Raw genomic sequence first — 72,089 nt, forward strand, 5'->3', positions numbered from 1 at the left:
TTCTCTTGCTGTCCTTAAGTGGTCAGTTGTATTAGAGGAAAGTTATAATGCACAGTGATGGGTTCTCTGGATTAACACCAGCCTAATTAATTTGTTTCCAACTGCTGTTGTGAGCTGAATAGCTTATAATTCATTTTGCATGTACTGGGGTTTATCTGAATTTATTATTCTATTTGACCTATTGACACTGATTTACATCAGACTGAAAACGGAAAGCTGACATCCAAAAAATAATTTCTCAAGCAGTAGTCTTGGAAATAAACTAATGCTTCCCTCTAAAGTGATTTCTTGGCTCACACTTCTCTTGGTGAAGGCAAACTCAAAATGTTTTGTTAGAGCACATGTCTGTTCGACAATATCTGTCTGGATAGTAGGCAAACGACGTTTACAGAAGAAAATAGAAAAATAAATCTAATTTCATTATACTATCAGTCACTTTCCTTTTCCCTAAAAGAAAGACCACTTATCCATCTAGGTGATCTGAGTTCAGGTCACGTTGCTCTATTTATGACGAGTAAGACGTGGTGTTTCCCTACACCACTGAGTTCAGAATACGCTCCGGGCTTGAGGAAAGATGAAGAAGTACACTACTGGAAAATCTCATCTCATCGCTCTCACTGACTGTAATCTATGGATAAAAGAAAAGAAATCAATTCAGGAAAGAATTATAAAACCACGCAATTTGTTAGAGGGAAATTTTTTTTGAAAGCTTCCAGATAGTTGGATTATTTATCCAGAACAAGAGAAAACTTAAGGCTGAAAGAACAATTGCTTAAAATTATTTTAGAGAGTATTTCTTATAGATGTTTCACTCATTCAATAGACATTACTTGGCCACGTGTGCCAAGCATACAATGGTGAATAAGGTAGACGAGGACCCTGGCCTGAAAAAGTTTTGCCTGGGAGAGCCTCCCACCCCCAAATCAAATAAGGAATAAATCACAAATTGTGATAAGGGCTGTGAAGGAAGCATGCAAAGGGCTCAGATAGAAAATAAGAGAAAGAGTCCAATAGGAGAGTCCTTTCTTTTTAGTCTCAGCTTAAAATGTCCCCTTTAGAATGGGATATCACCTTTAGAGGAGGTAACATTTAAACTGGGATCTGAAGGGCTCTTGGGTGGCTCGGTTGCTTGAACGTCTGACTTCAGCTCAGGTCATGATCTTGCAGTTCGTGAGTTTGAGCCCTGCGTCAGGCTCTGTACTGACAACTTGGAGCCTGGAGCCTGCTTTGGATTCTGTGTCTCCCTCTCTCTGTGCCCCACTTGCACTCTGTCCTTCTCTCTCTCAAAAATAAATAAACGTTAAAAAAAAAGAGGGAGAAAATAAAATAAAAATAAATAAACTGAGACCTGACAGAGCTAGCCATGCAAAAAGTGGCAGGGAGTGGTGGGGAGGAAGCGTTCTAACTTCTCTGTATGTGCAAAGGCCTCGGGGCAGGAAAGTGGTTGGCTTTGAAGACCCATAGGAAAACTACCGTGCCTAGATGATGGAAAGCAAAAGGGAGAGTGACTCAAGATGTGGAAAGATAGAAAAAATCTACATCATGCAGACATCATAGCTCATATTAAAGATTTTGGATTTTATTTCAAATATAATGAGAGTTTATTGACGAGTTAAACTAATGTAGTGACATGATCCAACATACATTTAAAATATTACAATTTTATAAATATGGAAGTAGAGAGACCAATCAATAGGCAGATACAATATCCAGATGACAACAGTTCTCCTTCCTAGGGAGAGGCATGGAAAGGAGAAGATGCATGGATTTGAGAGACACAGTGGAGTAGAACCCAGAGGTAGAACTTCCTATTGCATTGGGCATGAGAAGTGAGGAGAAGGAAGAAATCAACGTTCTTTTGAGTTATTGGGGGCTGGTAGTACTCTTTGCATAACAGGGCGTACTCAGAGTGGTGGCGTGGAAAGCAGGTGTGGTGAGAAAATGAAGTTTTATTTTAGATATGTCAGGTTTTCTATGTCCATGGGACACCCACGCAGAGATGTCAAATAGGCGGTGGTAAAGAGAAATGTGGAGGGGCGCCTGGATGGCTCAGTCTGTGAGGCATTCCAATCCTTGATTTTGGCTCAGGTCATGATCTCAACAGTTTGAGTTTGAGCCCCGCATTGGGCTCTGTGCTGACACTGTGGAGCCTGCTTAGAATTCTCTCTCTCTCTCTCTCTCTCTCTCTCTGCCCCTCTTCCACTTGCACTCTCTCTGTCTCTTTCAAAATAAATAAATAAACTTAAGAAAAGGTTCAGATGGCAAATAAAAAAAGAGCCAAGTGGAGCATGGCCCGGGGTGGGGGCTGGGTTAATGATATAAATGTGGAAGTCAGCAGCTGCCTCAGTGCTGTGGGATTGGATTTCATCAGGTACGAAGAGAAGGAGGGAGGGAAAAGACCAAGGCTCCATAGAGCACAATAGAGGCCGGGTCAGGAGCCACGGGGCCCTAAAAGAGGCTGGTCAATGAAGCAGAATGAAAACCAGGGCATGGGGCACAGGAGTCATGGGGAGAGAGTTTAAAGGAGGGGAAGCTGGTCAGTCATGCTGAGTGCTCGTTAGCGGTCTCAAGCACAGAGTAAGAACTATTGAGTTTGACAACACTGAGTTTTGGGTGATCTTGACACAGGTGTTTCAGTGGCGTGGTAAGTCTAGAAGACTATTTGCATTAAGTTGAAGAATTAAATGGAAGGAAGGTCATGGAAGATCACCTTCTGTCCTACTCTCTTCAGACCCGATATGTTCTTGATACATGGAATAATTTTATGACAGTCAAAATCAATTTCCTCCTTAAAAGAAATGTAAACTCTCTTTTTTTAAAAGCATTTTAAAGCTACTCAGCTCCTGACGTATCTGGAATGCTTAATGGAAAGTCAAGCTACCAATATTAATTATGTTATGTGACCTAGAATTTAAAATTTGCCATCAGTCACTAATTGTAGAGTTTGCCTGCCCTGCCCAAGTCCTCTCCCACAAAAATTTACATCTGCATTTAAGTGATTACGAGCTGGTAAGGTTAGAAAAGATGCAAAGGCATAATCACCAACTTCCAAGGAATTTACAGTTTAAGTTCAAGCTGCCACCCAATATTTATAGAAAGCAATTCTATAGGTAATTCTTATAATAATCTCAACAAATTCCTTGTTGTCCCTAACACGGTTTATTATATATAAGGAGACTATTCTGCATAACCAGCAAATTAAATAGAATGTATTTGCAGCACTCCAAAATATATTGTGTAAATATATGATTATATGTATCTTAGTAACAACTTTTCAGAGGCAACAGGATGAGAAAAAAGACAGGAATGAAAATTAATCAAGAGTTGTCTCTTTCCTCCTCCTCCTCCCTTCCTCCTCCTCAGTCTGTCTCTTTCCCTTCCTGTCTACACCCCATCTCTCCTATGACTCCAATTCCATCTCTTCACACTTTCTCAGATTTTTCTTCTCTCAAACATCTCCCTTCTTCTGTATCTCCGACCTCTCCCTCACTAGCAATTTGCCTCCATTATTAATGTAAACTCTCTCCAGACTCTCGTGTGTTGATAAAAAAAGTTGAACGCTTTACAAGTCCCTTAAGCGTAAGAAGTGTCAAGTTCAATTCACGTAAATACTTCTGTTTTCACTTCTGGCACACACACATGCACATCCTTTAAAATAATTACAGGCTGCCCTCCAATAATCCTGTTGGTGCTCTACAGTTAAGTTTGGAGGGGAGGTGGGCGGGGGGGAGGGGATGGGCTACATGGTGATGGGCATTAAGGAGGCACTTGTGATGAGCACTGGGTATTAGATGCAAGTAAAGAATCATTAAATTTTACACCTGAAACAAATATTGCACCGTATGTTAACTAACTGGAATTTAAATACAAATCTGGAAAGAAAAATAATAAAATAATTACAGGCTGGGTTTTCCTTGTGAATGGCATCACCCATGCTCAAAACCTAGGATGGGGGTGGCTGGGTGGCTCTGTCGGTTAAGCAACCAACTCTTGACTTCGGCTCAGGTCCTGATCTCATGGTTCATGGGTTTGGCCCCTGCATCAACGCAGAGACTGCTTGGGATTCTTGCTCTCCCTCTCTCTCTGCCCTTCCCCTGCTTGCATGCATTCTCTCTCTTTCTCTCAAAATAAATGAATAAACTGAAAAAAAAAAAGCACTGACTCTCTTTTCCCTTTCATTAATCACTAGGTCCAGTTTATTTACCTTCTTTATATCTCTGTAGTCCAGCTACATCTTTCCAGAATAATCACCTTAGTCTAGGGCACAATATCTCTTACCTTAATCACCTACGACCTTTTAACTGGTTTCTGGGACTTCACTTATGCTTTCCCTCTATTGTCCACAGTGCATCCATGGCGATCTTTCTAAATGCACCTCCTGGATTAAAAGCCATTAGTGTCTCCCAATTGCTACCCAAGTCAAGTCTGAACTCTTCAGTATATAAATCCCTTTCTGAGGTGGCTTTTTTTTTTTTAACTCACCTGTCATTTTCTCCTTGCCTCCGGTGACACACACATACACACACATACACACACACACACACACACACACACACACCCCTTCGGTGGTCATATCCTCTTTAATCTCTGTGCTATGTACATGGTGTCCTCTCTCCTGGAAGAACTTTCCCTGTTCTTGTCCTCTTTTGGCTAGTTTCTACTCACTCTCAGACTTCAGCTTAAATGTCTCTCACCCTTGGAAGCCATCCTTAAGTGCCATTGATTCTGGGCTCCTCTGTGTTTTCCTATCAGAGTTCTCACCAAACTCCATGTCATGGGATTGATTTTTGGTCTACGGACAAAAATAAATGAACAGCTGCGCTTATTTAAGATTTATTACTTTGTTTTCTCCACAGTCTTTTAAATATGTACTGAGACAATGAATTTCCAAATTGACTACAGTATCAATTTAAGCAATTGAATGAAAGCTTTCCTGGTCTGAAAGTGTACCAGGATTATGCTTATCCATGGATTCTTGGTTATACTATGTTTCAACCTCTTGGAAAAATCATTTTTGTAGTACCACTTATAATGTATTGAGATGAAATTCAGTTTCAACTACCCTTCAGTTTTCTTTTCCCCCATGTCCTTTGGTTTGCTAAAGAGTTTAAACTTGCAAGAATAAATTTAGGAAGGCACTTGAATTTGCCTGTTTCTTATATTGAACATATTGTAGTTTTAAAATCTGCTTTGGGATTTATGTGCTTAATAGATTAGTCAACACGACAAAATGCTTCCAAATTGCCTGTTTAGTAAAGTAACCTGTTTATACTTCTGTCAACTCCAAAGAACCCAGATACTCAGCATTAATAAATATCACTGTGATGAAGAAGCATAAAAAATCTAACCGGAATGGCTACAGAGCTTATGATTCAAGATGTGTCCACATGCTTCACTGTACTTCTACTCCATTTTTTAAAATTAATTTTTATATTTATTAAACTAGTATATGTACCTAGTTTCCTGTAATAATGCTTATAATGAATAATAGATGCTTCCTGCCCCTACCTCAAATCCTTTGGTCTCATGAATGCCACACCCCTAAAATAATGACATTTTTTCTCATTTTTTCATAGACTTTTCTTATTTTTCATGTTTTAATAGTTTTCCCTTCATGTTTCTAAAGAATATATGCTTACTGCTGTTTCTTTATTTCTAAATTGGATGCTGTCTATAGACTTCCTGTTTCTCTTTACTTTTTATTTTTATTTTTTAATTTTTTTAATATTTATTTTTGAGAGAGAGAGAGAGTGCGCACACATGCATGCAAGTGGGGGAGGGGCAGAAAGAGAAGGAGACACAGAACCTGAAGCAGGCTCCAGGCTCTGAGCTGTCAGCACAGAGCCTGACGCCAGGCTCGAACTCACAACCCGTGAGATCATGACCTGAGCCAAAGTCAGACACTCAACCTACTAAACCACCCAGGCACCCCTCTCTATACTTTTTAAATTGTGAAATATAACACATATACAGAAAAGGGTGTAAGATATGTATACTTACAGAAATATTAAAAATAATAAAGAACTTTCTGACCCAAAATGTCAATAGTGCTGAGGATGAGAAGCCTGTTGTAGAGCATGCCATTGTGTGGATCAATCCCCAAATTTGGCTCTTTAAATGATTACTGATGGAGTTTGAGTTTTTCTATTTTTTATGGAAACAAACAATACTTCTATGAACATTCTGGTATCTATTTATTGGTCATAAATTTTAGTCCTAGGCTAGCATATCTCCAGCTTTCCCAGATGGTTCCCAATTGTTTTCCAAAGTGGAGATTAAATTTTTACCATAGAAAACTAAGATTTCCTTTTCTTGCATCACTTTCCTTCTCGCTTTTCTTCCAGTTTATTTGTATAACAAATCTGGTTAAAACAAACTTCCATGTTTATTCTGGCAAAGAAAATTTGCTAAATCCAAGTCATGTATCTATGATTATATATATATATATGTATATATATATATTATTTTTTTCCTACAAGAGAAAAACTTTTTATGTGTGTGGTGGGGGGTATTAATAATTGCTTAGTTACTTTTTGTTTGACTTTCCATGGAACCGTCATTCGTTTATCCTTATGCTTTCCTGGAACGACAAAGTCCTATAAATATGGTAAGACAGCAGTCAGTCTCTGTTCTGTTTTTTTCCTTGGAACTAATTCTTTCTTTGCTCTTCTGCTCTGACCCAGACTGATCACCTTGTAGACTGGTTGAACATAAGCCACCTGTCCCTGCCATCATCTTGCAAATCGTTTTTGAGTCTTTCCTGTTCTGGATTCACCTGTTTCCTGGTTTTCTTAATTTCCTCCCTTAGTTTGCTTAAGCATCCTTTGGTGGAGTAGCTTTACATTCTACTTTTCCTCAATGTCACCTTCAAAATTCTGTTATTATATTTTATTTCTGTGAACATATTTTCAGTTAACCAAGGCGCTTTCTCAATCTTTGAATGCTTCTTTTGTTCACATAGCATTCTGTTTTTGCTTCTTGTTTCTTATTGCTCTTGGAAAATTTATTTTAATTTTCTTGAATTTTACTTGTCCCCCCTGTGCTTTTTCTGTTTCCTAAGTTCCCCCTGTTTGTTCGTTTGCTTCAGGTTCTGTCTTTAACGTTAGACGTTTTCTTAAAGGGTCTACTGGCCTTAGTCTGCTAATTCACATTGAAAAGTGTGGCAAATTGGAAATTCTACTTATGTGGGCAGAATGAAGCAGGCATACAACTCATTGTGATGAGAACCCTCCTCACCCCTGTATTGATACCCATGGGTATCTTCTTCTTGAACTGATTTTTTTCCCTGGAACAGAATCTTCAATATTTTGCCTGGGATGTCTAAGGCTGCTAGTTGCTATTTTGGTTGCCGAGCGTGGGATGAGGGGTAAATTCTGACTGCCCATGAGGCAGATGTTTCCTTTTATCTTTTGATTCCAGTAAGAGACCTCATTTCCACCTTCAGCCTGTCCTCATTGTGACCAAGTCCATGGATAATCTGGCACAACACTCTAGAGAATAAGCCACCTGTCTTTTAGCTGGTTAGGGAACAGCCACCCATTGTACAGGCTAGAGATGGATGCTAGAGTCTAATCTTTTAGAGTTTGAGTCAATTCTTTTATTTTTGGCCTCACTTCAGACCCTGGCCTCCAAAGGTACCTGCCACCTCCAATTCCTGAGTCGCTTCTGAGATGTGGAACATGGTACCCTGCCTCCCTGGCAGACATTTAGCAAAGAGGACTGAAATCTGAGTAAGTTGTTCTGTACCATCTGGTGTTTATCTTACACAATGTTAGTAACATTTCTAGTCATCTTGTGTCTGCCTTTCATCTCTGTCCTCGTGGGTTTATACCATTTTTTAATACTTTTTTTTGTCATTTTAATGGAGTGTTTGGAAGGATGACGAGAAAAGCTTATATGTTTAATACACTATTTTTAACCAAAAGCTTTACCCTTCGCTATTGTTAAGGTAACATGATACATGAGATATATATACAGATATATCTATATATACTGTATATATAGTAGACATTACTGAGTGAATAGGAGTTGAGGAAATAGAGATACATCATCATCACACCATCACACATACGTGCAGTAGCTGCTCTGGATGAAGTTTCTGACGCGTCTCGAATTACCAGTTTCAAAGGTAGCTTCTCATTCTCCCATTCCTCTTATTCACATCCCATCCATGTTTTTGCTTGGGCTCCCCTGACTTCCGTGGGATAGGTTGCTCTTGCTCCCTGCAGCCTCCTGAATTTCTCTGCCCACTCCTCTTGCCTTGGTGACCCCTGTTGTTTTATTTCTCCATCTCTTCTTTCCTTTTTTTTCCCCTACTTTTTCTGATTCTCCTTGGGCATTTCATTCATCCCCTTTAATTGGCATCTCTAAACCACTCGAAGCACACTTTTGTCTTTAACCCAGATAGACGTAAGTTTCTCCACGGATGCTCCATGGTACCTGAAGCTCATTATATCCCAAACAGAATTCTTTCTATCCTCAGAACTCTTTCCTTCTCTGCAGTTCAATTGCTGTCTCTCTTTTCCCTTATTATTTATCTAAGTCAAGGATCAGCACATTTTTTCTATAAAGGCCAGAGAGTAAATATTTTAGCCTTTGTGGGCCGTAGGGTTTCTGCTACAACTACCCAACTGTGCTGTTGTCGTGAAAGGCAACTATAGTCCATATGTAAACAAATGGGTGTGACTGTGTTCCAATAAAACTTTACTTACAAATACAGGCCAGCAGGCTGGATTTGACCCTGAGCCATAGTGTGCTGATCTCTGATCTAAGTTCATGATCATTCCAGCCAGAAACCTCTAAATTGAGCTTTATTTCCACATCAACCTGGTCAGTGTGTCTGGATGACTATCTTTTCAACAGACCAGACCTGTTTCTACCATCCCCACACATTTCCTGTCTCAGACCCTCAGCTTTTTGACCTGTCAGTTGCAGGAGCTGTTTATCCAGTCTCACTGCTTTCTGCCTTGTAGTCCTCTGATCCTGCTCCACACTGCTTCCAAAGTAGTCTCACAAACACCAAACTCATTTTGTTATTCCTTGTTTAAAATACTCAGGGCTTTGCAAATATCTACACTCTAGGACTTCCCCAAGTTTAGGTCCATAAGAGCTATTTGAAGTCTTTGTTAAATTAAATACTTCTGGGCCTCACCTCAGAGGTTCTGATTGTAGGAATCCAAGTTGGAGGCCAGGAATCTGTGTTGTAAACAAGACATCCCAGATGAGCCTGTGGTGTGCAGTCCTCAGACATTTGAGAAACACTGGTCACGGGCGAGGGCAAGCCCCACTGCGTAGAACACGGCCGCTCCGCGCCCCGGCTTGCCTATCTCTCCAGCCCTACCTCTCATGGCTCTCCCTCAGCCTGCTAGGACTCAGGCCCTTTCCCTGAACTGGCCATGTTGCTTTACCCCTTTTTGTTCTCCCACTTGACATTTAGCCAGCTGTGCCATGGACTCTTTGTTTGACAAACTTCCTTTAAGGTCAAGTAACTGACTCTTCTGGTGAGTTTCCCTAAACTTCCTGATTCTTACCATGCATGTATCTATAAACCAGTACCTATAACTTGTTAGCTGCCTTGTTTGCTTGTCTCCCTTATTAGACTGTAAATTTCTAAAAGGCAGGGATTATGTCTTCTGCATTTGTGTATGCCTATATGTTAGAGGTTACACTAGTAACCTCTCTCTCTCTATATATAGTAAGTAAGTACACTAGAAATTTGTTGATTTGATAAAAGAATTAGACTGGGGATGTTAATATATATTTTTAATAACATTAACCTGAGATAATTAAACTGAGGCTCTGAGATGTTCACTGACTTGTTTGAGGTCACATTGTCAAAACAACTAAGGACATATTTTTCCTTCCTTCCTTCCTTCCTTCCTTCCTTCCTTCCTCCTTTCCTTCCTTCCTTCCTTCCTTCCTTCCTTCCTTCCTTCCTTCCCTTTGGTGATTTTTCCATTACACATGCTGCCTTCTTAACATGATGCACTTATTCCCTGTGCTCACATGAACCTTGAATCCTGGAAGTGTCCAGTGGGATTTACCAATTTGGGTATATTTATTCAGTCTGTTGATTACTTAATGTTGTCATTTCTGAGGATGACTAATGACCGAAAGCAAGTCATTCAGAATCATTGCTCTTATAAAGAGCTTGGCCTCTGTGCTGTTTGGATTTCTGGCCATTTCCATCTTTTGATTTTCTTCCAAGAATCTAAATTATATTTATTCTGCCTACTCTCTATAATAAGTTGTGCATGCATTATTATTATTGTAACTTGACAACTGACTGTTCAAGAGAAGGTAGGATCTTGTTGGTGACGGCTTAAAGAGAGTAACACGCTTGCTCTTCCTGTACTTCTCACATAGCCGCTGGAACTCTGAACACCTATATCTCAAATGCTCAGCTGAGATTAGGCAGCTGAAATCCAGCAAAGGTCAGGGATCACTCAGAAGGGTCTGGAACACTAGGCTGGGTTTAACATCATTGTATGGGAAAAGAGTAAATGCTAATTCTTGGTTATTTTGGTCAGAGAGAAAAAGGGGTCATGTGCTAAGAGACACAACACATGAGCCTTGAGGGCAGTGAGTTTGTGGTTACTCAGTACTCATTTCATTTTGCCTTGTATTAAAATTTTGTTATTATTTCTGTCTCCTATCAAATAGGAAACTTGCATTTTATTAATTTCATCCTACTTCACACATAGCACTCAGAAGAAGCTTGTGAAATGAAGCGAGTAATGCCAAAAGCTCATTTCAACCTTTCCCCTTTGACCTTTGGTCCAATAATCATCAACCAGTGAAATGCTCCAAAGGCAGGCAACCAGGGATAGGAAGACAGGAGGGGCCATCGCAAACTATCAACCAGATCATCAGCCTTGGAAAATTGAGTGTCTTGTGTGTATATCTGGTTATTCACAACAATAAAACACAACAATAATGCAGCCTGGAGACCAGAAATTTAACAACTCTTATCCTTCCATGATCATTGTATGCTTAACATAAATAATGTCTACCCATAACATTTGTATAACCTTTAAACACTTAATCAATTGGTATTTAATAAATTATTGCCTGCGCAGTGAAAAATAAGCTGGTCTTTTTTTTTTAAACAATTTAACTTTTTATTGATTTTGTTTACATAATAAGGAATCAGCAACTACAGTAGTTGCCACTTTAAGTGACCACAAGAAGACAAAATACATAATTATTTTACATGTTTATATTACAATTTTATAGAGTTAACTACAGCATACCCATGTTTTGCTGCAACCTGAATTCCTTTGGCCATATTGGTTTTAATTATGTCCAGAAATCATATTTGCTTCTTACCAACTTTTATCAGATGTTAACATTTTCAAATCAAACATTTTTAGAAAAGCTACTGACAGCAATTTCGTTATAAATAGTCCATGTACGTACTCTTCGCGTGCGGTTTCAAAATTTGGCAAGATGATTACGGACCACAGTCTGATATGGAAAAGGAAAGGGTATTGGGATGTAAATGAGGAGGAAGAACCAAAACTCAGTACATGGTAATAAAAATGAGCTAAAACTTAAGTGGGAATAAAAAATATATTAGTTATCCAAAGTTAATTTAAAATCCAAAGTTTGAAATGTCTTTTGTGTTGACAAGTGTCTGAGAAAGTGATTGGGAAGAAACTAATAAACAAGACCGTGAGTGATCTGTAAATAGAATCCATGTGGCATGTGAATTAATTATTGTCATTTCTTTTTGGCCACATCTTGGGGTTTTGGTTTGCTGTATTGTCACATTAGATGCTGGCAGAAAACAACATTGCTAGCTCATTTCCAACACGTGGCCCAGGGTTACTAAAGGGAAAAAAAAAAAGTAGAAACTCTGCTATATTTTAAGACAGAGTTAAAGCTCTTGGGCCCAATTTATTCCTGCAGTCACTCTGAGAACATTGCACTGTGTTTTGCTGGAACAGAATCAGGACCTTTTGCATTGATGTGACGGGGCAATGACGAACGTCAGGCTAAGAATGGGAATCCGTCCCTGTGGGTTTCCTCCCACCCCACCTCATTTCCTCTCTCTTCCGTTCTCTCTTGTACATATTTTCACACACATATCATCCCAAGTTAACCTAAGGCGCTTTGCTGGGGAGATGAAAGAATTAGGCAAGAATGCACAAAGAAAGAGGTCCTTACAGTCCTCAAAAGCACTTTTGCCTGTATGTGACAAAAAAGCACCACATCAAAAACTGTTTTTTATTAGTTATTTATAAAAATGATATAAAAATTAGTAATAAGCTTTACAAGTAGTTGTTAAATTGATTAATTTGTGTGATTTCAAAAAACAGTGTTTTAATTATCATATTACACCTACGCCAGAGACCATTTTGACTGCAGCAGGTGGGAGAGGACCCTGCTTTCTCCTGCGCCCTGTGGGCCCTGCTCCAGGCAACTCACGTCCTGTCCCTTAGGGTTACTGGCATCTCTCCATTGTAAAGGTACTAAACGCCGGGGCTGGCCCTTTGTTGAATCATCTGCATGTCCTATAATTGTAGCTAACTACTTGCAGATGACAAAATAAACAAATAGTGTTTCAACTACAGTAGTGAAAGGAGAATATTTTAATAATCTTGAAAAAAAATCATAGGTAGTATTTTCTTCGCAGAATACATGAGTAGGAGACTTCAAACCAGTCTTTTGGGAAAGCATTCCAAACCTTCTCTCTCCTTCCCTTTGTGACATTTGGCCTTATCTGAATGGAGAAAGATTAATGATTTTCAAAAACCTCAGTCTCTCTGATGCCACCTCCTGATCCTTTAATTATGTTTCTAATGTGAAAAAAAAAAAAAAAGATACACCAGCTAAACTTGCTTTCACATTTTATAGTCCAGCCAGTGGTTTGACACCATGAATTAAGAAAAGGTTCTTTTAAAGGATTTTTTAAAATTTTGAATTGAGCCATTTAAACTTCACTTAAAGATTCCATTTTACAGTGACACAATTTTCCTTTATATCAGATTCACATGAATTTAAAACATAAACCTCTTGAACAGGAATTCAGAGTGAGTTCAACCTAAACCTAAGCGGTGCAGGAATGTACTGGAAGTTATTAAGAGCTACACTGGAGTGCTGGCTGTGTAAAATTAAGTGCTTTCACGAGGAGGCTTTCTTAATTCTCAAGGCTTTTGTTTTCTCAGGCAATAAATAGCTCACAGAGAGTCATGGGTCACTGTGAGTGTTAAGAAAATCATCACTCTTACACTTTTACATTGTTTTGTGCAAGCACACAGTTGTTTTGTTTTGGCAAACGCCTCCTTGTTTTAGTGACTTCTGTCCACAATAAAGAAAATGAAATTAAGTGACTATTCCTTCTCCTAAGATGAGCTGTATTTATTACTGGAGCGGAAGTTGTCATATCCGTGATCATTAGCTTTGAACTTCAGGCATGACTGCTTTTCCTCCAAGGACTGTTTTTCTTCAAATGACTGGCACCAGCAGCATAGGCATGACTGTACACAGCAAAGTAACTCGTTAGCCGTTCACATCAGTTACTGTCATGACTCTTCCTACTTTCTAGGGTTCTGACTGTCTGGGCACGATCGGGAGTTCTTGGCCACTTCCTTTCCATGCTCTCTTATTTTTCCCTTAAACAGCATATAATTACACAAGTAGTATATGGTAGTTTTTTATACTAGAAAATACAGGGAAAGAAATGTATATCACTAAAACTCACCTTTTCATTAAAATTAAAAGGGAAAAGCACTCATTCTTGATATTTACTCTTGCTTACTTGAGAAATTCTCTTAATATTTGATAAATATATAACTCAAGACTTCTTCCTATGCAAGTAGAAATATTACCACACGCCATACATATAAACACACGACCGTGTCTGTGCCTGTGTGCATGAGTGTGTTATCTTAATAAAATTGTACTATATGTACTACTCTGTAGCCTGCTTTCTGTCAGTGAATTTAATGTTGTATTGATGTTTTTGTCAGCCACGTGTTATGCTCGTGTGCCTTTTTAATGCCGTCACACAATGAACTTAGAAAGTACATTAATGTCTCGGTTTGATCCATCCAATTTCTTTTCTTGGATTTTTTTTTTAAATCCCCAAACTTTGTTCATACTGTTTGCTTTCTGAGGATCTGTATGTATAAGGAACTGGGAGGTCCATTGTTTTCTGTTCTCTAAAAAGAGGGAGTCGATCTTGATGAACGTTCTCTTCTAGCTCTACAATTCATGAGCTTATGAGTGGGCAAAGAACTTAAGACTGATTTAGATGTTTTGAGGAAGCTGAGTTCTTTCCAGTAATGAGCTACCAGGGACAAATGGATCATTCCCATATAAGGGAAGGGAATATGTCATTCATATTAGATTGTCGAAGGAGTGAATGAATGGATGGATGTTACAATGCAAGTGGCCAAACGAAGAATAATACACGTATTCCACATCAAGTAGCACAACTCTGCTCTACAAGCAAGGTGGCAAAGAGGAGGTAGAACCTGAATTACATGTCTCCATTAGACTTGCTATTCTCATGTCCCATATGAAAAAGATACTAAGTTAGTTATAATCCAAGCCATGCTGCCTTAGTCCAAAACCTACTGAAAATGGGAACAAGGCATTTAACTCATGTTTAGCTCTTATCGTATGACATCTGTCAGACATCAATGCATGTCCTTTTTGTTAATTTTCTGAGCATTTCTCCAAGTCCAACTGATTGGTTGAGGCAGAAGGGAGTGGTTGATGAGGATTTATAGGCAGAAATCAAGTAGAGTGAGTTTTGAGCAGAAGTCATATTTTAAAAAATTATCTGTAATGTAACGCAAGGGAATACTGTAAAATAATTGACTAAATCTCTTTAGATATAAATCTGAATCGTTTGGAAAGGTTATATTTGATGCCAGGCTAAAAAAGAGCTTTTTATTTTGAAATACTCTCACCTTAAAGCAGTTTTTGAATCTTTTGCTCACCAAATACAGAGCTATAGGATTAATGCAGGAATTCAGGGAGGCCATGTTGATGCCAATGTAGTCCAACACCAACAAAAAGCTGTAAGAAACATTCCAAAACATGTCTTTGTTGCTTTAAGCCTATATTCCTTGCAAACTCTTGAGTTTTGGGGGAAAAACATTACTCATATACAATAGTTCGACTTTATCACTGGTCTTTGCTCATAATGATCTCTCTCTCTCTCTCTGTCTCTCTCTGTCATCATGCCCCTCCCTCCCATGCCCAATTCTCTCTTTGACAATAAAATCTCATTCGGAAGTGCTGAGGCTGGCTGAGAAGGCTTTGCAAAGTGCCAAGGAGAATCGGAGCTTGTATTTTCAATAGTGCCACCCACTCAACATTTTGATCATTTTATGATCGAATGGAGAGAGCTCTGCCTCTCGATTCTCAGTGTTCTTATTAGTCTGCTTTATTCCTTCCTCTACAACAGGAGTGAAGGGGGAAAAGTGAGAGTCGTAACTGCCCCCTAAAGACTAGCAAAATGGTACTCTGTCTCTGCAAGGGACCAGTGGAAAAAAACTTCTGAATGGCGTTTACCTACAAAAATCGGTCTAGTTTACTTTTCTTACCTCAAAAGTTCACATCTATTAGGATCATTCTGATCATAAAGAGTGAGCTTCAAAATCCTGCTGAGGTGAAGGGGAAGCCAGCACAGGGCAAAGACGAGGACCAGGCAAAAGACCGTTTTGGCCACTTCCCGTCTCTGTAATAAAACCATAGTCAGGGACTAAATAGAGGACTCAGATAATCACAGTGTTCCCACTTCCCAAACAGAATATTTAATATTGTTTACAAAAAGCCAGTGGCATTTGTACAAATTCAGAACATCAAGCTTTAAATCGAATAGCTGATGTGAATTAGAAGTAAAGTGACTAGAGATTCACCTTAAAAAGGTAATGGATCTTTCTAGATCTTTTTAGATTACATAGAACAGAATTATCTCTCGATAGATAATATAAAAAATATTCTTTGTAGTTTCAAAAATACTGGAAGCAAGAGAAAGGAAGTATGGTCTAGTGTATAATAATTTTAATTTGTTGTCATTGTAATAATTTGCTTATTCATAATTATAATCGTGAGTCAGCACATATTTCTATTTTCTCACCTGCTTTAAGTGGTCATTTAAAGCAATCTGCATGCCACTCTTCTTTCTCAACATTTCACAAGTCATCAGCGTATAAAAAAATGCGGTGATGGCCAATGGCAAGCAGAAATAGAAACTAAATAGCCACCAATCTTTAGCTGTCTTGTAAAACTATGGAGAAGAGAAAATTCTATGAGTTAACATTCCTCTGTAAAAAACATCTTCTATACCACACGTTAAATTTAAAAAAACAACAACAGGGGCGCCTGGGTGGCGCAGTCGGTTGAGCGTCCGACTTCAGCCAGGTCACGATCTCGCGGTCCGTGAGTTCGAGCCCCGCGTCGGGCTCTGGGCTGATGGCTCGGAGCCTGGAGCCTGTTTCCGATTCTGTGTCTCCCTCTCTCTCTGCCCCTCCCCCGTTCATGCTCTGTCTCTCTCTGTCCCAAAAATAAAAAAATAAACGTTGAAAAAAAAAAAATTAAAAAAAAAAAAAATTAAAAAAACAACAACATACTCATCTACTTCTAAAGTAGATACATTTCCTAAACACTATATAGAATATTTCAGGCCACATCTACTGAACAAATAACTAAATACTTATACTAAGTATAACAAACATTCCTTAAAGGGCATTTCAATTCTCTAAGGCAGTGTGCTGTAATTCTGCTCAAAAATTTAGGCAGTTGGGCAAAATTAAAAATATTTGGTAATTCAAATATTTTTGCCTTCACATAAGCAAATTATCCTTAAGCAAAAACATTCTTAAGGTACTCTTTCTGTGAAATACCATATCTGAATATGTGAAGACATCCTAGTGTTTAAGGGAAGCATTCACTTGTTAACAAGTGTGTTTCCCAGACAAAAATAGATGTGGAAAGGTCTGCACTAATTATTTAGCTAAGAAATGTATGAATCTCACTTATCAATTAGAAAATCAAAGCTGCTTATGACTTAGGCTTTTTTTTTTTTTTTTTTTTTTTACTTTATTTCTGCTCTATCTTTTTTTTCCAACTGTGTTGGAGCAGAATTTATGTAATCTATGCAGAAAACTTTTTCCTTTTAACTAATAAGACACAAGAAGATAGCAATCTCATTCTCAATTTCACATTAATGTCCCTCTTTTTTCTTAAAAATTTTTTTTTAACATTTATTTATTGTTGAGAGACAGAGACAGACAGAGCATGAGTAGGGGAGGGGCAGAGAGAGAAGGAGACACAGAATCTGAAGCAGGCTCCAGGCTCTGAGCTGTCAGCATGGAGCCTGACAAGGGGCTCGAATCCATGAATCACGAGATCATGACCTGAGCCAAACTCGGACGCTTAACCGACTGAGCCACCCAGGCGCCCCACTTCTTTTTTCTTTTAATTACCGGGATACATATAATCCCTAAAGTTGTATATAGTCTTCTTATATGTGAAATAGAAAATAACCATTGGTGACACCTGCATTAACGCCTCTTAATCCATTCTGTTGGGAAGAGTCTTTTATACTCAAGATCTGTCTTCAAATACCAACATTGCCATTTTCCCCCATTTCCTGATTCAACGTTCTTGAATAAATGGCCAGGACGAAAAATTCTTTGCAATGGCAGCTTTCCCTTTAGATAGAGGGCAGGCTTGCCATTCAGAATCCTTCCACATCCGGGCATCTCCTACTTGATCACTCACTGAACCATCCACTCCCTCTGATGGCTGCTGTGTTGTCTTACGAGGAATACGTAGTAGTTGGCAGTCCTTATGGAGGAGATGAGTAGAAAAGCTATACGTCAAAATCGATCCTCTCACGTGAACTTGCTTTATCTGTATCCCTGAACACCAGGGAATTCTTGTGGAAGTAGTGACCTAGCTTTCCACAGCATGGGTCATTAGTCACTATTAGCCCCCTGGTCCAGAGGCTTACACTCTTTTTTTTTTTTTTTAATTTTTTTTTTCAACGTTTTTATTTTATTTTTGGGACAGAGAGAGACAGAGCATGAACGGGGGAGGGGCAGAGAGAGAGGGAGACACAGAATCGGAAGCAGGCTCCAGGCTCTGAGCCATCAGCCTAGAGCCCGACGCGGGCTCGAACTCACGGACCGCGAGATCGTGACCCGGCTGAAGTCGGACGCTTAACCGACTGCGCCACCCAGGCGCCCCGAGAGGCTTACACTCTTAATTTATGCCAAGGACAGTCATAAATCAATAGCTTCCCAAGAAGGGATGATCAGGCGGAAAGTAGCTAAATATTTATAAGGCAAGAACGGAAAGGAAAGGAAAAGGTAAAATTCACCTGCATGAAGGCTGTTTTCTGAGTGGGACGAAGCAAGCAGATTCGCAGGTAACGTCCTTTGTAGTCAATGGTTATCATATCAAAACCCACGGCTTCAGGGACTGCCAGAACCACAGAGACCACCCAAATTAAAACAATTTCGACTGCTGTCCATTTTGGAACCCCGATTCCTTTAATTCGACTCCAAGAAGCAACGGCTCGATATCTGAAGTACAAAATAGAATTATTTGTCAAGCTGCAGAGCCTGCTTTTATTGAATTACATAGTTTAGTTTCTAAGTAACATAGCAATCACTAGTATAGTGTTCAGGATATACCTGGCTTAAATATACGCTCTTACCTGTCAATACTTAGAGCACATAGACTCAACACAGTGATTCCCACGGAGGCCTTCTGGATAAAAGGCACCAGCTTACACATCTCAACTCCAAAGGGCCAGTCCTCGGCAAGCAGCTGCATTGAGAAGACATGAAGCTCTGTGAGCAAGATTTTCACACGGTGCCCTCTGAACTGCATTACTTAGTGGACGGTAATTAACATGCAGAGTTAGATAACCAATTCCAGTTCTTCTTCTTTTCCTCATGGATTACTCCTTTGAAAAGCATCAGTGTTCGATATATGGATCAGGAGAGCGGTTGGGAATAATGAAAATGCAGCCAGTTCAGGAGAATTTGTTATGCATACACAGTAGCTTAGGATCCGAAACTCCACCATGGGGCTAACTGGGGCCGATCTTGTAAGTTCCCCTTGGAAAACTGAATGTGATGCACTGAAAACATCTCTTCTACTGTCGTGGAGTCTCACGTGCTCAGGTCATGGCCAAACCAAAATATAGACGATAAATGTTAAAAACAGATGACAAATGTGTATTTGCATATTTCCACTTTACTGTAGTCAAGTTGAGTGCCCAGAAACTCAGCGGGAATATGCACACTGCTCCTTGAATGCCCTAGACACACTGCTGTGTTAGGGCTTTACTCTAGGTGTTTCCTTATTTTGGAAGGCTCTTTCCCCACAGATCCACTGGGCTAACTCCCTTACATCCTTCAGATTTTGCTCAAACCTCATCTTTTCAACATAACCTACTTTAACCCCATTATTAGTACAGTAACTAGCCAGGTTCCTGTCTCTCATACCTTCCTCGACTTTCCTTTTTATCCATAGCACCTGTCACCAACCATTGCATGTATTATAACATTTACTTGTTTGTTTTGTTTAGTTTTTGCTCTCTTGAATCCCTAGAGTATAAGGCAGAATATGGCCTCTGCAACTGCCTAATTCAGTTCCTGCCATGTTGTGGATGCCATATTCAAACCCCTAAAACATATAGGCACTGGCTCTACCATGAGTAAAAAGACATAAGTTCTTGCTATTATACATATATGTCTCTCCTTCCTGCTTTCACAATAGATGTACAACCATCTATTGTGAAAACCAGTTAATTTCTTTCTTAGGACAACTGGGTGTGCCCACACTGGTTAATGAATCACTTTAGGTGAACATCTGGATTGAATGTTCCTGAGGTTTTGAAAATAAAGAAAAGTATTTCAAATCAATGTTTTTTTTTAAATGTTTTAAAAAATAATCTTCCAGAAGTGAAAACTATTTTGAAACACAATTGAGTCTTTCTGTCCTTTCACTTTAGTGAAGTTTCTTTGTGGAGTCTGTCAAGATGTGTGATTGTTCCAAAATGGCACCAAAGGCTGAAATGTGTGTCTAGTGTGAATACGACTTCGAGCTCCAACATGAGACCAATTTCGTTTCCAAGTTAGATACAAAAAGTTACTCTGACATGTAGGACAGATGTTGCAAGCTTACCACAGACATGCTTCATCTAGGGTCCTGAAGATCTACAGGGCCAGGCAGGTAACACAGAGGGGTAGAGAAGCCGGGTATAAAGAAGTCATTGGTGTCAGGAAGATAATAGAGAGTGGTAGGGTGTGGGGTAAATCCCATCTAAAAGGGGAAGCTGCTTAAAGACCATGATATGATTTTTGCCAAGGAATCCCACATTAAAAACCAACAACAAAACACAACTCTTGATTTTAACTAAAAAAATCGAATTTTTATATAAAACCTCATAATTATAAAAGTTTTTAACTCATTTTTAAATTTTTTTTTAACGTTTATTTATTTTTGAGACAGAGAGAGACAGAGCATGAACAGGGGAGGGTGAGAGAGAGAGGGAGACACAGAATCTGAAACAGGCTCCAGGCTCTGAGCTGTCAGCACAGAGCCCGATGCGGGGCTCGAACTCACGAACCATGAGATCATGACCTGAGCCAAAGTCAGCCGCTTAACCGACTGAGCCACCCAGGCGCCCCTAACTCATATTTTTAAAAAACACTGTCAAATAACATTGTATCAAAAAAATATATCTGTAGATCAGACTACTTGTGACTTCTGGATTAGTCAATTGGGTCAGAATTCTGCTTGTTCATTCATTCATTCATTCATTCAATAAGCATTTATTGAGCATTCACTATATGCCAGGCACCATTCTGAGTACAGGGTGCATATCAGTGAATAAGGCAAACTCCCTGCTCTCCTAGAGATTACAGGCTAGTGAAGGAGGCCTATAAAAAAACGCACACAAATATTTAATACGGTGTCATATGGTTATTGCCATTATATGAAGAGGGTATAGTGGGATTTGGAGTAATTTCTTGATAAGCTTCTCAAGCAACATCTTTCTGAAGAGGCAACATATGAGTAAGGGATCTGACTACAGTAAGAGAGTAAGCCATGCAAAGTGCATTCAGGGCAGAGGAAGGAGCAAGTGCAAAGGTCTCGGCGTAAGAAAATAAGCCTAGTGTGCTGACCTTACACAAAGAAGTCTATCAAGACCCAGGCCAAGTGTCTAAGAGATGATGTTGTAGAAGGAGTCGTCTGAATAATTTTTGAGGAAGTACATTGTCCGTTTTTAAACAGGGAAATGGCATGGTCTCATTTATGGTTGAAGAAGATCACTGTCAGGGGAGCCTGGGTGGCTCAGTTAAGCGTCTGATTCTTGATTTGGGCTCAGGTCGTGATCTCACAGTTCGTGAGTTTGAGCCCCACATCAAGCTCTGTGCTGACAGTGTGAGCTTGCTTGGGATTCTGTTTCCCTCTTTCTCTCGGCCCCTCCCTGCTTGTGCTCTCCCTCTCAAAAATAAGTAAACATTAAAAAAAGAAAAATAAGTAAAAAGATCCGTGTGGATGCTCAATGTAGAATAGAATGTGGGGTCGAGAAAGGAAGCTTTGATGAGAGATTGTGGTCAGCTGGACCCGGCGGTAACCTGGGGCTGAACGAATGGGTTGCAGACCAGATATATTTTTATATTTGAAGGTGGAGCCAGGAGGATTTGTTATGGTTTGGATATAAGACACGAGGAGTCAGGGAACTAAGAGGTTTGTCACATGAATGATGGAGCCATTCAGACTCATTCATCAGACTCAGGATGCCTTAGGTCTGAACCGGCTATGAACTTAAGATACTTTAAAGGAACCGCCAATTGCCCTTGGAAACATAAGAATAAAAAAGTTCCAACCAGTTCCAAGGACTCTACCAGACCAGCTTCTTATGAATTATCCAGACAATATTTCTAATTCTGATTGCTCTTAGAGGTATCAGGAAAAAAAAAAAAAAAAAAGAAAGAAAACAAAACTAACAGTTATGTGGCACTTGCAAATGGGTTAGGCATTATTCTAAGCACTTTGCACATACCATATCGTTGACATCTCTGAAGAAATCCTAGGACATAGTACTACTGATTCCCATTTTACAGGTAAGAAAACTGAGGCACTTAGAAGGTTATTAACTACTGTGTTGGTTTTAAATACGTCCACAAATTCTTTGCTGCTCCTCCCTTCACAAGGTGAAGAAGCCTCGTTTCCCTTTCCTTGAATGAGGGTTGGCTTTAACAATTTGCTTTCTACGAACAGAATGTGGTGAAAGGGATGATGTGTGATGTCGGAGACTAGTTCACAAAAGGCATATGGCTTTCTCCTTGTGGTCTGGTGGATCACTCATTCTCAGGAGACCAGGTGCCATGTCAGGAGGACACCCAAGTGTCTGTGGGCAGGCCAGCATGGAGAGGAACGCAGGCCTCCTGAAAACGACTAGCAAAAATTTGCCAGGGCACCTGGGTGGCTCAGTCGGTTAAGCATCTGAGTTCGGCTCAGGTCATGACCTCACAGTTTGTGAGCTTGAGCCCCGCATCAGGCTCTGTGCTGACAGCTCGGAGCCTGGAGCCTGCTTCAGATTCTGTGTCTCCCCCTCTCTCAGACCCTCCCCCACTCACACTCTGTCTCTGTCTCTCTCTCGAGAATACGTAAATGTTAAAAAAAAAAAAGAAAGAAAAGAAAAAAAGGTGAGACTAGCACAAATTTACCAGCTGTATGAATGAGAGATTCCTCCAGCTTTAGGCAAATCTTCAGAAAACTGAAGCCCTTAGCAAATACCTTGACTGCACCCTCATGAGAGACACTGGACCAGAAGCACCCAGCTAAGGGGTTCCTGAATTCTAGAGCCACAGACAAGGTGTGAGATAATAAAAGTTTCAAGCCACTAAGTTTTGGGGTTATTTGCTATTCATCATTTGACAAGTAATATATCTGTCCTTGCTTTACTCACTTGGTTACTTGTCCTGGTAACTTGGTTTATTACTCACTGAAGTAACCGATCCATGTTTGAACCCACATGGTCTGATTTTAGAGTCTATATAGCGTTTTGGAGAAACCGACCATAGAAAAAAGATTGTTTAGAATTAAATCAATATTCGCATTTTGACCCATACCTATGTGTCAATGGTAAAAATATCTAGATGCGAAATAAAATCTCTCCTAATCATGTAGCCATTTCATTTGCCAGGGCAAATGAAATATCCAAAAATTATCCAAAATTTAACATAATATCCAAAAATTAACATATTTCCAAATATCTTATTTGCCTCAAACTATTTCCAGATATGCAAATATTAGGATCACCTAGGTGCAGGCATCAGATGAATCAAGATGAATGAGCGTCCAGGCCACTGAAGGGAAAGAAGTCTGGCCAATGGAAAGGAGCCCTGTACTGAATCCAGGCCCTGTTTTGAGGTTACTATTGTTTTTGGCTCAGCCCAGAAATTGGAGGATTGTTCTTCATACCACTGGGAGGCCTGCAGCTCAACCTCTGACCCAAGTTATCACAGGGGATAGGGAAACACAAACTGAAAATTGTAACCGTTCTCTTCACGTTCGACACAGAGATAGTCAGAAACCGAATCATAACTGAGGGCTTACAATTTTCTAATCTACCCTTCCAAAGGGAAAGGAACTGCAAACCAGGGAGCATTAGCCTTCATCAGCTTTTTTAGCTTTGCAGGCTTTCAATTCAGGCCCGAATGCTGCTGGTCCTGGAAGGCCACAAAAGATGAGAGACAAAGTGCCCACTGTCACTTCTGTTATTTTGTAATGAGAAGGGTGACTTTGGCAACCCCTGCCTCTCTCCAACCAGAAGGCTTTGTGGAGACTCTGAGAAGCCAGCTACCCAGTGGCAGAAACCATGCCCACTTCTGACGCTCATCTTGGTCTTAATGGCTTCCGGTAAGTCTTGGGCAATTTAGTGCTGGGAGCTTATGTAAAACGCAAAGACATCAACCCCTTGCTTAATGGTGAACAAAACCCCAAGTGGAAGTGAAGGAAGATTTACTAAAGTTTAAAAGCAAACATCACTCTCAACCAAGGTGCCATCTTTAAATTTCAGTGGAAGAATGTTCTTATAGATTTTTGTGATAACTGGAAATTAATTATTTCACTCTTCGTTGACAAAAATCCTGACATCCAACACCTAATTTGAAGTCCAACAATATAGCTTTCCTCTTGTAGGGGAAATTGATTCTTTTTATTGCAAGAGGAAGTAATGCTAACTTTAAACCCAGCAATAACACATTCTTATTCCTCATGTTGAGTTTTTTCTTTGGACTTCACTCCATTCAATTAGATAACTTAAGGGCAAGACGTGAATACTGAAAACAAATCAAGCACGCAATCAGACAAGTCTCTCTAATTGCAAAATCAATGTTAGAGTTCTGTATTGTTTCTTGGTCCCTGTCACAGGAATTAAATGTCTAGGTTCTGCTTAAAAGTAAGTTTGAATATATATTACCTACCACTAATTAAATGTGAACCAGTTAGAAATTACTCCCATAACTGTTACTGGTTTTCATATTGCGATGACTCAACCAACCAAGAGCTTTTGACAAAACTGTTAGGTCCTACAGCGTGGTGTCCATTCGACACATGATAGCCCACGCTTGTGCTCATCCCCTTCCCTTATGGTTTACACTGCTTCCCGAGAACTTTTCTTTTGTATGAATAAAAACAAATAAGTAAATCAACACTAGACTGAAAAAAGAAGTGATCGTACTGATTATAAGATTTCTACTCAAGGATGACCATGACTGCATAACTTTATGTTGGAATGGCTGTTTATGAAAGAAAAAAAGGCAATAGCATACAGGGGCACCTGGGTGGCTCGGTCGGTTGAGCGTCTGACTTCGGCTCAGGTCACGATCTCATGGTTTGTGGGTTCGAGCCCCGCATCGGGCTGCCTGCTTCGGATTCTGTGTCTCCTTCTCTCTCTGCCCCTCCCCCACTTGTGCTTTGTCTCTCTCTGTCTCTCAAAAATAAATAAGTATAAAAAAAAATTTAGAAAAAACGCAAATACATTATTTTTCTATTACATTTAGCAATTATTTTTATATTATATATTTTTTTCTTAATTTCTAAAAGGATAAATAGCATGAATAGGAAATAAATATCCCCTTTTTATAAGTATTGTTAATGATTCCTACAAAATCTCTCCAACTGGGAGATTTACATTTTTCATTTCTCTTTTTAATTAAAAATCACATTCCTGAGAAATTAAATGGAGAAAACCCTGTTAATACATACCACTGTTAATGCCCAAAGGAATTAAGCCCCATAAAGTCAGGAAATTTGAAAGTTAACCGTCTTGCACTAATAAATGTCCAATCGCTTCATTAACCTTATATACTATTTTCTTTTCCTATTTTTTAAATCAAGAGTATATACTGAGTTTTAACTATTTACTTGTTTCAGAATACTCTATCACATTTTTAATGTCCAGCATAGTGCCTGGCACACAGTGGTCACTCATTAAATGCCTGTTGATTAACAGTGAATGAGTGTGCAGTGGATGAATGCATGAATGCAATCATAAGGCAGAAATCTTATGATAAAACTATTGTCATGAGCTTTCAGTTCTCATATTTGGAACAAAGTCTTTAGAGAACTGAGATGGCTACGCATTTATTGTTTGTTTGTTTGTTTCTTTGTTTGTTTTTGTATTGTCTATTCCATGCCCTTCCTTCCTCTTTCCAGAGGATCAGGTCTTCTTGACACATGGAGCCAGGGCCCTGAGGGATTGCGGGGTGATGGTTGGCTCTTCTCTTTTTGGAGTTCCGCCTTCCAAATAGGCTAGAAAAAGTGAAAAGCAAACGTTCCTCTCCCATCCTGTCGCTCCTACTCAAAGCTGCCAAGGAAATGACTGACATAAAACAGAACTTACTGTTTCTCAATATCTAATGGGATCCTACCAGGAGCTTTAGTTGCAAATTTGGTGGAGATGGCTGCCTAAGCATGGAGATGCTGTAGGACATGATTGTTTAAAAGGCTGGGTGAGCAATGTATTTACAACAACAACCAGGGTTACTTTGCCAGACGGCTGTGATGAAGTGTGAACATTTCTTTCAAATGACTGGTATTATAGAAATGTTTTTACAGTGAGAGTCAAAAGAGGGAAATAATGGAGTGGTTGTGTTTCACAGCTTTGGGAAAGGGTGTATTCTTCTGCTTTTATCTCTGTTTCCTGCAGCAGATAAGAATTTTTCTGCATTTGAACTGGCATTTTAAAGATAGAGCACGCTTATTAAGGGATTTTCATTTCTTTTTTAATCGTACGTATGGACAGAATTTAAGGTAAGCTACTGGTCAGGTACACAGAAAATATTTTCTTGATGTATGTCGTACCTGTGCCCTTGGGGACAGGTATCAATTACAAGTTCCATTCTGCATCCATTAAAATGCACTTAATCACCTAAAAATTAGGTCGTGAGGATTAGAAAAATGTGGGTCAGAAATAATGCCAGCATAACCCCAGGGGTGACACTTCAACAGACCACAGTGTGAACAACGCCCCCTGGAGTTGGGCGAGACAGAGGTTCTGTCTCCAAGAATCTGTTGCGTGCACACCCACAGAACAGAGGGTTTTTCCTGCTCTGGAAACATTCCTATGACTTGCTTAAATACAACATTGACTCCATGAAGGTGAATGGAGTTTCCTGAAACAAAATCTCCAGAAGCAAAAAGAAAAGATTAAAAAAATATATCTTAGGAGAAATTTAAGTTTACTTTAAATATATTCTCTGCTAGTGTTACAATGAAATCTATTTCCAAGTCTGTAACAGGTCAATAAATAGATTGCTACTCTCCTATTATTCGAGTTTAAGAATAATCCACAGTTTGTGCTTAAAAACTCACTGACATGTTACATATTCTGAAGAGTCCAACTAAGAGCATTAAGACATGCTGTTTACAGACCTAGTAGATTTTTTGATTCGTGTAGTTGAACTGTATCTTCTATGATCACTGTGACACGTGAAAAATGTCAGAATTACAAGTCGATGGTCTCGCGGCTCAGAAAGAGACTCTGAAACTTCATGAAGTCAACAAATCTTATTACATCATCTCATGTCTTACCTAAACCTAATTCTATCCAGAAAATATCTTTGGGACACTGGTAAGCTACTATGAAAAGACATTTGATTACCATGCAATCTCAAAGCCCTTTAAAATAATTTGAAAACACTGAGCGAGGGGGAAGAAAGATATGTACAACATAAACATCCAGAGGATAGTTTTCCTCCTTTCTGGAAACTACAATTGAGCTAAAGAGGACAGAAGTAGAGAGAGGACACAAATCAGGGGGCATGAAAGTGGCTGTGAGTCTTAGGGACAGAGAATTGCTCGACAAATGCATCTGTCAACTTTGCTAATAAATTTCTGACTCAAGCATGAGCCTCTTTCTTGCTCTTCTATTTTCTTCGTTTACATTTTCCCCAGAGGGTCTATAGGGGGAAAGAGAAATAATCAATCTCTAAAATAAAAGCACTGGCAAGAGGAAAGGACAGAAGTCTAAAATTAGAGAAGTTGTTGGGTAAGGTGTCCCCGATATACCACACTCAGCTGCCTCCCAAACGTAACCAACCTCGTCAAAGTCTTGAAAGAGATTGTTTCACATCATAAATTACATCTTGAATCTTATTTAAGCTCAGGCTTTATCTGTCAACACCCTTTGAAGCACTTAATCATTTATTAGCATTTGGCATGTTTCTCTAAAAATAATCAACTATAGCATATTAGCCACACAGAGATCACCTTATATGGTTTTTCTTTGCAAAATGAAGCACGTGGCTCCCTGGCCTTGAGACAACGGGGTCTTGGCTATGTCATCCTCTTGTATACCTATGGAAATATCTTCTTCCTGAACAACTCATTTAAAGTGAGCAAAGAAAAAGTGTAGAGCCTTTGATAGATAAGCCTGGACATATTGAAAGTAACACTGCCGTGACATTTTAAGAGGCTTGGATTTATGGAGTGGCCAGTGGCAGATCAAAAGCAAACGCAAGGACCGTAGAGTTAACCTAGCGAATCTTTCATTGCCCAAGGCCGAGAGTTTGCCAACCATTTTGTCACAGGAATCCACGTGTGTAACAATAAATTGGGAATGTGAACTCCTGAGTTTCCGGATTATTTGAATTATGCTATTGACCTATTATGTAACTATGGCCAATGTTCTCATACAGGAAGAGGAACAACTTCACCCTTCTTTTTCATCTGAACAGTTATAAAAATTATGATTATCAAAGTCCCACTGTCCTTATGTTTTATGTGTCACATCTTTTGTCCACAAGCATCTGTCTGGTACTGACTGTTGCAGGCACGACACTAGGTGGGTGTTGGGGTATTAGTTTTATCTGTTGATAATCAATTTAGTTGATTCTAGGTCATTCAGAGCTAATAGCCTATTAATACTTTTTAAAAGCTAACACTTTACATGTGCTTAATTGGTGCTCCTTAATTTTTTTTCTTTTTTTTTTTTTTTTGCTTTAAATAAATGAATCTCAACATATCTAGGTTCCACTTTGGGTTCAAAGAGCTTCTGCCACTAGAATATCTCTAAATATTATAAAATGTTAGTAAAATATCTCAGTTACTTAACTGGAGATGAGGAGTGTTATTATCTTGGAAGAAATCAGACTCCCTTATCCAATGATACTTTTACTTCTTATGTTGCTCTATGTGCATAAACCTCCACTTACCGATCAGAAAATTTTAACTTCAAAAGTTAAATCTGATGGAGTTCCACTAACTTTTACTTATAACTATGAAACTAGTCAATTGCACATAAACTTGTTAATTACTAGAAGTAGTCTAAGTTTGGAAGTGAGGAAGGTAAGTTTGTTCAGAAAGATAGGGTGTCATAAGCAGAAAATGTCTGATTACCTGACAAGGTCACTTCACTCAAAACTCATTTGTGGGTTCAGTGAAGCAACTCCACATTTTTACATGCCAGCATTTAAATGTCAGGTATACCCTACCTTAACTAGTTAAACATTAAAGATCAGCGATTTTGCCTTTCAGAACTATGAAGGCAGGCTCTTTGCCTCTAATAGTAGCTTACGAAATCTTAACAGCAAAGCCATTCAAAGGCACTCCACCACCGCCGGACATCTGATTACATGTGGATCCTTATCAAACCAATGTCCATACCGATAACCTGTCTTCCAGTTCACAAGCAGATTCGTTTGCACATGCGGTTTGCTTACACATAAAGGAAGTTACATTTGAGAATTAACCGTATTAGCTCAGTTACCCATGCCCATATAGCACTGAGAGTGAAATTGTTAAATGAAATCCAGAGATAGTTTAAAAACTCATTACTTGCTCAAGAATTTTTAGTTGCTTGAGAAGTTAAAAGAAGTTAAGTGAATTTTAACTTGAACTTGCCACCACCCTTTGTTAAATATCACTGCTAAACCAAACGAAGCCAAACGAACTAACTAACCAACCAATCAGCCACCAACAACATAAAACCTTCACGGCATCCAGAAGTATACCCCTGCTTTGCTGGGACAGCTTTGACATCAGTGCTACCGCAACTTACTAGTCAGATAGGTTCTCATAGGCAACAGACATATCGGTTACCCCATTCACCGCAGTCTATACAAGGAAGGACACAACTAGCCTGTGAGTAAGAAGACATTCATCCTCACATCATATACTTATAAATACTGGCTTTTGGTTCAGGTACATGTATATAGACCATGTAAATATTGGCATGGTGATCCATGTATATACTAGAGATAGACATTAATACATGCATATCTGTATGGAGATGTTATATAAAATAGTGACCCAAACTAAGAGTACAACCATAACTTTGGGGCATAAAATAGAGATATCTATCAAAATCACAAATGCACATACCCTTTGATTTAGTAATTGTAGTTCTAGAAATTTTCAGATATAGTCACACATGTGTGCAAAGCCATTTGTATGAATCTATTACTTGTAGTCACATTTATAATGGCAAAGCTGAAAAAAAAAAAAGCCCAAACAAATTTTCATTCTTACACACACACACACACACATTTATTTTTTTCTTACTAGGTGCCAGGCACTGTGCCAAATGCTATTTACCTGTCTATTTATATGTGTTTATATGTGTATACACCTGTGCACAGAGATATAAAGATACATACATACTTTTAAATACCCGCTTTGGATGACTGCCTTTTCCATTTTCATCTGGATGGACTTACATAATGCAACATGTTAGAGCCTTAGCAGACACTGCTGGGAAGGATAAGCCAGACTCCTCTTTTCAGCATATTTACATGAATATGCATATGTGAAGTACTTCAACAGTTTCCTTTGTCTGGGTTTCCTATGATACCTCTGTGGCCTTCATCATAGGATTTCCTCTCAGCCATAGGATACCTGGTGAGAGGACTGATTCTACCTGAAAGTTTCCAGAGACCTAGTCTCTTGAGGTAGAACAGATCTATATCCTAAGGGTTGTCGGCACCTCCCTGTGAAGTCCTGTCCCATTCTACAGCAGTATCAGAGACTATGACATTTTGGGGTTTGTCAACTTTTTTGAATGCTAGATTTACTGAACTCCAGACTAATGTAATAGATTCACACTGATGTCCCTTGGGTGTGCCAACAGATGGGTTAGGTGGGCTCTATGAAATTGCAAATGTTGTGTGTGTGTATGCATGAATGACATTTTTTTGCATTTTAATATATTATAATTATTATATCTATTAATTATAATATATGTCAATTGTATATAATATATACAATTAAATGGATCCTGAAAGATAATTGTAATATCCCACAAAAACAAAATTAGAGATCATTAGTTTAGGGGTGCCTGGGTGGCTCAGTTGGTTAAGCATCTGACTTCAGCTCAGGTCATGATCTCAGGGTTCGTGAGTTCGAGCCCCGCATCGGGCTCTGTGCTGACAGCTCAGAGCCTGGAGCCTGCTTTGGATTCTGTGTCTTCCTCTCTCTCTTCCCCTCCCCTGCTTGCACTCTGTCTCTCTCTCTCTCTCTCTCTCTCTCTCTCTCTCTCTCTCTTAAAAATAAATAAACATAAAAAAATTTAGAAATCATTGGTTTAGAGATTAAAGTCTTCCAGTTTAGGATAAGTTTAAATGGCATTCATAATTCACTTAAATTACTTTGTGTTAAGTATAATACCTGATTATGCTGAGGTTCTAAATGCATTTTTAAAAACTTACTTATATGGTTGGGCGCCTGGGTGGCTCAGTTGGTTAAGCATCTGACGTTGGCTTGGGTCATGATCTCACAGTTCGTGAGTTTGACTCCCACCTCAGGGGAGCACGAACCTCACTTCGGGTGAGCTTGAGCCCTGCTTCTGGTGAGCCCCGCTTCTCTCTCTCTCTGTCTGCCCCTCGCTCACTTGTGCCCTATGTTTCTCTCTTTTTCAAAAAAAAAAAAATAACTTACTTATATGGCATCAAAATTATTTAGGAGAATAAATGGCTTTTAACTAGTCTGAATTGGGTGTTTTTTGTAAAATAAAGCCTTTAAAATAACAGTGATATTATCCATATTATGTACTACAGATCATCTGAAGGGGAATTTCAGGAGATAGAAATCTTCACATGACTCAGATTAAAGCTGGAAATGTTTACCAAGTACCCTGCCGTGTGGCAGTGTGTCCTGTAATCCCACCAGGGCATGCAAATGAGGTTCTAAGAATACTGCATGCGAGAGAAGGGAATGCTGGGTCTGAGCTCACTCAGTGCAGAGGGACAGGGAAGGCCCCAGGTCTAGGAAGACTTAGAACCTTCCAGGTTCTAGGGCCCAGATGGCCCGGGTCCAAGCCGTAGTTTCACCACTGTCCACTGGTGCGACATTGGGCAAGTTACTTCCTCACCTGTCCAACACGGAGTTTTCCTGCAAAACAGGGATGACAACAGTACCTCCTCCCTGGGGTTTGCTGCAATGATTTAGTGATACTGACCAAGAACCTAGTGCATAATAAATGGCAGCCATTATTATTATATTATGCTTCAAGCGACACATGTTTACAGGCAAGATAAAAATAAACTAAAAGCTACTATGTAGCATTCCACGTTGGCAAACTTGGCAATGGGACCTTATTCTTTGTGATGGATGTGTTTATGACCAATATAGATGACTGGGGGGCCGGATTTGTACTGACTGTTTACTTCAGAAGTAAAAGCACAGTTTTAACAGATTGAATGGCTTCAGGCAAAATGATGCAATTTCCTAGGGAAATCATAAAGAAAACTGAAATGAAAGTAAAAACTGTGTGCCCTCCACGCCCCCCACCCCGCGAGTCAGATATTCTCTGGTTTATCAAATGTAATCATGTGATCAGAGAAAGTTAGAAAGTAAGAAAGTCCTCCCCAAGGAGACCTTTCACACAATTCTATGCAAGCCTAGCAAAACTGGATTGTAATCTCCCTTTTCAGAAGGCTTTTTAGTTCACTCATTTAAATATTTTGCAACATCCACTCTACAGTTTCTCAAGTTAGTTTTGATGAATTGAATTGAAATTCTTTTGCCAAATTGGAACAGTAAGAGTTGGTCGTTGGGGCTGCTTAAGAAGTAAGTGCATCACTTCTGGCTCTAACAGAACTGTGACTGCATCTAAGGGACCATTTTCGATTGCACCTCTCCCAGGAAACACTCAGACTTCATGAGAACAAGGTGCCATGCAGCATTTTAGGATTTCTTCTATTTATCCCGCATTTGTGGGAGTGTTTCCTTCCAGAGCCTGGATCTTAATCCGAATCCTATATCTACACTTCAGAAACTGCTAGAATTCCCTTAAAGTATGGTTATTTGGATTAGGATTAAAGGCATGTCTTATGGTGCTTCCTGCCACAAAGATCAAAACATCCCCTATCACCCCTTCTCAGCCTCCATGCCACATTTTCCCCCTTGTACTGAGCCCTGGATTAGCTTCAGGCAAATTCCCAAAGCACATTCCCTTTCCCTTACACTTTGGTTCTGTTCTTATGTGTGACTTTCTACTGCTGATCATGATGGGTAAGCACAGTTTTAGATCCTTGCATGGGCTTTAAAAATTTTCTGGCTCTTTCACCCAGGCTCTTTTCCTTAACACCACAATACCCCAGTAGCTGGGCACTAACAGCCTCATTGTAGAGTTGAGGAAACTAAGGCCCAGAGATGTCGGGATGTGTCTAGAGTTCCAAAACAACCTGGAGTCAAATAGTGCGGGGGTTTATGTCCTGCCCTAGCTCTCTGTGCCCGGTTCCCTGTGGTAATCACAATCAACGTTAGCAGCTGAAACCATTTAGAGACTTCACGCTGAGTGCTCTTTGGTTTGTTCTCAAGGTAATCGATGGGGGTACAGCTTGTACTTTGGACCTGACAGATTGGGGCTTGAATCCCACCTCCAATCTCTTACTAACTGTGAGGCTTCGAACATCTTGTCGATCATCTGTAAAATGGAGAAATACCTACTTGCGGGCTGTCAAAAGTAGTAAAGGGAAGTAACCCATCCTTTCCAGGGCTTGGCCCGCTGTAGACATGCACTAAAGAGCAGGTGCAGTGCAGTCACTCACAGCAGGCGAAGCGTGTTGGTGTACTCTCTAATCTGGTCTCTTTCTTCTAGCCCATTTGTTTCCTAAAAAACCCAATTCCAGCTCCTCTACTTTTAGGGCCCTCCACAAAAATGCCTCCCAAGGTTAGTGTGCATATGAATCGCCCAGGTATCTAAAGATGCGGATTCTGCTTTTGTAAGTCTCCGCTGGAGTTGCAGTTCTAACAGGCTCTCTGGTGATATCGGTCCTGCCAATCTGTGGACCACATTTTTTTTTTTTTTTTTTTTTTTTTTTTTTTTTTTTTTTAGAGACAGTGGGCCCAGTGAGCAGGACCAGTGGTTCTCAGAGTTTACAGTTCATCCTCATCACATGGAGGGCTTGTTAAAAATACATACTACTGGGCTCTATCTCAGAATTTCTGAAATCAGTAGGTCTGAGGTGGGGCCATAAAATGTCTTTTCTAACATGTTCCCTCCCAAGTGATGCTGATCCTGCTGGTGTGGGGATTATACTTGCTGGAGGCTTAGCCTAAGGTTACTGAAGACCAGTAGGGAATTTGTTTCCAATGCTAGCTGACTTTTAGGAGGCTATGGATCTTCTAGAGTAAGCATCCCCCAAAGGCTCTTCCGTCTTCCTCCTCCTACCTAGGCACCCTCCCGTCAAAATTGGCCCTTTACCTTGTAGACAGTGATGGGGATGTCAATGATGATGTGTAGCAGGTCTCCCAGAGCCAGGCTGGCTATCAAGATATTAGGGCCGTTTCGCATGCACTTGTTCTTGTAAATGATTCTCAGCAGTGTGGAATTCCCGATGATGCCCAGCACGAACACTAGACAGGACACCACCGTGTTGATATACTTGAAAGTCTCCTTGATCTCAATGGATCTCTCGCACGGAGGAGGCGAGCGTGGCCGGGCTCCGGTTGTTCTCCCTGCTTTAGGCATCTGCGGGGGTGCAGAAGTCGAAGGCACGCTGGCGTTGGCATCCTTCGGCCAGGAAACCTCGGCGGGGGGCGTCATTATCTCTCCGGGTCCCGGAAGTGGCAGAGTGGCCCTGGTCGATGGGAATCCCCTCTCTTCTCCCTGGACCCCCGCCACGCCGCAGGCGATGACCAGCGCCAGCAGGGCGCGTCCGCGCAAGCTTGGCGGCGGCCGCATGCTGCTGCCTGCTCCAGTGGGCGTCGGGTGGCCGCTCTGCAGCTGTGAGTCTGGAGAACCGCAGGGAAGAAAGACTGGAAGCTTGGGGCAGCTACCCCAGCCACGCCCCTGCAAACCGCTAGCGCAGAGCGCAGCCGCGCGGCGAGCGTCCGCGCGCAAATGTAACTCAAGTTTGCGCGCCAGTGCTAAACCGGCGCGCGTGACACTCCTGAGTCGCTCGACTGTCCTTCCCGAACCAGCTTTCCCTGTGCTTTTTTCCTCCCTTGCGATCCCCCGGGGGATAAGTGACTCGCAGTGGGGCGGGGCATTCTGGAAGGGGTGTGCCAGAGAGAGAAGGCTGGGTGTCTAGGGCTTAGCTTTGAGCTCTTTGGTGCGTCCCGGGGAAGCACAGTCGTTTTGGCTAAGGGTGCGTGGGGACTGGGGGTATCAAGGCACCCAGAGGCCAAGGGCATATGCCAACCTGTGCATTTTGCTCCGCAGGGAACGCGGACACCCGGTGTCTGAACGTCGTCAAGACTCCTCCGGGCGGTGGAAGCCGCTACTCCCCAGCCGCCTGCGCTCGGATCGCCCCTGCGCCCGCCGGAGTGCGCCGGCTGACCCACACAACTCGTCCGACTTGGGGGAGTGTCAGCATGAACTTCGAAGCGTCTGTCCCCTCTAAGTGGCTTCAAACTTTTATTTGCTCTCCTTTACTCCAACCTCATTTTAATTCATTGTATCTATGCGTCCTTTTTTTTTTCTTTAATTAGATTTAAAAGTAGATATCCCCAAACTCCCAACCCAAGCTGAGGCCCCAGGACAAGGTTCAATCACTGATTTTAACTCAACACCAAGCCAGAATGTTTACCTCGCGAATGGGAAGCACCGGGAGCAAAGCGATGAGCGGGGACCTCCTTCCCGGGACGCTCGGCTCGCAGGTCGGTTCCAGCCCGCTCTAGGGGGCGAGCACGCCTCCCTTCAGGGCCGGGCGGTCCGGCTCTGAGGAAACGCCTAGGGAATGCCAGACCAAGTAGCCTCCACAGTTGCTCGAGGTCTCTGCCGTCCCGAGACAAGTACTTTTATTCATTCGTCCTTTCCCCATCAATCACCGCCAGACTCCTCCCGCGCCTTCCGACCGCTCTGCAACCTTTCCCCCTGGGCGACGCCTGGACAGCATCAGCAGGCGCTGCCCGCTGGCCAGGGCAGTCCCCGGCCTGGGACGCGTCCGAGAGCCTGCTGCTTGTCAGCGTTCTGGGTTCTCCAAACCACCAGCCTAAACCAAGGACAAGTTTCCACGCACCAGACTAGAACGGGGTTCTGTATTGAACGAGTTAACCTGGACTTTCAGTGCGGAAGGCGACTCCTCTTGCCTTTAAGTACCTATCCCGCTGTGATGTAGACGACCTGGTGAATTTGGGGGCTGTGCTCTTTGCTGGTTTTGGTTTGCCCTCAGAGTTCAAGTCCACATCGCTCCCAACACAGAAAAGCTCTCTATTCGTTCTTCTCAAGCCCTGGTGCTGCCCTGGGAGAGGACTGGCATTCCTCCATTTTTTCTAGCAGTGGCTACTCTTTCTTCCTGCTGTGCCCTCAAGTGTTTTGTTAGGCCACCTCGGGGTGGGGTGTCCTACCCCACTGTTATACTGTCGGGGGATTTGATACCTATAGGGTACATATAAATAATCAGAAAGCTGCCATTCAAATTCAAGGTGATTTCTTTTATCAGGCAGAGCGATAAAATCCTTTCCGCCCATCTATTCTTGAACTCCCTTTTTATGGGGGTAGAGAGGAATAATGGTGAGTGGCAGTTTTAGCTGAAGATTGTATGAAACAGGTCAGATATAGGCTGTGCAATGCACACTGGCTCTTCCTCTGCTGGACTCCACCCAACTAAATCCCTGTTCAATCTGTAAGGTTTCATGCCCAGGAGGAACCATTCCGTGCAGAGATTCACGCAGAGACTAGGTGGTTCATTCATGGCTTCACAGCTAATTGATAGCATAGCTGGGGCAGGAACCCTAGATTTTTGTTGTCTATGCAATGCTTCCTGGGGAACTGGAAATAGGATGCCAATTTCTATTTAAAAGGGTGAATTTGGGGGGGGGGGGGGGCGCCTGGATGGCTCATCTTTGGCTCAGGTCATGTTCTTGCGGTCTGTGAGTTCGAGCCTGGCATCAGGCTCTGTGCTGACAGCTCAGAGCCTGCTTCGGATTCTGTGTCTCCCTCTCCACCCCTCCCCTGCTCACGCTCTGTCTCTCTCTCTCTCTCTCTCTCTCTCTCTCAAAAACAAATAAGCATTAAAAACATTTTTTAAAAAGGGTGAATTTTAAGTGTGAAATATGGTCTAAAGAACATAAGAAAAGCAAGCGTCAGGCTAAAGGAATGAGAAATGCGGTCTAGGGTTGTGCGTGCTAATTCCAAACCTGGCTATTTTGGGCGTAGTACTTATCCTCCCTGTCTGGGTAAAAACAATGTCAGCATTTAATTGCTTCATAGCTGAGCTGAGTAAAAATATAGAGTGTTATGCGAATGAACAATTATATGGGTGCATTTGGGAGTGTGAATATTCGCTGCTTTGGGTTTGCCCTTCTTACCCCAGACTTCTTATACTTCCTTGTCCCTGCAGGGGAAGCCCCTTTCCTTCCATGTTCACCATCACCTTCATTCACATTTGCTCCACCCGGTCCGCACTAGAGTGAATACCCCCAACAAAGTGAGTCAAATGGATTTTTTAGTTTCCCAGTGTATACGAAAGTTATGTTTACACTATACTGTAGTCTATTAAGTGTGCGATAGACTATATCTATTCTCTATCTGAAAAAAAAAAAGTACAGACCTTAATTGAAAAATACCTTATTGCTAAAAATGCTAGTCATCACTGGGCTTTCAGCGAGTAGTAATCTTTTTGCTGCTGGAGATGTCGATGGTTGCTGGCTGATCAGGGTGGCGGTTCCTGAAGGCTGCGGTGGCTGTAGCAAGTTTTTAAAAATAAGACAGCAATAAAGTTTGCCACATCAGTGGACTCCTCTATTCAAGAACAATTTCTCAGTAGCATGTGACATCGTTTGTTAGCATTTTATCCACAGTAGAACTTCTTTCAAAATTGGAGTCAGTCCTCTCACACCCTGCTTTACCAACTAAGTTTATGGAATATTCTAAACGCCCTGTTGTCATTTCAACAATGTTCACAGCATCTTCACCAGGAGTGGATTCCATTTCAGGAAACCTCTTATTTTGCTCGTCCATAAGAAGCAACTCTTCACCTGAAAAAATTTTATCCTGAGAATGCAGCAATTCAAATGTCGTGATAATGAAAAAGTCTGAATTGCCAAAATGGGATAGGGAGACAGGAAGCGAGCAAACGCCATTGGAGAAACGGTGCCAATGGATTTCTTGACGCGGGATTGGCACAAACCTTCAATTTGTAAAAAATGTAGCATCTGCAAAGTGCAATAAAGGGCGGTGCAGTAAGTCAACGTATGCTGGTAATCTAAGCCTCACTGAGATCTATCCCTTCTCTTTCAAGACTGTTAAACACAACTGAGCACTTGATCGCATTGAGACTTCCATGGGTCACTTCTGAGTTCATGTTAATCGATATCCTCTCCGGGACAGGATAGAATGACAGGTTCTTTCTGTACCATCACAATACCTGCCACCATTGAGAGCAAGAAATAATTTTATGGATCTGATAATTACATTTTAAGCTATTTAATTATATTTTACTACTCTAGTCATAAGTTTCAGGAAGAAAACCAAATAATTTTAAGGTAAACATACATATTCCACATCTGGGATTTAAAATACGATATTGGTTACCTACCACCTATACGGGGCACCTCATTTCATAGGATCTCATTTATTTCCTCAGGAAAGTCTTTGAAATAGATATTGTTTTTTATGATAATATGGGAAGTGAAATAGTCTCAGAAACTCACTCAATCCACGTAGCTGGTTAGTTGTGGAACTAGGATTTGAACAAGATAATCTGGTTACACAGACTATGCTTTTGATTAATTTAATTACATAGAGTCTAAAGATTTTTTTATTTTATTTTTTAAATGTTTATTTATTTATTTTGAGAAAGATAAAGAGAGAGAGAGAGCATGAGCAGGGAAGGGATGGAAAAGAAAGAATCCCAAACAGGCTCAGCGCTGCCAGCACAGAGCCTGATACGGGGCTCAAACTCATGAACTGTGAAATCAGGAACAGAGCTGAAATCGAATCAGACACTTAACTGACTGAGTCACCCAGGGTCCCCCCAATTTTTTTTCTTATTTTGAAAAAACAGTGTTTTAGACCTCAGTAATATCCAACTGAAGCTTAACCTGAAGTTGAGTGAAAATATAAAGGTAGCCATGTAAAAGATTTATTATTTGATCCTCATGAAGCACCTTAATCAAGTCACAAGAAATGGAGTCTCCGTTTCCCCTTTTGTAACATGGAGGGAAAGGATTAGATGATGTCTAAAGTCACTTCTTCAAAAATGTCAGTCTGATGGGCAAACTGACTCTGGAAAGGGACCCGAAGGGCAGCAAGGTGAAATCTTGTGCTAGACTTTTTTTCCCCCTTCTTTTTATATTCTGTACTTGTGCCTTGGGCGATACTATCACAGATACAGGGTTTTTTTCACCTTATGACTTAAAATCCCATACTGATAAACTTTACTTATAACTTTACCAGTAAAGCACTGTGTAAATTTAATTTGTAAATATATGCAAAAAAAATTGTATCACATTTTAAGAATCCTGTCCTGAAAATTTTTTGGGTGTGAACTGATTTTGAATTTAGCATTTATAAGAGATTTCTGTTGTTTTTGTCGTCGTTGTTGTGTACTTAGTAAATGTGGAATCTTTTACAAAGTTGCTTTTATAAAGGTACTTTTTCAAGTGTCCTAGGAAGTATATCAAAATCTCATATTGGCTAAGATCAGCCATCAAAGACAGAAAAAGGCGGTGAAGGACCACGTCCCACTATCCCTTTTAAATTACTTTAACTAGAAGGTCATGAAGACATGGTTGAATGCACTTCAGAATTCTTTCCTCAAAGAGGTTTGCCATGGGGAGCTTGCCCAAAGCAAACCTTTTCCCCTGGTAAGAGAACAAAGAAAAGCCCTTTTAGCCACAAAAAAGTGAATACTTTCATGTAATCCCCTTGATATGAATGTACCCTTGGAAACCTACCTTGCATTCCTTAAATCATGAATGCTGAGGGACAAGGTGTGTGAAAAACACAGAAAGAGTTGGTTCAGTTGCTTCTCCACACATTCCCCTAGGAACAGATCCAATGATCAAATAATGGTTGAAGTAAGGGAATAAAGATTAAAATGGCTGCACAAATCAATAGCAAACAGTCGGAACCTTTCTTTTCTCGGATTTTTCTCTTATGATTATCTGACTATAGCTCTTGGGCCTTAAGGGTAAGGATACTTTAAAAGTTCTTTTCCGATTAAGGTATACTTTATATACAGTTAACTGGATGGGACTAAAGTGTCCAGTCCGAAGAGTGTTGACAAGTTCACCCCTCTGGGACCCATACCTCATGGGCCTTTTTCAAAATTCATTTATTCTTCGAAAGCAGTGAAATTTGAATAGTTGGGATTTGGACACTATTCGTATTAAGATTTTTATCGAGACATTCTCCTGCTGAGTCAATTTGTTTTATACAGATTATCAGCTGCCATAACTGAAACAAAATTCATAAAGTAGAGGCATACTTATAAATGAAAGAAACTAAGATTTGAAACTTTATTCATGGTTACTCGATCGTGCCTAGCTCTAGTCCATGCCCGCATAGTCACGAGAATTTGATAGACTTGTAGTAATTAGAAATAAGACATAGTTCTCTTCTGCTTATAAGAAATATGAGAAACAGGAAGGTCACACTTCCTTTGTTCTATCTGAGGAAAGAAGCATAGTTTGCTACTTCACACTGTGGTCGACTTTAATTAAAGGTTTTATGAAGGAGTTTGCTCTCCTGCTTATGGCTTAAGTAATTTTTGTATTTCTTTCTTTGATGTAGTTTTAAATACCAGCATGGGCAAAAGAAAAAATGAGGGTAACATGGTCTATGAACTTCTTAAGCCCGTTCACAAGAGCTCTTTGGCACAACTGTTAAAATGTATTAGAAATTCCAATCTGAGCAAGCACGCAGCCCAACCCGTGCTCTCTCAGTCTGTCGGGGCACGCTTGGCGATTAGGTAAATTACTTTCAGCCCATTCAATCATGGACCAAACACTATCATTGCTTTTTATTAGAACAAGTCCAGCAGGTGTGAAGCACTCCTCTAGACAGTTGCTATTTCGGATGGGAAATGGTTTATGATGAGTTTATGGGTCATTTCTACCTCTCATTTTTACCTTTCTTTATTTTCTTTCATTTTTACCCTTGATTTTTCCTTCCTTTAATTTTTATCTTTCTTATTGCTGCTCTTTCAATACCCTGATGGAGTGTCCCAAAGAATGTGAAATCATCAAAGGCGGTTAGAAATAGAAGAGAAAGAGAAATTTGGAGATTTAACAATCTGCTGTTGAATCAAGGAGAGTTGCTACTTCTTCAAAGAAAGGAAAAGTTCTCGGCAGTACCGTATAGAATATGCTAGAAGGCACAGAAAAGAATTTCCACGTCAGGTCTCTTTTACTTTTTAAACAATTGTATTTTATCAGTGAGATATTTTTATTTCATTTCTGCTAATAGTTAAACTTCGGATTTGATGAAATCTTTTTAGTCAAAATCTGCTGACATCTTTGAAAAGTTTCCTAATTTGAAAAACCTAGTTGTAGGAAGATAGAACTACTTGAACCAAAATGTCAAGGGAAACAGTGGTATTCTTGAAAGCTTCTCTACTGTACAGTAGATGAATCCTTTGATTTCCAGCCTCACCTAAAATAAATAGCTCAGCTGTGGCATCTCTTTGTCAAGGTGGGGGATCATCAGGGGCTTTCAGAGCTGTGCCCAATGTTTATCGGGCTGTTTCTGGGGACGTCTCTTAGAGATGCATACACAGGAAAGTGCCTCTTCTCTTTTAGGCCTTCTAGGAAGAACACTTATTGCTACTGCTTTTAATTCTGTTGGACGTGCACTCAGAGGTGGGATTGCTGGATTCTGACATGGCTTCATCAACCACGGATTATCCAAATGAAATCGTTCACGTAATCTTACAGGAGATGCACAGGAGCCACACTTGCCTCAAGGGCAGCCAGGTGGTGCGAGGCTGGCATTTGAGGGACCACTGCGGAGGTTGGGGTGTACCAGTAGTAGGCAGGGAAGCGGGCAGGATACAGCAATAGGGAATCCAGAGAGCAGCTAATCCTTTGAACATCGACATTGTTTTTGGTTTTTTTGTGGTGGAAACACACATAACATAAAATGTACCACCTTGTGTACAGTTCAATGTGTAATCCAAACTGCTGGCCTCCATATCTTTTTCATCTTGCAAAGCTCAAACTCTGTCTCCTTAGAAAACAACTCCCGTTTTGTGCTCCCTGTAGGCCCTGGTAGTTACCATTCTACTTTGTTTCTATGAATTTGACCACTTTAGATAGTTCCTACAGGTGGAACCGTTCAATATTTGTCTTTTTGTGACCGGCTGATTTCACTTAGCATAATGTCCTCGAGCTTCATCCATATGGCAGAATGTGACAGGACTTCTTCTCTTTTAAAGGCTGAATAATATTCTGTAATATTCCCTTGTACGTGTGTGCACTACGTTTTGTGGGTCCGTTCATCCGTCTGTGGCCATTTGGGTTGCTTCCACCTCTTGGCTATTGTGAATAGTGTTGGACTGAATGTGTGCTATAGACTGGGTGGTTGTGAGCCTCTAAAAGGTGTATGTTGAAGCAGAGTCCCCAGGGTGATGGTGTTTGGAGTTGGGGCCTTTAGGAGGTAGAACCCTCATGAATGAGATTAGTGTCCTTATAAAAGAGACTCTAGAGGGTTCCCATGCCCCTTCCATCATGGGAGGACACAGCAAGAAGACGGTGGTCTATGAAGCAGGGGCCGGGCTCTTACCAGACATTGAACATTTGATCTTAGATGTTGCAGCTTCCAGAACTGTGAGAAATGAATGTCTATTGTTTATGAGCTACCCAGTCCATGGTGTTCTTGTTGTAGTAGTTCCAACGTGAGTGTGCAAATACCTTTCTGAGAACCTGCTTTCTATTCTCTTGGACGTACACCCAGAAATGGGATTGCTGGATCGTAAGGTAGTTTCAATTTTTTGAGGAACTGCTCTACTGTTTTCCATAGCAGTGTACCATTTTACAATGACAATATCTATATTGTCATAAAGATGACAATGACATATACAATGACATATCTATATTGAAGTAAACTACCTTTCAGGAAATAGTTCATAACATCATTGCACAGAAAAATACGAATGGTTAAAATATAAAATGACATAATAAATCTATCTCGAAATGTGTCAGGATTGAAATTGCTGTTTTCTTTGCCCCCTCTCATTTCTGACTCTTGTACAATGGAGAGGATTGATGCCAAGCAAATGAACAAATAAATAAGTTAATTTCTGATGTAAATTGCAACATCAAACCTTGATCTTCTAGAGCTTACATGAGAAAAGAAAATAGTTTGATTGTGGCAACAGGAAGGGATTTACCCTTGGGCAGTGTGGCCTGTGATTGACTTGACAACATGGTATGACGTCAGGACTTCTGGGAAGATTTATCCCTTGTCCTCACTGCCCCTCAAATGCATACCTTTCCCTGTGGCTTCCTGAGGTCTGGAATTCCACATTCAGGAACTAATGGGCTCATGATCGTTTCTTGAGAGCAAGTTTTTTCCTAATAGGAAAATTGCTGGGTGGGAGGTGGGGTGGACAGGGCCAGAAAATGAATTCCATTCTGCAGTCAGACAGTGGCCGGGTGATGGGACAATGGAGTTTGAGAAGAATCCTTGAGATGCTGTGTGCCATATACCAGGCAAGCTGGGAGGATATAGCAGAGGGGAGCTGGGGATGGGCCATACTGGCTCCAAGCCCCCCATTAGGCCACAGTGAAGTATCACCTGGGACTGTAGCCATCTCAAGGTTTGACTGATGGAGGATGTACTTCCAGATCACTCAGTGGCAGTCCTCACCTGACACACTTCCAAGCCCACTCATGTGGCTCTTGGCAGAGCCACTGGTCAGAGACATCAGTTTCTTGCCTTGTGGGCTGCTCCAGAGCATAGCTCACAGCCTGGCACCTGGCTTCCCTCAGAGAGAGCAAACGAGAGAGTGAGAGTGTCCAATATGAAATTCACTGTCTTTTGTAAGCTAATATTGGAAGTGACATCTCATCACTTATTCTGTATTCTATTTATTAATGCAAGACACTAGAGCTAGCTCACACTCCAGGGGAGGAGATTGCACAAAGGTATGGATACCAGGTTGAGGTATCCATTGAGGCATGGTTGAGGATTAGACGCTTGAACTATATCCTGCCTTGTTCTGGATTGGTGTGGGGACTGGACAGACCTGAAATTACACAAGAAGGGTGTTAGCTGACCCATTGTGGGGGAAGGGTGAGGATTGGGAAAGTCTGTGTCTAGGAACTAGGTCAAGGGCCACCAAGGGTGGGGGTGCTCGAGGCAAATTTAAGAGAAATTACCCCTTCTTGAGAATTTGGTAAGAGACTAGTCTTGGCATTTAGTAAATTTGACAATCAAGAACTTCATGGAAATGTTTTCATGGTATTTTTTTCAATTTCAAGTTAGTTGAAAAACTACATGATGGTTATCACGGGAGCACTGGATAGAATTTATCTTAAGTAAAAGCTATAATTTCTTAAGACTGTCACAATTTCTTTTCTTCTAGCACCTTTATCCATCCATCCATCTAAATATTCATGGTGAATACTCCCGATGTTGTGAGGAAGTCAAGTATTTATTTTAAAAAAGCAACACTGTTACTTAGGTATATCTAATCTTTTATTTGCAAGCAAATAAAAAAGCAATTGAATTAATCTTTTATAAAAATCTAGAGGGTAAATAAGATATCACTTTAGTATATGTATGTATATATATACACACATATATATATGTGTGTCTGTGGATTTAATATTCTATATTGCTGAAATGTATCATATTTTCAAAGCTGTAACGTTAACTACCATTTTATGTCAAGAACCAAGTGACCTGATCTTTGGTGGTCTTCATTTACCAACAAGAGATATTCTGAGGAAATGTTTCATCTCTTTTGTTTACCACAGGGTGGTTTCAGTATTGTTACCAAATATTTTATATATTTTTTTCATGACAGTTTTTTTTTTTTTGGTATAAAATTAGCTAGAGCACATGATATTTTAAGGAGCTTTGTTTTCAAGGGGAATGTCTTTTCCTGAAAATGTTTACCAGTGGAGGCATCAAGAACGTGTTTGGCTTAAAATTAGCTCAAAAAACACACATTTAAGTTATTTACTCTAAAATATATAAATGCAAATGGATCTGCCTGAAAAACAAAAATGCCCTTTCTCCTTTGGAATTCCAGACATAACACAGCTTCTGCGAAGTCAAGAAAAAATCAAGTCTGAGAACAGTGCTATCTTTACCTTTACTCCAGGGAAAAGCTGAATTTGCTCTAGGGATAAGAAGCAAAGGCAAAAATGTCATTGTCCTAGTAACATTTTCACCAAATTATTTAAGTATAATTTCCTAAAGATTTCTTAAAATATGCTTAATTGAATAATAACAACCATTTTCCAACTCCCAACTTTTAAATTAATTTCTATAAGTATCAAATTTACTTAGAGCCTACTCCATTAGTAAAAGACGAACTAGGATCCAAAGTCATAATGGTTGATTCAACAATAAGCATTTTCAGTTGAAAAACCCAGTTATATTCCAACATGTATCAGCTTTAAATTTTAGGTGCAGACACTGATGAAGGTCAAAAGTTAGTGATTCATTTCCTGCACTTGTCACTATGCTGCTTGTTACAACAGATTTCTGGAAGTGACTGACAAGGGAAATAATCATGCAAAGGTCTTGTTTGTATGGCATGAGTAAATATAATGTGGGCCCAATACCATGAAGTGTTTTGATTATTAGAAATTCTCATAGAAGTCACTCATAGCATATGAGTGAGAGAACCAAAATATATAGGACTCTATCTTCCCAGACAGTCACAAATATGATGCAAGGGGAAGAGAATAAGATAAACATATAAAGATTGGTCATGGTAGGATGCACCTTTCCATCCACACATACGTGTGAATATTCTTTTGATTTTTAGCATGATATTGGCTTCAGCTTGGTCTTATAATATAGCTTCCGTTTTTTTAAGCGACCTTTATTTTTTTTAAAGCGTATTACAATAGACTTTCCCTTCTGTGGCTAGTATTTGCTATTAATTTTTTAAACTAAGACCTATCTATGTTGGAGCAATGAGGCATCAATTGTCTTAGTTCTGATGTGGGCTAGATATTTGTTAAGGCCCTGAAGACTGAGTTGTACACGGCAGGTCAATTCTCCAAAAGATTTCTGATAACAACTTTCCTTTTAAACCTCTGAACTAAAAACAGAAGAGGAGGATGTCTTTTTCAAAAGAGGTGGCCTGGAAAAGAGAAAAGAATGAACCTTGGTTATTTATTTAGCTGAGAGGCCTCATGTGACTCATTTTACCTCCATGTATCTCTTGGGTAAAAGGGAGAATAAGATAGTGCCTCCATGAAAAGTTTAAATTCTACGATGGTTGTAAACATTCAGTACAGTGCCTGGAATAAAATGACTGTCTAGGAAAGATCAGAGATCATTTTTATTAATATATTTTCTGGTTCCTCAAAAGTAGATATTAAGGTGGGTATACTTGTTAGACTGCATGATAGAGTCTCTTTAGCAAAGGCTTGTTTCTAATAGACTTGATGTATTTGAACTGATGGGTAGGTAAGTCTGTGCCATCGTTTTTGGCCGTTGTGCCGGGTTACCATCTTTTGATGAGCAACTATGCAATGATCATGAAATGAGCAAGACTGACCACCTCAGTGAATGTTCTACTGGTCTTCAAAGATGTGGTCAAGGTCTTTATGACCAACTCAACAATAACCAAGGAAGCCAAGGAAATGGAAAGCAGTGAAAGCCAGTTATGTAAGTAGCATATTTTGCATCAGTTACAGAGCTACATAGACTCAGATGTCTTGTTAATTTCAGCAACTTCTTAAAATGTACTATCATGCATGAAGTGTAATCCCAATAAGCTACTTTTGGAGAGGACTATATAGATAACTGGAACACAACAGTATCCGTTCCAATTTATATGTCAGAATATTTCTTCTTAATTTTATATTTAATATTATTAAATATCTGTAGTGTGGCACCACAAATTAGTATAAATGATTTCTTCATTCTTTGGATGTTTGTTCTCAGGAAGACAATAGTGCTGTGATGGAGAAATGGTTTCAGATAGAAACTTCCACAATGGCGGACACAGACCATCCACATTAGGGCATATCAGAGATGAAAATCATGTCAGAAATTTTGATAGTTGGTAACTCACTAACTTCTGAAAAATACATACAAAACACTATTTTTAAAAATCCAGCATTTATTGATTCATCTGTTATGTGCCAAAACGGAGCTTTTAGCAATTCCGAGCTGTTCTCAGAAACAAGGAGACTTTGCTAAATACATGCAGTGCCTAAAGTTTGGTCTTTGCGGAGTTTAACATGCACAGCTGGGTCTTATTATTGGCACCAGTGGAATTTGTAGCACTCTCTATTTTATAACACTTCCACACCTACTTTTACCTTATAAGGTAAGATCCAAACTCTAAATGTGTATTATACACAGGCCTATATTTAGCAGCAAAATAATGATTTTTGCAAGCCAAAGAGAAACAGAAATTCTGCCCCCAGATGCTGTTTTTGACAAGCAGCATCTAAATAGTTGCTGCCCAATGTCATGGTAGTTGATGACTGAGATGATTCCAGCCTGTTTTCCTACAGCCACTATGTAAAGCCAGATTTCTGTTTTGTAATACAACATCTAAAATACTTACATGCATAACTGAGACTAAAATAAGATGAAATTTTAAGTACCATAAGCACATTGATGAAGTGGCTAGTTTCATTAGACTTTATGTTTAAAGTCATGACCCCAAATGCGACTGTCTTCACAGTGTTGAGGAATTTCTCAAATTTTTTATAGCAAGTCCTATTCTTAAAGAGCCCAAAACCTTTTAATCAACCTGATTATAATTGACATTCTTGGAGAAGCTTTCTGACCCGTCCAAGTTTCTTCCTCTCTGGGAACTTTCTTGGACATACAGGGTGAGATCCCCCAAGTGTCCACTGTGTACCATATGGCCCAGCCTTGGTGGCCATCGGTGACTGATGGGGAGAAGCAAGACCTAAGCTGTCCTAACAATGCCTCTCACAGTGTCGTTGTTGTTGTTGTTGTTGTTGTTGTTTTGGTTTGTTGTTGTTGTCTCGAATAGATCAGGGAGATAATTTTCTCATAGGAGACCTTGGTAGCTTCCATCAAATGACACCAGTCAGTGCACAATTAGGATAATCTAGCCAACTAGTCAAGAGCAGTGGGGAAGAACTTTTTTACCTTTGAGTTTTTCCATCTGGCTTTTTTGAAGCCTAGAAATAGCCCTCCCTTTCCTTAGATTGGGCGTAGTGAAGTCTTCTTTCAAAATCAGTTTTGTACAAAATCACAAAACTACAAAATTAGTTTCAGCGTGGCTGAATTGTTATTCAACAAATATAATAATCCAAATAGTTATGACTGATGCAAAAATCATGAGTAAGAGCTGTAATAGCTCCCTATCTAAAATAAATCCTATTCTAATACTTGTCTCCTCTTACTCTAATTATACTTCTATTTGTTTGTCTATCCCACTCCACTAGAATATGAGCTTACACAGGTAAGAGCTTTTTCTTTCTTGTTCGTCACCGAATTCATGATGCCTAGAGTAGTGACAGGTGCATGGTAGGCTTTCAGTAAATATTGGTAAGTGAATAAATTGCCAAAATTTAAAGGTAGTATCCATTAGCATATCTCTTTTCTGGAGGTTGGGAGGAGGTATTTATCTCTGAGAAATATTAGTGGATTAAAACCGAATGTGTGTGTTTGTTGTGATGCTGGGTTGCCCTAGTCGGGAGTCGGGAGTGCCAACAGGCAGCACAGCAGGGGTGGCATATGAATGATAGCTTGATTACCAGTTTTTAAATTACATTTCGTACCTGGGGGAGAAATGGTTTGTTACATTTTTTCTTTGTAACTTGTCCTTTATCTAATAATTATTTTCTTTGATGCTTAAGTTCCTAAGAAAATTCTTATTCAATTGGATCTAATTCATGCATTCATTTCACTCATTCACTTATTTATCATTCTGAGTGTCTGCTGAGACAATTTTGAGTGTCTCTTGGGCCCACAATTATTCATGTAGCTGTTCCTGATTAGATGTTACTTCTTTACCTGCTTCCTTTCACATCTTTCTCTCTGTATCTACTCTACGTTAGAGTACATGCCCTGCCATTTGGGGCGATCATTTCTTTTTTGTTTGTTTGGTTTTTTTTTTATTTTTTTTTTAATTTTTTATTTTTTCAACGTTTTTTATTTATTTTTGGGACAGAGAGAGACAGAGCATGAACGGGGGAGGGGCAGAGAGAGAGGGAGACACAGAATCGGAAACAGGCTCCAGGCTCTGAGCCATCAGCCCAGAGCCCGACGCGGGGCTCGAACTCACGGACCGCGAGATCGTGACCTGGCTGAAGTCGGAGGCTTAACCGACTGTGCCACCCAGGCGCCCCCTTTTTTGTTTGTTTTTAAGAAATTATCTTTTCATCTTTTTTTAAAGTTTATTTTATTTATTTTGATTGAGTCAGAGAGAGAGAGACCGCAGGAGGGGCAGAAAGAGGAAGTGAGAGAGAATCCCAAGCAGGCTCTGCACTGTCAGTGAGGAGCCTGATGTGGGGCTCAAACTCAAGAATGAACCATGAGATCATGACCTGAGCCAAAATCAGGAGTCTGATGCTTAATGGACTGAGACATCCAGGAGCCCCTGGGGTGATCATTTCTTATCTGGGAAAACCTGGCTTGAGAAGAGATTCTACCTGGTCCTAAGTGCTTTACACAATCAAAAAACCAATAAAACAAATGTAACTAGTTATAAAGATCTCCAATTATTATAGCTAATAAACCACACACAGATAGTTTTTGTTTTTGTTTATTTTTAATATCACTCTGTTTTCTGAACTTGGGCAATGGTTGACTAGCCAATCAATGGATGCAGTTCTTATAGACCCTTCCTCCCCATCTCTTTGTTTTAATTATGTATTCAGTAGATGAGTGTTAACTATCCACATGCCCCATAGGAATAAGATGATGAGGCGGGCATGGTCCAGGCTGCTCAGGAGCTGAATTGTACTAATGTGTCCTTGGTTGTATCTTCATATCTCTGCTGACATTTTATGTTGGAACACTTCTCTCTTGGTTAGAACCTTCCAGACTCCCACAGCCATTAGATCTTGTTTATTTCATAGGTTTGACAAGGATTTTTCTGTCTCTTATTGTTGGCTGTGGGATTTTGACACATGTTGAGTTAGATGATGCTTCTTTCCAGGACTTAATTATGTGTATTCTTTGATCACTTACTAGAAAGTCAATCTATCTCCACGACGTTCAATTTACATAGTGCTAATTATGTTCATATTTGGGAGTGTCTTTGTTATACCTTATATTTTAAAATTTCTTTTGGGATTTTTAGGGGCTCCTGGGTGGCTCAGTAGATTAAAGGTCCAATTCTTGATCTTGGTTCAGGTCACAATCACATGGTTTGTGAGATTGAGCTCCATGTCGAGCTCTGCACACTTGCTCTTGCTCTCTCTTAAAATAAATAAATAAATTTTAAAAGTAAATAAATAAATTTTGGGGGGGATTTTTAGATTTTGAAGGTTTTATCTGTTTCTTCTTTACCTGTGGTGGAAAATATGTCCAATCACTTTGATCAAGGTCCACTAGTGAAAAGTAGGTGACTATGTTTAGGGTGTTAGGAGGGAACAGAGACCTGATGTGCCACAACATTTTGGGACATAAATGATATTTGAAGATTCTGGCCTTCAACAGAGATGCCAAGAATTCTACTGTCATGGAACTCTTGTGAAAATTCCTACGAAGACTTACATTAAGTAATTTTCAGATGGGAATTTACCTCATTATTTTATTTTATTTTTAAAATTTTTAAATGTTTATTTACTTTGAGAGAGAGTGAGCCTGAGTGCGGGAGGGGCAGAGAGAGAATTCCAAGCAGGCTCCACACTGTCAGGGCTTGATGTCACAAACCCATGAGATCATGACCTGAGCCGAAATCAAGAGTCAGACTCTAAACTGATTGAGCCACCCAGGTGCCCCATCCCTTAACATTTAGGATTTATTTTGAATTCTCAGATCACACACTACATAGGTATGACCCACAATACAACTAGATTCTTTCCCAGACACAAAATACAACAGTAAATTGTCCTTGACTTACAAACATTGAAAATAAGATTATTTAAGCATCTGAACAGAACAAACACAAAATGGCATGGAATATCCTCTTATAAAACAAATATTTAAAGAAATATGCATGTAGGAAATATTTGGAATCTGGTCAGTAATCCCTATCTGATTAAGAAGACTTCACCATGATCTTATCACTACTATCCATCAGCATGTTTGTTTATTAACTCACCCTGAAACATGTCTTTGTGCCAAATCTTTGACACGATTAGGATTTACCTCCCAAGTCTTCAGAGCTATTTAGCATCAAACTCCCTTCAGACTGCTTCTTGGATTGTCTGGGTTACTTAAATAGATGACATTTGTTTGCACTTCTGAGTATCTGATCTTTAGTACTTTCCCAGTATCATCTCTGTTCTTTCTTCTAAGAGCTGCTTTCTCAGTATCTAAGAGACAAAGGAAGAAAATGAGAGGAAGGAGCCACATGGGTTTTCTCTACCCTGAAAATATAGGATTATTTGTTATGTCTCCTTGAAATGAAGTAATTTCCATGTTATTAAATAGGAGTTAAATATCCTGTCATCATCTAAAAATAGTCATCTCTTTAAATATAATGGTTAGGGTAGTAGCTCGGACCATTCAATAAGAGCTCTCTTTAATTAAGAGACATTAGATCACAAACTAATTTTTATTCAACTGTGTCCTGAAAGATTCGATTGTTTCCTTTATGAAATATAAGACAAAATAATATCCATGTCCAATTTTAAAATACAGACATAACTATCTTGGTGAATTAGATTATCAGAAAAATGTGAAGAGAGAGCCGGTTGAGAATAGGGTAGGAATAGATCCAAAGGTAGGGACTAAAGTATTGAAGTTTAGACACTGTCTCAGAAAAGGAAGGCTGAAGAGGGTACAAACATGAGGGGATGAAGCCAGGATTGGGGGGACTAAAGATGTTCAAAGATGCAGAGGATTCTGCAGTGAAGTGGGTATCAGAGACAGCTTGACCTCTTTTGCAATCTTTTCAGTGTCTCTCCCTGGATCCAGTTTATCAGAATATACCTACATACTGACATATGAAAAAGACATGAGGATCACCAATCAACCAATTTCTGTTGCTTATTTAACAAGGTGTATTTTTAAAAATAACAGTAGAAATATTTCCATTTATCGAGTGGGATCTCAATGATGTATCAGTCACTTAATTTCCTTATGTGTATTGCTTTATTAAAATCTTATTTAAAAAACACAATGAAGTAGGTATTTCCCCAGCATTAAAGATGTAGAGACTGATGCTCAGAGAGGGTAAGTCTGTGCCTATGGCCATAGGGCAAGTAAGTGACAGATTGAGAACCTGAGAACAAACCCGTCTGACTCCAATCCCATGCTCTTAACCAAATGTTTTGATCATACTCACATTGACACTACATGTCAACGTCTGTTCATGGCTTCCTTGTCTGTCTTCCACTGACATCCTTATTGGAAAAGACAATGAATAAAATCAACACCAAAATTATTAAGTGAATCTTTCCAATGATTGATGTTGGTCAAAACGTTTTTTTTTCAATCATTTTTAGACAGATCTTAACTTTAATGTTATAATTACACAAATTTAGAATTCAGTTCAAATCTTTCCAAGATTAAAACAAATGAATAAATCAGAAAGCATAATGACTTTTGGAAAACATCCAGTTGTCATAAATCTGTCATGACCAACTAAAGGATACAGCACATTAAAGAAGCAAACTTTCATGTTTTGCCAAGCATTAAGACATGCAAATTTCTCTCGTGCTGCATTATGTGCATTTAAGAAATGTTGATGACAGGGCTATTTTAAAGACTCTGCAATATCCTTTTTTGGAAATATTTGTTTCTGTAGCAACTTCAAAATGCTAACAACTCGTATGCCAATTTTAAAACACTTATGATATCATGCAAAGGTTGAACTTCAAAATTTAACTTGTGGAACATTTGTTCTGGTGGACAGAGAACTAGGCACATTTCATTTGTGTGACCTTTAGCAAATTTTCTAATCTCTCTGAGCTTTAGTGTTATCACTTGTATATTTGTCGAAACAATACCTTCTTCAGAAATTTGCTGGGAGGATTAATTGAGGCCATGAATAAAAAAATGCCTTGTACATTGTCGATGCTCCATGATGCCTTTTGTAAAAAGTTGTTGAGCAAATTAAATGAATTGAGGCCATGAATAAAAAAATGCCTTGTACATTGTCGATGCTCCACGATGCCTTTTGTAAAAAGTTGTTGAGCAAATTAAACGAATAATGATGCTAACGAATTTGCACACAGTGAGGACTCAACAAAGGTATGTGTTTTTCTTCCCTAGATATCTTAAATTATGATAGCACACTGGACTTAAAATTCTCATTCACAGACCTATGTTCTTCTAGAATGCACAACATGCTGGCACTGACCATTCGTACAGCTATTTATTCATTAATTTATTCATGCATTCATGACATGTTTATTGATTAATCACTAGATTTCAGGTATGTCTAACATTCAGACAAAAACTGACATATCGGTAAGTTTTTTCCTATTTATTGAAGCTATCTAGATAGTCGGGAAGATGCTGACTCAAACCAATTGAAAAAGGAAATTGAGAATGGAGGCAATTTCAGAAATATTATGATTAAGCCACATTATGTGTTTTCTAAGTCATATAAACGTTTTCTCAACAGACTCTTAAATTACCCTTAAATTATTTTGCACAGCTTAAAATAATGGATAATATTAGTTGAGCAAGTATTGTGCGATTGCAAAGATCTGCCTGATAGGGGTTGTCATTGCTCTCATAAAAGTTCTTTCTTTGATGGAAATGGTTAGCCTACCATTTAAGGCAACATCAGTCTAAAATACAAATTGATTCCTGACCTAAGCAACTGCTACATATTGTAGTTATTACATTCTATTTAAACACTCCTTCTCTTACAAAAGCTATTCTTTGATTTAACTTGCCTGAAAATGTATAACACTCTGTCCTGTACAACAATATTTTGCCATGTGGATACAGTAATTGAGAACAGTGATTTACCTAAATTATCTCTAGTATACAGTCAGACTTGAACCTATTAGATTATCCATCTCTCATCAGATTAAATGTCTATGTAGGGCCTTGAACGTTGTTAAAATCCATGGCATTAAAGAAATCTGTTTGGAGTAATCTCCATAATGGAGGCTTCTTACACACTCATGATTTCATCTCTTTCTTTATAATCCTTGGAACTCATCTATTGCTTTACTGAAACTCTTGCTTAGCCTAATTAATTTTTCATGTGAGTTTACGGAGGTAATTTTTGCCAGTTTAAATGTTTCCCAAATAGTACTGCTTTTGATTTCAGTGAAACTTCAAAAGATATTTCTTAGTTTTACTGTTCTAAAATTTAGTCACTCAGCCATGTTTGCTCTATTTAATAACTTAGTGGTCTTAAGCATTTTTATCTCATCCTCTCATCCTCTTCTCAGACTTTATCATTCCGGATTTATGATATCTAATTATTTTTGGCCTTTCCTCACAGAAGCCTCAATTTCCCCTTCATTATCTTATCTTTTCTTCCATGGAATTTTCCAGCTTCATTATTTGTTTGTTTGTTGACCCCAGCCATCAGAAATATATCCAATATTCTGCGTTATGATACAATATGTTTTTGTTTTTTTTTTTGTTTGTTTGTTTAAAAAAATTTTTTTTTTCAACATTTATTTATTTTTGGGACAGAGAGAGACAGAGCATGAACGGGGGAGGGGCAGAGAGAGAGGGAGACACAGAATCGGAAACAGGCTCCCGGCTCTGAGCCATCAGCCCAGAGCCTGATGTGGGGCTCGAACTCACGGACCGCGAGAGCGTGACCTGGCTGAAGTCGGACGCTTAACCGACTGCGCCACCCAGGCGCCCCATGTTTTTGAATAAGCAAATAGGTTTTTTTCTAGAAAACTTCTAGAAATATTCCTTCAATTTTTTTCTAGAAAGTTTCTAAAAAGACAGTTACCAGCACTCTGCTAAATTTCTGTAATGTAATTCTTTTCTTTCACGTTGAAACAAATTTGGTGGAGACACGGGAAATTTCAGAAAACCTGAGAAAATGAAATCCTGATACTCACCGGAGATGGTCAATCTCAGGCTGCACGACCACTTAACAGAATCTAAACAGTGCTCATGGAGCAACCAGTCTTATTTACTAATCATTAATTAAACAGACTACAAAGTGAAATCTCTAGTATTTCAAATTCCCTGATCTTTGGATGCTGAAAGGCCAATGTTATGAGAGTAAACTTTGAGAAGATTTACCAGGTTATGTGACTGAATAGAAAGACAGCAACGAGCCTCAGCGTGAGTAATAATAACTCGAAGAGTAATATCACTCAAAGAATGTTAGAGAATTCTTGGCTCTGGATGTTGAACCCATCTACAATAGAGATCTGATTATCAGTAGAATCCATTCCCTGTCTGTATTCATCTAACATGTTGCTTTCGACATGTTGGAATTCCTAACTTTGAAATGATATAACTCAATGAGCCTTAGTAACTCACTGTTCCCAGCACAAACATGATATCTTTCCTTTATGCATTAGACTGATGATTTTTTTCCTACTATCTATAAGGCACCATGTATAAACTACTTCTTAGAAGAAATTAGGGGGGTCTGGGTGGCTCAGTTGGTTAGGTGTCCAACTTCAGCTCAGGTCATGATCTCGCATTTCATGGGTTTGAGCCCCACGTCGGGCTCTGTGCTGATAGCTCAGAGCCTGGAGCCTGCCTTGGATTCTCTCTCTCTCTCTCTCTCTCTCTCTCTGCCTTTCCTCTGCTCATGCTCTGTCTCTCTCTTTTAAAAATAAAATAAACATTAAAAAATATTAAAAAAAAGAAGAAATTAGAACTCACTTTCTAGAGGAGATGAAGTTGGTGGACCTGAATTTAAATAAAAGGCAGAGTATGTTAAGGGCATAATAGAGGTGTAAATAAAGGGCTATGTAGCTTAAAGACAAAGTCACTGAATTGAGTAGATTCATAAAGTTGTTTTCATTAAAAGGCAGAATCGAATTTCAAAAGGCAGAGCGGAAGAGATTTCCAGGCAGCAGAAGCTGCATGAATAGAAGTGCGAAGGCATATTTTAGTGAATAGCCAGTCATCCACTGAAACTAGGTATCTAGAATGAATTTAGCCTAACTAGTAGGCCATGGAGTTGATTTAAGAAGCCAGTAATAAAACACTTTTGCTATAGCTGCCTCAGGTACAGAGGTGGAAGTTTTGGCGGGCTAAGGGTTCTGTGTTTTGATCGGGAAATTTCCAAGTGTGAGATCTTAGAAAGGATACAGCTGTGGCGTGACTGAGTGTATACTTTGGGGTTACTGTGAACTGGATGCTCTTTATCTTAGAAGGGTGTTGAATTACAATCAGGGGCTGTGGTAGTGCCGTTGTCCTGTCTTGATACCTTTGCTCTCAGGGACTTACGGATTTATTGACTTGGTTGTACGTATGATTTTATATAGCTAATTTTCAGTTTTAGCTTTGAAAACATATAACTCCTTCTCGCTAAGGCTAAAAGCAAAAAAAAAAAAAAAAGACAAAAAATTCTAGGAAGATCTTGGGACGATCACTTGGGTCTTTCACATTAAACAAACAAATGGACCTGTTTGTGGATTTCTAAGACTAGACCATGCACATATTGTTTCAGCTCCAATATTTTGAAAAGAGTTTGGAAGTCATCACTCCCATCCTTAGAAAGGAAAAAAAAAAAAAAGGCCCCAAACATTGCAATTCAACAACTTTTCTAGAACCCATCAGAGAACTAAACTCACAGGACAAACACACCAAAATGTGGAGAGGTAGGCAAATCTGCTTTCCTAGAGACATAGCCAATATCTGCTTTCCTAGAACAGGAGTCACATAAACTGGGGTCCTCATAACAACAGTGAATTATAACTGAGAGCTGCAAGAGTCAGACTCCCTTTCAGGAAGACTACTTAGGGAAGCCCACGTCAGTAGAGGATACAAAAATCAAGGATGCTGGAGGAGTTGGAAGCCTCTGATACCTACAGTAATAGCAAGAGTTAAATAGAGCCCAACTTCTAAATTGATTAATAGACTATCTTACACTGAAGGCCTATTTCTCTCAGTGCCTATTATCTCCGACATTATTTCCAGCTTACAACAAAACACTACAAGGCCTGGGAAAACCAAGACAAAAATGCAGTCTGAAGAGACAAAGCAAGCATCAGAACCAGATTCAGATATGACACCGTTGTTGGAAATATCAGACTAAGACAGTCGGTCATGCTTTGTCACTATTTGGCATTATTACTCATTCCTTGAGGTTTACATACCACAAATCCTGAATCATGTTTGAAGCACTAATAATTACAAAATAAGACTCTTAAAAGCCACAAGTATATGAATGAATGTACACACGTAGAAACATCACAGGAACCACATTCAGACGTTCTGCAGAGAAATCACATACCTGCTTCCCTGCAGAACAGTTGTTATCTGAAGAAAAAGCCAACATCTCCCCGGAGAAGCCAGACTAAAGCTCTAGAGTATAATCCTGTAGAGTTTGCTGTCCTAAGCTATTTTCTCAAACGTTGGGGTGGGGGAGGGTGTGGTGTAGAGGGGAAAGGGAAGGAAATGATGCATTTGGCATGTTGTAAAGCTAGATTTGTCATCACTTTCAATGGTTCAGAAACTTGAAGCCAATATAGTTATCAGCACATAGGAAAGGGTTTATATTTAATATTGTTTCCCCTGGAAACTTCCAGCCTTTCCAGCTAAGATTTGTCCTATTGCTCAGTTGTTTTGGTTCACTCTGATTTATTGCTGAGCTCATGAATCATTTGTCTCACCCATACAAGAAAAAAAAATTCTTTGTATTAATTTCCCTTCTATATCAGTGGCTGTGTGTGGCTCATTAGATGATAACTTCAGCTGTAGGCTGTAAGCCTGAGACTGGAGAGACTGATGTGCAGAGTACAATGACAGGAATTCAGGTTAGCATGCAACAGAGTTTCTATTTCCCCAGAGATACTTGTGTGGAAGACAAGGGAAATGCACTGACGTTATTAGCGATGTATTTAGAACAGCCAGTACTCCCACCCTCGGTTCCATTGTTGAACTGCCATTGTTATTTCCATAAAAATCACACTAGGCTGTTTCAAGTTTATACAAATGATTTACTTCCACACTTGCAAGAGTGAGAAATAGTTCTTTAAAACAAGCATTTATTTGAAAAAATTTTCACACAGGTCCTATGGGGATACAGGATGGAGAAGGCAATCTAAGACCATTTTTAAAAGCCTCAACATAATTATGGAAGCTTTTCTAAATGAAAAGACATACTACTAAAGTCAACATCATTCACAACTCCAAGTATGACAAATTAAAGAATATTTATTTATTTAAAGTTTTTATTTATTTATTTTGAGAGAGAGAGAGCGTGAACAAGGGAGAAGCAGAGAGAGAAGGAGAGAGACTCAGAAGCAGGCTCTGTATTGCCAGCACAGAACCCAACACGGGGCTCAAACCCATGAACTGTAAGATCATGACCTGAGACAAAACCAAGAGTTGGACATGTAACCTACTGAGCCACCCAGGTGCCCCCAAGAATATGTGTTTAATTTGGGGTTTATTTTAGCCCTTTATTATCATGGCCACATGCATAGTAATAACACTAACGATAATTTCATTGATTTAATACTGTCTTTGCCTTCATCTGACAATGAAGAGGTTGGTTTTTATTGGATTTCCTATTAGATAACCATCTGAAAAAATTTAAGATAAACCAAATTTATTTTTAGTTTTATAAAACTTTCTAAACATATCTCTGTCAAACATATGTGGTGAACTTCTTAATAGCAATTAGAAAGGAGTGGTTACTGGTTGCCAAAGAATACTTAACTAATTTTGTCCTAAAGCTATCTCAGTCTTAACTACTTAAAGGTGCCTTGCAAGTCACATTCAATAGTGCCTTCAGTGATCAACTAGTCTAATTCCCCTAAGTTTCTCATGTACTGGATAAAAATCCAGAAAGATGCAAGTAAGATTTGCTTTTGATTAAACTACATTTCTTTTGGGTTCAAAAAAAAATTTAAACTAGAGTCAATGGTGTGGTAATAACATACGTGGGTTTGGGAGTCTGAGAAATTTGGCTTAAATCTCTGCTCTAAAAATAAATTTTAACTTGGGGGCACCTGAGTGGCTCAGTTGGTTAAGCGCCCAACTTCAGCTCAGGTCATGATCTCACAGTTTGTGAGTTTGAGCCCCGTGTCGGGCTCTGTGCTGGCAGTTCAGAGCCTGGAGCCTGCTGCGGATTCTGTGCCTCCCTCTCTCTCTGCCCCTCCCCTGCTCATACTCTGTCTCTCTCTCAAGAATAAATAAACATTAAAATGTTTTTTAAAAACTTAAGAAAAATAAAATTTACCTTGGGTCTGGACATGCACAGAGCCTCCCTGAAGTCCGTGTTTTAATGAAATTTGGGGGCAGTTGCATAGTGCTGTGCTTGGTACATGACAAGGTGCTGCAATTCTCCTTGCCTTAATATGATGGTGTTCTTTTTGCTTGTTTGTTTTTTCATAAGCTTTGATTTTAAGGAGATTTTCAAATGTGTGATTGATAATGAGGGAATTTGAAGGAGTTCACATCTGATAGATAGCTTCTATTTTCTCAGTGAAGTGGGAGCTTATCAAGACTGTATAGTGTAATGAAGATGGAAATGAAGGTTTAGAATAGCTATCGTGCCCTTGTCTACATGAGCTTGGTATCTTTACTATACGGCTATTGATGCTCTGGTTTCTCAGGATTTGTGGCACTCATGACTCTATAGTTTACCTAAGAAAACCACAGCCACATAGTTGGTGAGATGAAATCAATGCAAGTGGAAATCAGAGTAGAAATTATGCTTTCTTTATCGTTTACAATGTTTTCACAAAGCTGACAAAGCATACTTTTGGAGGTAAGACATAGTGCTTACCACACTGTTATTCATTGTATTCATTCATTCCCTCATTTATTTAGCAAACACAGCCTGGCAGTTCATTTTTTTTCATCAATGAATAATATCCATTGTACCGGTTTGTTTACCCATTCACCTATCGAAGGACATCTTGGTCGCTTCTATGTTTTGGCAATCATCAATAAACACGCATGTGTAGGCTTTGGTGTGGACGCAACTTTTCTATTTATCTGAGTAATTACCAAACAGTATGATTGCTGGGGCACACGGTAAGAGTATGCTCAGTTTTGTAAGAATCGCCAAAGTGTCTTCCAAAGTGGCTGTACCATTTTGCATTCCCACCAACAGTAAATGAGAATTCCTGTTGTTCCACATCCTCACCAGGAAGAAACGGTATTGAGAGTGAGAATGGGAGCATATGTCAGAGGAGTCCGAGCACAATGAGACCAGGAGAGAAAGTAGCTGCATCAGGTAGAAAGGTAGTTAAAAGTGAACAGCGTGGCAGAGCTTGTCGGGCACGTTGCTAGGACTATAGTCTGTAACAATCCATATGGATGGATGAATGGAGAAAGCATTTTGAAGTCAAAGAGGTAGGAGAACGTGAAGAGTAAAGTCAGGGATGCTAAAGGAAGAGTTTACAAAAAAAGGGGCGGCTATGGGGGGCTTATTCAATTGCGTGTAGAAGTTGCTCGCAGACCACATAAAGGTTTTCAAGGTAGCCCACCAACACATAGATTCCAAGGTTGTTTACAAATTTTCCTAGTTCTCTGTCTATTTGAGCAACCAAGTCTTCAAGAAAAGCAAAAAGAATGGTAAAGCCCATATGCAAAAAGCCAATTTAATTTGATATAAATTCAAGTTCTATAATATTTAGTGTTTTTAGGTTAGAAATATTCTGCGTGAAGCAAAACTTGTAATGAGGACAGAGATCCGCTATTAGGTAATATGATTGCACTTTAAAGTAGAAATCCAATTTTACCCTTAATCTCGTGATGCCTTGGACCGAAGATGTTTATTTATCGTATCAAGGGGCCCTTGTATTGCTCTGTAGATTGATATTGTACAGCCTGCTACATTGCTGATTTTCATGGATGTGCTGTAGAGGTCTTGGCCCCAGGCAAACTGCATTCCTTTGAGGTTAACCCAAGTAGGGCTTTATGGAAAGCACTGTAAAAGGGACAATGGCCCCAGAGTAAATGCTTAGGGAGTCAGCTAGCTCACCACTTTCTAGGCAGCCTTAGTCCTCAACAGGCAAAAGCATCTCAAAGGCCACTGGATTCCAAACTATAAGAGAAAGAAATAAGAACATCCAGCTTATATTTTTCATCATCTTTATCGTTTGTCTGTTGATCTTTCGAGATACTTTGAAACTACCAAGACGTAAAACGCTACCTCTATATAATACCTCAAAACTATAGAATTTATCAAGTTTGGTTTAGATTTAGTGCCCGAAAGTGGATTGAAGAAAGCAAAGAACTATACTAGGATCTTTCATTTTTAATATTCAAATGACCAATTCCTCAGTAATTGATACCATCAAATTGGTCAAATTAAGTAAATACCATGAACCTATTAAGATGAAAAATATGCACATCTGTATTTTTAAATATCAAAATGTATAAATATATGTCTTTTATAATATGCTTATTTCAATGTTCAATGTTTTAATTCATGGTGCATATTCTCATTTCAAATAAACATGAGATGAAGACACTAATAAGCATTCAACAATCCTAGCCACAAAGGTGAAATTTAGAAAAATTCAAGAAAATAACCTAAGTTTCTGTTATTTGGGATCAAAATCACTATTTTATGGAATATGTAATTACAGGTTAGAAACCTCCATCTATACATAATGAAAATGCCTTGCAAGTACAGGCCCTGTGTAAACATGTATTCAATTGACTGTTGAAATAACAATAAAAATGGGGTTCAAGTAGTGGCTGACTTTAAACAAATGACAGTGTAACTACTGACGTTACTTTTTTTTTTTTTAAAGTAGTCTCCACACCCAGTGTGGAGCCCAATTAGGGGCTTGAACCCACGACCCTGAGATCAAGACCTGAGCTGAAATCAAGAGTTGGACACTTAATCAACTGAGCCACCCAGGTACCCCAACTGATGTTACTATTGATGATAACTTTAGGTAAATGTGAAGAATAGCATATAATTACTAAAAATCATCAGAATTAATAAAGGGGTATATTAATTCTGAAAAATGCTACATTATCTCCACTTGCTGTTGAAGACATTGGGATCTGAAGAATTCTTTAGCAGTAAATGGTGATTTGATGGCAGATCTAGGACTGTATCTGTATTTATTTATTTTTTAATTATTTTAATGTTTTATGTATTTTTGAGAGAGAGTGTGAGAAGGGGAGGGGCAGTGAGAGAGGGGGGACAGAGGATCTGAAGGGGGTTCTGAGCTGATGGCATCGAGCCCAATGTGGGGCTGGAACTCATGAACTGTGAGATCGTGACTTGAGCCGAAGTGGGACATTTAACTGACTGAGCCACCCAGGTGCCCCCCTGTATTCGATTTTTATTGCTGCCATAATGAAGTGCCACACATTTAGGTTGCTTAAAACAGCACAAATATTGTTGTACAGTAAATCAGAAGTCCAACACATGTCACACTGGACTAAAATCAAGGGAACAGCAGGGCTGTTTTTTTTGTTTTTGTTTTTTTTTCTGGAGGCTCTAAGAAAACTATTCCTTGCCTTTACTGGCTTCTAGAGGCTGCCTTTGCTCTTTGGCACCTATCCATTTCCTCCATCTTCAAAATCAGCAAAGGTGAGTAGACTCTTTTTCAAGCCACATCTCTCTAACCCCTTTATCTGTCTCTTCTTCCACATTTAATGAATCATGTGATTAGATTGATTCCACCCAGATCATTCAGGATGATTTGCAATCTCAAGGTTCTTAACCCTTATCACATCTACAAAGCCTCTTCAGCCTCACAAGATTACATATTCATCGGTATTAGAGATTAGATGTGGATATCTTTATGGTGCCTTTGTAGACTACGACAATAGTGTCTTTATTATTTGAGTGAATACATTGTTTCCAGCCAATATGGATTCAATTGTAACAATATAATATTGATAAATCATTAAGCAATGAATTCTGTCACTAGAGAATGGGTCATGTGTCTGCGTTTTCTTTTATTTTTATTTTTTAATGTTTATTTATTTTTGAGAGATAGAGAGAGACAGACCTTGGGTAGGGGAAGGACAGAGAGAGAGAAGGAGACACAGAATAAAAAAAAAAAAAAAAAAAAAGGCTCCGGGCTCCAAGCTGTCAGCACAGAGCCCAGCATAGAGCTCAACGTGGGACTCGAACTCATGAACCATGAGATCATGGCCTGAGCCAAAGTCAGATGCTTAACCAACAGAGCCACCCAGGTGCCCCTGTGTGCATTTTCTTTAAATATGAATCTACTGGTCTGTGGAAATTTTGAGTCACTGTAAATTTCCTTTGAATTGCTGTGTTCTGCTCTAGCCTTGCTGAGAGAACTAAGAAAGAAATAGACTTTGAGAAGAAAGGTCTCACCATAGGCTTGAGGTTTGGAAGGCAATAGGTTTATGTGATATAAAAACAGATTTAACAGACAGGTATATTACCATATCCACTAGATGCAAGCAGTTAAATCTTGGCATTTATAGGCATAAGGGTGATGATTCTATTTTCTTATCCTGAAAGTCAATGTCATGTAGTAATTTATAATTTTATTTAGACATCAAATTCTATGAAACTGATAAGCAAAAGCATCACTTGAATCTCTAAGCCTTATTTTCCTGGTGTATACTTTGGGGATAATAATATTATCTATGCCAGAAGGCAGTTATGAGAATAAATTTTAGAATGCATATAAAGTTCTCAGAGAACCTTAGGCACATAGTAATTGTTCAATAAATATTAACTATTATTTTTATTGGCAAGTGAGAGATCCTGAATTAACTGTCCTGTAGGTATTCTCTCATATGGCTTTATGGTTGTTCATTCATATTCTATGTTTTATGGAAGAAGCCATATATTTTGGCAGAATCCATGAATTTGGGTAACTTTGAAGGCTTCCAAACAGGGCACATTGATCAGTAATATCTATTTGCAACCAGTGAAGTGTTGCCCTTTCAAAAGAAATCACCTGGGAGGGTTACAAATGGATTCATGCTAAGGCTTCTTTTTTGTTTTTGCTATATTGTTAGGGTCTGTGGCAAATTAAAAAAAAAATCTGAGAGGTAGGGACTCCTGGGTAGCTCAGTGGGTTAAGTGTGCGACTTAACATGATTTCATGGCTCGTGAGTTCGAGCCCCACATCTGGCTCTCTGTTGTCAGTACAGAGCCTGCTTCAGATCCTCTGTCCTCCTCCCTCTCTGCCCCTCCCCTGCTTGCTCGTGTGTGCGCTCTCTCTCTCTGTCTCTGAAAAGTAAATGGACATTAAAAAAAAAAGAGCAAGAAAAAAAACGCTTAAGAAAATTTCTGAGAGGTAGATTCAGATTTTGGAAAAAGCCAGGATCCACGTGGAGGTCATTTCTTTGAATGGAGCAAGCTATTAATATTTTGGACCAATGATGAACTGTGTATGCAGAGTAGTGAATCTCAACCCCATATTGCATATTAGAATCACCTGAGAAGTTTTGGAAATTGTGTATAGATCTTATTCCCAGAGATTTATATTCAGATTTCTGGAATTAGGAAACAGGTATGTGTATCTTTAAAATTACCCACAGGTAATTCTGATGCACGACCTAGAGTAAGAATCAATGCTTTAGCCCAGTGAAATCAGAATCTTCATGTTGGAATATTGGTGTCAGCAATTTTGAAGTTTCCCTAGGTTATTCCAAAGTGTGACCAATGTTGAGAACTTTTGCGTTGTACTAATAAGTTTAAATGAGATCTGAAGATGTTCTACAAAGCTTTTGAGCAACGAGGGGTGCCTGGGTGGCTCAGTTGGTTAAGCGTGAGACTCTTGATCTTGGCTCAGGTCATGATCTCATGGTTCGTGAGTTTGAGCCCCATAACAGACTGCGCTGACAGCACGGGACCTACTTGGGGTTCTGCTTCTCCCTCTCTCTACCCTTCCCTGCTTGCGCACAGTCTCTCTCTCTCTCAAAATAAATACATAAACTTAAAAAAAAAAGTCACAAAAAAGCACTTTTGAGCAACGAGCCATCCTGAGACGAGTGCTGGGAAAGAAGAGCTTCGTGTAAATGTGAAGGTTTATGTTCAAGTGTGTTTTCCAGAAGCTCACCATCTTTACTTCATGCCTCTGTGATCTGAGTGCTTTGCGTGGGATGCAGCATAGGATATGCATTTACAAGACGGCTGTGCATTGCCTGCAGCCGAAGGGCACTTTCTGTGGAGGCGAAGCATTGTTCAGACAAGGAGGAGGAAGTACATGATCCTGTGCAGGTACCTTGCCATATTGACGAAGGGACAGAAGAAGAGCCCGGATACTACAGGTCCTCCTGTAGTCAAGTCTCTTTTCCGTCATCCTCCATTACGTGAGAGTCACACAGATTTGCTAGGACCTATGTGCCTGATGATCTTCTGACTGTTTGGCTCCTGGGATGCTCTCATGAATAGCACGAGACAAAAATTAACACCAGAAAGAGAAAATAAATAAGTATTGAAAGAGAAAGGAAGATTCGATGACAGATGGATCCCCATAATCACCATGTGGATGATTAAGTGCCCTTAATTATAAGAACATCATCACTTCCCATCAACTGGCTCTTAACCATTTTTCCATGTCCTGGACCTCTCTGAGGATCTGATGAGAGCTCTGGATTTTTCCTCCAAAAATTGCATGTGCCCTCAGGCGCAAAAACGTTTCTTTAGAGTCCTCCTGGAGTCATCACTAGACTGCCCGATTTTCACAACTCCAAATCACTGGCTACTTTTTCTCAGCCTCATCTCACTATAAGCTGTTGCTGTGCCAAATGTCCAGAGTCAAGAATATTTTGGTGGCTTAGTCGGTTGAGCATCTGACTCTTGATTTTGGCGCAGGTCATGATCTCGTGATTTGGTCTGGGAGCTAGAGCCCCATGTGGGGCTCTGTTCTCACAGTGTGGAGCCTGCTTGGGATTCTCTCTCTCTCTCTCTCTCTCTCTCTCTCTCTCTTTCTCTCTGCCCCTCCCCTGCTCACTCACATGCTCTCTCTCAAAAATAAATAAACATTAAAAAAAATATTTTGATCTTAGTTTTTGCGAAAGGTAAGCATTACAAGTATGAACATTAGTTAAAAAGACTCTTTTCATGTTTCATTTAAATAAATTACTTCTTGGGGCGCCTGGGTGGCTCAGTTGGTTAAGCATCCAAGTTCCATTCAGGTCATGATCTCACAGTTCATGAGTTCCAGCCTGGGTTTGGGCTCTGTGCTGATGGCTCAGAGCCTGGAGCTGCTTTGGATTCTAAATCTCCCTCGCTCTCTGCTCCTTCCCCACTCATGCTGTCTGTTTATCTCCCTCTCAAAAATAAACATTACAATTTTTTTTAAATTAACTGTTTCTTGAGGAGGGTGAGAATGCCTGAGAATACTGCACTTGTATGTAGGTAGAGTGATCAAAGCTTAGAACAGGAGAACATAGTCAAGTGCGGAAAGAAGGCAGAGATGAGAATAACCAGAGAACTGGGTGGAGGCTTAGTAAATGTAATTCTGTTATTTTCCAGAACTCTAGGATCCTTTAAACATGTCCTGGAGATTCCAGCAACCCAAGTAACAATCAGAAGAGCACGGGCAAACCAAACATCTGTTCTTTCAACAACTTTTGTGAAAAGTAGTAGTGAGGACATGGATTGTTAGTTTGCAGGTGTTGGAAATATTGTGCCTGAAATCATTACGAGGCAAAGAAAATGTGAGAAGGGGAAACGTAAAGATGTAAATATTGAAAATGGGTTTTTAAAGTGTAATCAAGAAAGGCTTTGGTAGGGAAAGTAATGGGATGGCTTGATTATAGAACTACATAGGGCTCAGTAAGACTCTGCCCTCTAGGATTCAGGCGTGGTGCACTTGTCCCAGGAAGTATTTCTTGATCTGCTCAGTTTGAGGTCATTGAAGTGGTGGTCCACCCACCCACCCCCACCCCCGCCCCCCGCAGCACCTCCCAGAAGCATTCTATCCTTCGAATGTTTCACAAACTATGTTGTCCCGGCATCAAGTGCATGTCTTTCTCCCCACTACAGTGCAAGCTTCTTTGTGCTACTCCCCAGCCTGTGTCTACAGCAGTGCTTAGCACATAGTAAGTGCTCAACACATGTTTCTGTCAATGCAGTGGAACTGATCCAGACTAGATTTTAATGACAAAATACAACTAATGTTAACAAGGTTTTCTGAAAATGGTATTAGGCAGAATGCACAAAATAACTAAACTCTTAAGCAATGAAATGCCCATTTTAAATGAAAACGTGGGAGAAATGTCCCACGGATGTCCCTCTGAATACTTCTCTGATAGCCTCCTAAAAATAAAATTTGGAACTTCTTTACACAACTGGTCTTTCAACATAGATAAGCATAGATCTGGCCGGGGTTGTTGCGGCAATAAAATTATTTTTCTATCTCTGATATTTATGTTTTCTTCTGAGAATGTCTAGCTGAAATGGTGACATCTGTGCAGTTTATTAGCAGTCAGCTACATATGTAGTGAAGTAGTATTATGTAACCCTAAATAGCTTGAAGTCCCAAAGGGACAGCAAAGATTTTGTTGGATGACATGCCTTATTATTCAAGACTCTTAGGATATCTTTAAATAGTCCACCCACTAACAAATGTGGCTTAAAAATATCGGTTTGTATTTAAAATGTCTTTCCTTTCCAAAGAGATACTGAATTAAAATTTGATATCTGATTTCCAACTAAAAAGGCATCCAAATGCATTTTCATATTAACGTGAGACAAAAAGATGGTGGGCCATAACAGTTCAAGTTCATTCCTTCATTCATCAAGAATTGCATCTGGACTCAGATGAAAGATTGCTTTCTAAGTGCTACTACATTTATTAAATCAAATACTATATCAATTAAGGTCATTAAATACAAAATAGATATTTTTCTCCCATCCATTTGCCTACTGTAATAAAATTAACTTTTTTTTTTTTAATTTGAAAGTTAGCTTACCAGAAACCTATGTTTAATAACTTTCTGTTAGAGTAGGCAACATTAAGAAAATTTATTTATTGGGGAACACTTGGGTGACTCCGTCAGTTAAGTGCCGATTTCGGCTCAGGTCATGATCTCATAGTTCATGAGTTCGAGCCCCGCATCGGGCTCTGTGCTGACAGCTCAGAGCCTGGAGCCTGCTTTGGATTCTGTGTCTCCCTCTCTCTCTTCCCCTCCTCTGCTCGCACACTGTCGCTCTCTTTCAAAAATAAGAAATAAACATTTTAAAAAAGAATATTTGTTTATTGGTTATAGAGAGAGAATTGCTAATTCTCTCCAGAATTAGAGCTCATTTTAGTTAGACCTTTACTTCACAATATGCTTTAAATGTATGATTTCACTTGAGTTTTTAAAAATCCTATGAAGTAGATAGTATTCCCCCTTCCCCCAATTCACAAGTGAGAAAAATGAGTTCAAAAACTCATTCACTCATCCATTCAACAGATATTTACTGAATTTTCATTTTGTAGCCAGACAAGTGCTAGGGCCTGGGAAACAGAAAGTTGAACAAGACAGACATGCTTTCTGTCTTTATGTAATTTATATATTGGAGGTTGTGACTGTAAATAAAAAAGGAAATAAAAATAATTATAAGTTGTATTAAGTGTTATGAAAGAAAGAAAGAGAATGCATTTTGGGAGATAAGGGGGAGTGGAGAATGATCTTAAATAGGACAAGTAGCCAAGGCTTTTGGTCACATAGTCAGCTGGTCCTTGGTGAGTCAGAGCCATTCTCACGTCCTCTGCCTCCTGAGCTGGTGCTGTGTGAACTGCCTGATATTGCTATGTGGGCAAAACTGTGAACTACTCTTGAAAACAAGTTGAGCACTTTGGGAAATGACATTAATTTCGTTCAGGTCCCACATTGCGCTTGAAGTTGAACAGGCAGGAGTAACAGAGGCACACTTCCCTTACCTGTCCATAACTTGGGACATCTTTAGAGCTATGATATCTCACTGGTCCCCAAAGGAAGAGCATTTGACACCAGTCTCAGTAGAAGCACTGAGCTCCATTTCTGCCCTGAGAATGAAAGATAAAGTATTTATTTCAAAAGTTAAGCAACCAGGTCTAAGGCTGAACTAAGATGAGAAGCTAAATTTGCATGCTCAGGATTGCTGTTTGCAAAGACCATTTATTCCTTCCCAACAGAGTCAGGAAAGCAGCTGAGCAAAATGAAATTCGTTTTTCTAGAGGGTTGTTATAACGACAGGAGTCTGGCACAATAATGTCTATTTACTCCTCTCAACACTTGGTTACCTCCCTCGTGACCCTGTGGAGCCTGAGGTAATGCATTCTGCATGGTAGCTTGGGTCTGAGAAGGTTCTAAGAACATGCTGACAATTATGCATTGTGTTTCATTATTTATCACACTGGGGTAACGTGAATCTCTCTGATGTCCACTGCAGGCTGATCTGAGGCCCCTGTTCACAAGGGCAGTCATGAGGAACCTTATTCCACTTTGAAAGCCTCCCCCCGCCTCTGCCATTTTCATTTTATTCAGTAAGGATAATAGTAGTAGTTTTTGTAACGGAAAACTACCATCTTGGTTCCAAGAGCGTGACTCTGTTTTAACCTAGTGTATTTGCTGTGCGTTGCGTACCTCATGTTATCTGAAATTTTGGATATTTGCTCTGGAAAATCTTAACAACTTCAAAGTCTAACTGAGCAGCCAGAAATGTTTCTCCGGGGTCAGCTGCATTCCACCAACACCAGAAGCCTGCACATATCTGGTGTTGTAAATAAATAAGGGACATGATGTTTGAAGATGTTTGAAAAAACGTGGTTTTCCCGGACCTATGCAACATCGATTGGAATGTTTCTGTAACATTCCTGCTTGCCTTTTCAAGCTATGGATCAAGGCAAAATTCCAAGACTTTTCAGGAACTGATGTCTCCATTTTCTAGTGAGTTTGTGCAACTTGTTAAGATCCTTTGATGTGAACGTTTAGGAAAGGACATTTGCTTTATTCAAAGCTTTTTAAAATTGGTACTGAAACAAAATTGTGTTTCTATGCATGCTCATTGAGCTTGGGTGTTTGAAACTGCAGAGAATTCAAAATTCTGAAAAATCCCGCTGAAAAACAAGGAATGTCAACTATAAGAAACAGCTTCTAGAATATTCCAGCGTCCTGGTGGTATTTTCTGGATATTTTTGGGGGCTATAGTGTGTATCCCCATAAGCATAAATTGGCTCTGGGGGTGTGGATTGCTCCCCAGTAGTAGGGACCAGCTGAGGAGTGCCCTGTTGAAGGCTGACAAAGGATGACAGAGGGTGAGTCTGAGTCAGGCAAGTGAAGTGGGGCAGGACGGTATCATTTAAGGGGCCAGAGAGTGAGCTGTTAAGACGGAGTGTTGGAGCCACAACTGAAAACATGCAAGACCGTGTGAGAGGAGACAGGGATGCTTTGAGGGGTCTTCTGCGCTCTTGCTGCCCCTACAATCAATTCTCCATACCCCAGCCAGAGACCAAATAGTTACCTAAGTCAGTTCAAGGCATTCCCCTGCTTAAGACTTTTTAATGCCTTCCAGTAACTGATAAAGTTTAAATACATTTCCCAAAATTAGTTGCAGATAAATTTCTAGCTCCTTGCCACCGCCTAAATGGGCCTAAGTGGTATGTCCTGTGAGTTTTGCAACTTTCTTTCCAACTCTTCCCCCACCCACTCCAACCACAATGACTTCCTTGCTGATCCCTGAACATGTCAAACTTAATCCTTCCATGGGGGCTTCTTCTTGCTAAACCAGCCTCTACAGCCCCCCCACCCCCAGAGGAAAATGCACTATTTTTGCATTTTTGCATTATAAAGATTTTTGACTTTCTTAATCCCCAACTTCATTAAGGTCTTCCTTCTCATGTCTTCTCCTTAGAGAGGGCCTCCCTATGACAGTCTCTAAAATAACACTTTCATACCTTAGCACTCTACCGCTTTATACCAATTAATTTGTTTTCAGTTTTATTACTTTCTATTATGCTACATATTTATTACCATGACTATTTCCCAGTTGTCTTGTTCAAATCTGCAGACCTAACACTTAAAACAGTGCCTGGTATGTGGTAAATTCTTCATAAATATTTGATGATTCACAGAGGGAATGGATATCTGCTGATATAAAAGATAAGGGGAAGCAATGTGGTACTTTGGGTCATGACATTTGTAGTAAAGAGTCACGAGAAATGGGGTAGGGAATGGGGTTCAGAACAGGAAGAATGGTTCAAGAAACTAAATTTTGAAATAGTAAGTAGATTAGAATGTGTTTTCAAACAGGCTAGGAATATGAGATCCACAGATTACAGTCCCTAATTGTCAAGAGTAAGGAATCCCATTTAAGACATGCATAATGCCTAGTATAGCTACATTTTGATTTTTTTTCCCTTAAACCATTGCAATGCATTTATTTTTCCCACATGAAAATCCATTTGTTCCATGTATCCCAAGGCAAACATTGAAAGGCATCTTTTATAATTTTGGTTAAATTTGGAAAATATCATGTTTGCATCTTTCTAATTTCCTATGCAATTGTTTTTCTAAGTTAGCTAGGAGAAAAGGGGGAGGAGGAGAGGGGAGGAGGAGGAGGGAAAGGGAAGAGGAGAGAGATGGATTTCACTTTCCTTCTTTGATCCACAGTCACAAGATGGCTCCCAGCAGCAGTGTCTGGATAGAACAGCAGGAAGCCGGAGGCTGAGGAAAGATGGGTGGAGATGAAGCCGGAAGCTGAGGAAAGATGGGTGGAGATGAGCGTTTTCTCTGAGAAAGTGGGAGAGGCAGGTGTGACTATTGATAACAAAACACCAGTAGGAAAGTGGTGGAGAAGCAGAAAAACTGACCAGCAAATTCTCAATGTTGAAATTTTTCTTTCAAACACAGAACT

The 72,089-nt window shown here is 39.7% G+C and overlaps 1 protein-coding gene across 2 annotated transcripts; it reads right to left on the reverse strand.

Annotated features, from left to right (window-relative positions):
* Nucleotides 1-11,106: 11,106 nt before the first annotated feature.
* Nucleotides 11,107-35,904, reverse strand: EDNRB (endothelin receptor type B). 2 transcript variants are annotated; one of them, XM_043581179.1, is made up of 8 exons: nucleotides 35,526-35,904; nucleotides 34,199-34,728; nucleotides 18,683-18,795; nucleotides 18,344-18,548; nucleotides 16,097-16,246; nucleotides 15,561-15,694; nucleotides 14,922-15,030; nucleotides 11,107-13,481 (listed from the first exon to the last, which is right to left on the reverse strand). In XM_043581179.1, the coding sequence occupies exons 2-8, from the start codon at nucleotides 34,676-34,678 to the stop codon at nucleotides 13,347-13,349; spliced, it is 1,326 nt and encodes a 441-aa protein (XP_043437114.1). In that variant the 5' UTR covers nucleotides 34,679-34,728; nucleotides 35,526-35,904; the 3' UTR covers nucleotides 11,107-13,346. The 2 variants fall into 2 exon arrangements, with proteins under 2 accessions (XP_043437114.1, XP_043437105.1); XM_043581170.1 differs by lacking the exon at nucleotides 35,526-35,904 and having other exon boundaries at nucleotides 34,199-34,932.
* Nucleotides 35,905-72,089: the final 36,185 nt, after the last annotated feature.

Source organism: Prionailurus bengalensis, chromosome A1 (assembly GCF_016509475.1).
Source record: "Prionailurus bengalensis isolate Pbe53 chromosome A1, Fcat_Pben_1.1_paternal_pri, whole genome shotgun sequence".
Classification (NCBI taxonomy): domain Eukaryota; kingdom Metazoa; phylum Chordata; class Mammalia; order Carnivora; family Felidae; genus Prionailurus; species Prionailurus bengalensis.

Excerpts from the sequence above, each read along its gene's own strand:
- EDNRB (XM_043581179.1), bottom strand. The coding sequence starts at position 34,678 with ATGCGGCCGCCGCCAAGCTTGCGCGGACGCGCCCTGCTGGCGCTGGTC. Across the intron at positions 18,549-18,682 it reads TGTGCTCTAAGTATTGACAG|ATATCGAGCCGTTGCTTCTT; the intron begins GTAAGAGCGTAT and ends TTTGTACTTCAG. Across the intron at positions 15,031-15,560 it reads AATAGATGTGAACTTTTGAG|CTTTTTGTTGGTGTTGGACT; the intron begins GTAAGAAAAGTA and ends TGTTTCTTACAG.